At 38.8% G+C, this 72,089-nt stretch overlaps 1 long non-coding RNA gene across 2 annotated transcripts; it reads left to right on the top strand.

The window, feature by feature from the left end:
* The first annotated feature begins 36,561 nt into the window (after window positions 1-36,561).
* Window positions 36,562-43,496, top strand: LOC122049103. Of its 2 annotated transcripts, XR_006130830.1 has the most exons (4): window positions 36,562-36,623; window positions 36,748-36,839; window positions 43,075-43,166; window positions 43,438-43,496. It is a non-coding gene; the product is annotated as an uncharacterized LOC122049103 (long non-coding RNA). The 2 variants fall into 2 exon arrangements; XR_006130829.1 differs by lacking the exon at window positions 43,438-43,496 and having other exon boundaries at window positions 43,075-43,430.
* The last annotated feature ends 28,593 nt before the right edge of the window (window positions 43,497-72,089 follow it).

The following is a 72,089-nucleotide window of genomic DNA, read 5'->3' as shown; positions in this document are numbered from 1 at the left end:
AGTTCATGTTATATGATTTCCTTTATGCTTACTTGAGATGCTCTTGAAAATATGTCTATGATGCTTATATGATCATGTTACTACTTTAAGTTTATGCTCTCACATGCTATGATATGATCTTATGCTCTCACATGATATGATATGACTTTATGTTTATGCTCTCATGTGATATGATATGACTTTATGTTTATGCTCTCACATGTTATGATATGACTTTATGCTTATGCTCTTACATGTTATGTTATGATTTACTAAATGAACATGTTACCACTTTATGTTCATGCATGATTCATGATTTTTGTGAGTAGGAAAGGGACTTACTAAGCCTATGGGCTTATAGTTTTTATGTTTCCTTGTACTGCAGAAAAAGGAAAGGAATGGCTAAACTAAGAGGAGCAGCAAGAAGGGCAAGAGTGTGTGTGGAAGTGGCACGGTGGAAGAAAACTGCTTTATGCTTTTATATTCTAAGTTTGCATATGAACCATGTGTTGTCTTTATGCTTTGATAGTACATGAACTAGTATGGATAGTTATGAACTTATGTTCTTCATGTTTCATGCTAGTATGCTTATGATATCATGAATCATGTTTCAAGTAGTTGATATTAATTAAGTTGTATGCATGAATACTAGTATATCTACATGTTCAATATGATAAGCATGATGATTAATGTAGAAAAATAAATAAATAAATAACTGTTTCCGCTGCCATGATTTTATATGTATGCATGCACGTATGACTGTAAGTAACCCCGTCCCTCCTAAGCAGTGGGAGGGCAGGCGTTACAGGTTGGATATACAAGAGTTACATAGGATGTAATTGGTAAACGTTGTCTACCTAAGTCTTGGGCGATTAGCCAAAGCTATCTCAAGATAAGGTATACTGCGGATCTTGTCCAATTGGTACACGTTGCTTACCTAATTTATACAAGTCTTGGGCGATTAGCCAAAGCTAACTCAAGATGAAGTATAATATGGGTCTTGTCCCACTAGAATGTCTTTGCTTTTGAGCTTAGAGCTAGTAGTGACTTGCTTCTATCAAGCTTTAGAATTAGTGAGAGAATCATTTAATTAAAGGCCTAATTAAATGATCTGAGTATGATACTTCTCTGCATTTTATTGTTGTAGACCACCATGTCGTCTAGTAAGTAGAAGACACTATCTCTGCGATCTGTCCTTGATAAGAATAAGCTCAATGGAGCTAATTTCTAGATTGGTATAGAAACATAAGAATAGTTCTCAAGAGAGAAAGAAAATTGTACGTCATAAAGCAGCCTATTCCTGAAGTGCCCCCTGCTACTGCCACTAGAGCTGATAGGGATGCTTACAAGCATCAAGATGATGCATTAAATGTATCATTCCTTATGCTCGCCACCATGAACTCTAAGCTTCAGAAGCAACATGAGAACATGGATGCTTATGATATGGTTGAACACCTTAGAAAACTATATCAAGGATAAGCAAGGAATGAGAGATTTGAGATCTCTAAAGCACTGTTTCAATGCAAAATGCAAGACGGAAGTCTCGTAGGGCCATATTTGCTCAAAATAATCGAGAATGTGGAGAATCTACAAAGGTTGGGATTCCCACTAGGCCAAGAATTGGCCATTGATTGTATCTTGCAATCATTGCCCAATAGCTATAGTCAATTTGTCATGAACTGCAGCATGATAGAAATTGATAAACCGCTGCCTAAGATGTTGAGCATGTTGAGAATTGCTGAACTCAACATTAAGAAGGTAAAGCCTAGTACCATTTTGATGGTGTCTAAGGGCAAAGGCAAGTGGAAGCCTAAAGGTAAGGGTAAGACCCAACCCAAAGGAAAGGGCAAGACTCATGCACTGAAACTCAAAGGTGGGGCTGCTAAGGAAGGAACCTACTTCCACTGTGGTGAGACCGGACACTAGAAGAGGAACTGTAAGGTATACCTAGAGGAACTGTAAAAGGAAGAGAAGTGAGACTTCTGCCTCAGGTATATATGTTATAGAAATCAATCTATCTATTTCTTCTTTATGGGTATTAGATACCGGATGTGCTTCTCATATTTGTACGAATGTGTAGGGGCTGAGAAATAGTAGTGTTGACAAAGGGCGAAGTGGACCTACGAGTAGGCAATGGTGCAAGAGTTGCTGTTGTCGCTGTAGGAACTTATTCCTTATCTTTGCCTACTGGGCTTGCTTTAGAACTTAAAGAGTGCTGCTATGTGCCTACCTTGACCAAGAATATTATCTCTGTTTCTTGTTTGGACAAGAGAGGTTTTTCATTTATAATAAAGGACAAATATTGTTCCGTTTATTTCAATGAAATGTTCTATTGTAGTGCACATCCTATTAATGTACTCTATGTTCTAGACTTTGGCAACCCAATCTATAACATAAATATCAAATGGTTCAAGTCTAATGATTTGAATCAAACATATCTCTAGCATTCTCGCTTAGTTCACAAAATGAGAGTTGCATATCCCAACTCCATAAGGATGGATTTTGGACTCATTTGATTTTGAATCATATGAGGCATGCAAATCTTGTCTTCGAGGCAAGATGACAAAGACTCCATTTAGTGGACACCGCGAAAGGGCTAATGATCTTTTAGGACTCATACATACTGATGTATGTGGCCCTTTTAGAGTAGCAGCTAGAGGAGACTAACATTACTTCATTACTTTTACTAATAATTTCAGTGAATATGGCTATGTGTTTCTGATGAGACACAAGTCAGAATCATTTAAAAAGTTCAAAGAATTCAAGAATGAAGTATAAAATCAACTTGGTAAGAGTATTATATGCTTCGATTAGATCGAGGTGGGGAATATCTTAGTCAAGAGTTTCATGACCATCTCGTTGAGTGTGGGATCATATCTCAACTCACTCCACCTGGAACACCACTATGGAATGGTGTATCAGAAAGGAGGAATCGTACTTTATTAGATGTGGTACGATCGATGATGAGTCATATAGATCTTCCTATTTCCTTCTGGGGACGTGCTTTAGAGACAACTGCTTTCACACTTAACCGAGTTCCATCTAAGGCTGTCATAAAGACACCATATGTGATATGGATAGGGAAGATTCCCAAGATGTCTTTTATGAAGATTTGGGATTGTGAGGCTTACGTTCGAAGACTAGTCTCAGATAAACTAGGACCCAAATTTGACAAGTGCTATTTTATAGGATATCCCAAGGAAACAAAGGGATATTACTTCTATAATCCCACACATGGCAAGGTGTTTGTTGCCAGAACTGGTGTGTTTTTAGAAAGGAAATTTATTTCTATAAAAACTAGTGGGAGTGAAGTCGATTTTGAAGAAGTTCAAGATACTAGCACTGACACTGTGATGGAAATATAACAAGTACCACAAGATGTTGTGGATCAGGGTTTTGTTGCACCACAAGAGGTTGTGGAACAACAATTGTTAGCTAGAGCCCTAGAGCCAATCATTTGATGATTGTATTTTGGACTTATTGTATCATATTCTATATAAATAAAGGCATTTTGATTTTGGTTATTATACTTACTTGTATTGGTGCCAAATAAACTAAGTATAATAATGTCCTTGAGTAGACGGTTCTCACCTATATCAATCGGTTAGTTGAACCGATAGTGAGATGATATAGGGGACACTACTCTTAATCATTCCTAGTCAAGTATTAACATTCAGGGACAATGTTAATGCAATAAGACTAGCATGTAGGTCAACTCGATGACTTGATCTCACAAGTCATGGATATAGAGATATCAAGTTGACACATGGGTATACATTAGAGAATGTATACTGAATGACCCGCCATGAGAAAGTATCATGGATCGTTATATGAGTGTCATATACTTTCTCATGTGGCTATTAGTATGACTACTAGTCCTTAGACCTGAAGTCACCATAGATCCCTACATAAGGAGTTATGTACTTTGGTTTCGTCAAACGTCACCCGTAACTGAGTGGACTATAAAGGCGATTACTGGGTATATAACAAATTATGCAGAGGGATGTGAGTGATGTAGATGGGATCTATCCCTCCTATATGACGGGAGGGACATCGGTATTCTTGATAGAGTGAGACCACGAAGTGCATGGCCATGCCCAAATGAGTCAATATAGGATATTGAGCTAATTTGATTTAGTGAGTCTACTTGGAGTTCAAGATTTAGATTGGTCAGAGGATGACACGGTCTATGCCTCACATTAATCAATCTAGATGTCTAGGATAGAAGGACACTTGTCATATTTTGTGAGGAGTCACAATTAGTAGTCACAAGGTGATGTCGGATCTCGACATTCTTGTAACTTGGATAATAATGATGTGTTGCTAGATACCGCTCATTACTTATGCTCCTAAATGGGTTTAGGGCATTGCCAACGTTACAAGAACCTATAGGGTCACACACTTAGGACAATTAGATGGAGATTAGGTTCATATGATGAACCAAGAGGATTAGATTCATTTGATGAATCAAATTGGATTAAGAGTAATCCTAATTGGGCTAACTTGAGTTCGACTCAAGTTGATTCATGTGTTCAATGAGTCTAATTTAGATTTTGACTCATTGAATCAATTTAATTAAATGAATTAGATTCATTATATTAAGTTGGCTTGAATCAAATGGTTAGATTCGATCAACCATAGAAGAGATTTGGTCAAGTTTGACTTGACTTGAGAGGAAGATTAAAAGTCAAGTTTGACTTGACTTTATGCCACCTCATTGGTGAGTTGGCATTGATGTGGACCAATGATGTTACTCCACATCATCATGGGTGCCACCTCATGGAAGTTACAAAGCCATTCTCTTTAATGGATTCACATTAATTGCAATTAATGCAATTAATTTGGGGTTACAATGGAGAGTGGCCAGCCACTATTGTTTGAATGAGAATTCAATTTTTCATTCAAGTGTGTGCATTTTTCTTCCTTCTTCCTCTCAAGCTCTCCCTCTCCTCCTTCCTTGGCCGAACCACATAGGTGCTAGCACACCTTGGTTTTTTGGTCATCTCCACCTAATTAGTTCATGTGGATACTTCTAGAGGAGTGTATATTTTGACACTCTCGAGATCCGGCACCATTTGGACGAGCAGGAACGCGAAGGGCTTCGCTACAAGGGTAAATTTCTAAACATGTAGATCTAAGTGTAGATTTAGATAGTAAACTCGTACTCGTAAGTTTTTCGTAAATTTTCTTCGCACGGATCCATGGCTAGGGGCTTTCGGGGTTTCCGTGACGCGAAAAGCGGTTTTCGCGGCCCGAAAACCCAACAACAATCTATTCAAGTAGCACATGCTCTATGTAGATCTGATAGGATTCTTCGTCAACCTGAGAGATATTCTTTTCTCTTGTCTGACCATGATGATGTAGAGCTTATTGGTCTCAATGAGCCTACATCTTATCAAGAAGCTGTATAGGGTCCATATTATGAGAAATGGCTAGAGGCCATGAGATCCGAGATGGAATCCATGTACACTAACCAAGTATGGACTTTGGTTGATCCACCTGAAGGGATCAAACCCATTAAATGTAAGTGGGTCTTCAAGGTGAAGACTGACATGGATGGTCATATGCATACCTACAAAGGTAGATTGGTGGCTAAAGAATTCAAATAGATTCATGGTATTGACTATGATGAAACCTTTTCACCAATTGCGATGCTCAAGTCCATTCGGATCTTGCATGCTATTGCTGCTTACTATGATTATGAGATCTGGCAGATGGATGTCAAAACCGCATTTCTTAACGGAAATCTACTCGAGGATGTGTGCATGACACAACCTGAGGGTTTTGTAGATCCAGAGCATGCTGGAAAGGTTTGTAAGTTGCAAAGATCCATTTATGGACTGAAGCAAGCTTCTAGAAGCTGGAATCTTTTATTCGATGATGTGATCAAAATGTTTGGTTCATTAAGAATGAAGATGAACCTTGTGTCTACAAGAAGGTTAGTGGGAGCACAGTCATTTTTCTCATATTGTATGTAGATGACATACTTTTAATTAGAAATGACATCCCTACTCTTCAGTCAGTGAAGACTTAGCATGAGAATTATTTTTCAATGAAGGACTTAGATGAAGTAGCCTATATTTTTGGCATCAAGATCTATAGAGATAGATCCGGGATATGGCTTGGTCTATGTCAGAGTACATATATTGACAAGGTGCTTAAAAGTTTTGTCATGCAGAATTCTAAGAAGGGATTCTTGCCTATGTCACATGGTGTGAGTCTTTCAAAAACTCAATGTCCTTCTTCTAAGGTAGAAAGGGACCGCTTGGATCAGATTCCTTATGCATCTGCTATAGGGTCTATCATGTACGCTATGCTTTGTACTCACCCAGATGTCTCGTATGCGTTAAGCCATGACGAGCAGATACTAATCAGATCTAGGTGAAGGTCACTGGACAGTAGTCAAAAATATTCTTAAGTACTTGAGAAGGACTCAAGATTATTTCTTGATCTTTGGAGGCGATGAAGTGCTGTTGCTATAAAGGGTTACAGTGGTGCAAGCTTCCAAAATTGACAAGGACGTTTCTAGATCACAGTTAGGGCATGTATTGTACTTAAATGGTGGTCTTGGGTATTGGATACTACAACATTTTCATCTCATTAGAGGGATCCTCGATATATGAGATATGAGGATATGCAGATAACCAAATAATGCTAGCATTACAGATCATTTGACCAAGGCTTTGACACCAAGAAAGCATGATGGTCACACTAGGTCAATGGGTATGAGATATTTTAGTGATTGACGCTAGTGATATAAGGAGATTGTTAGTGTACGCCCTAAGAGGCAATCAAGAGTTGATTGACTTAGGACATTTTGTATCATATTTCATTATTTCATTAGAAGGCAAAGGTTGTGGTTATTATATTTACTTCAGTTCAGTGCCAAATGAATAAATAAAATAATGTCCTTGGGTGGTAGGTTCTTATCTACAATAATCAATTGGTTGAATTGATAGTGAGATATTGTGGAGAACACTACTCTTAACTATTCCTAGTCGAGCATTAACATACAAGGACAATATTAATGCGTTGAGACTAGCATGTAGGTCAAGAGATGACTTGATCTCACAAGTCATGGATATGAGATATCAGGTTGACACATGGGTATATATTAAAGAATATATACTGAATGACCCGCCATAAGAATGTTTCATGGATCGTTGTATGAGTGTCATAAACATTCTCATGTGACTATTGGTATGAATAGTCCTTAGATCTGAAGTCACTACGGTTCCCTACATAAGGAGTTGTATACTTTGGTTTCGTCAAACGCCATCCGTAACAAGGTGAACTATAAAGTCGATCACTGGGTATGCAATGAATTATGCGGAGGGATGTGAGTGATGTAGATGAGATCTATCTCTTCCATATGACGGAAGCGATATCTGTGGGCCCCTTGATTAGTAGGACACAGGAATGTATGGCCATACTCAGATAAGTCAATATGAGATATTGAGCTTATTTGTATTGTGTGTCTACTTAGAGATCAAGAAACACAAAGAATGATAAGGGGATGACACGGTCTATGCCTCATTGATCAATCTAGATATCAAAGATAGAGAGACTGAGTCATACAAGATAATAGCCACGGACAGGTTAGGTCGGATCTCGACTTTCTCGTCACTTGGGTAGCAATGATGCCTTGCTAGATGTCACTCATTGTTTATATATCGCAAATGGTGATTTGGATACATTGCCAACGTTACGAGAGCCTATAGGGTCACACACAAAGAACATATTGGTTTGGAGATGGGTATTTTAGTTTGACTAAAATACTAAGGATATTAAGAATAATGGATAAATCCAAAGTGTTGTTGTCATCTTAGTGGTGATTGGCACTAGTGCTAGTGGGAGATTGTTAGTAATTAGCCCTAAGAGTCAATCATGAGATGATTAGGCCTTTTGATTACTAATTGAGTTAGACTCAAATGAACTCAATCATTGGATTGAGTTCAATCTGAATTAGACAAATTGGATTGATGGGTTACACTCAATGGGTTAGACTTATTGGGTTATTGGATTAATGGTTAATCCAATATAATAATTCAACCCATTAAAAGAAATACAAAAAGATAAAAATCCCTTTATATTCATTGGATTGTCAGAGGACTCTAACTAACACTTCTGACGCGCTAGATCCCAACATGCTTGAAGGCCACACTAAACACATGTCGATTGTGTTCATTACCAAACGCCAGCAAGGTTGAGTAATCACAACGAACAGCAGAAATAATATCATTAAATGAGGGTCATGGGTTATACCATCTGCCATTGTCGAGGTAGACAAGACCAAGTGGAGTGACTTACTTGGATATAGAGAATCGATCGAGTGGATTTTCCTGGACCATTATGTTTCTTTTTCAAAGTGTAAATGCAGGCAGGCAGGCCCATCAATATCAACTTCTAGAACGATGAATTAAAAATTCAACCATGTGCAATGCAGCTTGCAGTGATCGTGCAAACTTGCATGTTCTACACTGACCTAATCTGCCTTATCCTCGTAATCACACAATAATTATAATATGCGATAATAAGCTCTGGAAATGGCGTCAAATTAAATCTTCTTCATGCTGAAAGGTGTGCAGTGGTAACAACTAGTTTGGTGAGATATCATTGTCATCCATGAATCCAATGAGTGCTTACCTCTGCCTGCACTGCACTGCACTGACTGCGAAAGATCTTAAAAGAGACATACAAAAATATAGGGAGCAAAATGATTAATCGATTTTCCTGATTATACACTACTACTGCTATTTTTGTTGCCTAAATTTGATTACTAATATGTTAAAGTTATCAATGAAAGGTATAATGTACCTTTTTTTAATTGTATTATTGCTTGACACAAGTGAGATGAGGAGGCGAAGGAGGTTGGTACACTAACATAATTAGTAATTTTTTGAAGTAGAAGCAATTAAAGATGGATGACTTAGTCGGGCATGCTAGATGGATTTATTTGTGGGTCCTCCGCCTCCTAGTAGAGGTAGTTTGAAGAAGATAATGAGGATAAAATTAAGAAAAATGGTTGTTAATATATGGCAATTAAGAGCAAATTTTTTGTAATATAAGGAATATGAATAGTGTTGTGAATGTGAAAGGTTCAACTAGATAAATGGAAAAAAAAAAGAATTTAAGAGGAGCAATTTGCAAACCCAAATCATTATATAATACATACTAGCATTGTGTTAAAGCCGCGATAGGGTGATGCTTTCATAAGAATGTTATAATCTAATATGACATAATGAGCCGAGTAGCTCTCATGTCTAAATATCTTGGAGTTGTGGGCTATGGAGGGACCATATTAAGAGTGATTAGTGATTGAAGTATTTTAACTATTTGTTCAATCACATTCTTAAATATGAAGTTTTCATATTGGGCCAATGATTTTTGTTTCTATCTTGTTATTTCTAACATTATGTGTCAAATGTATAGGTGTAAGTTACTTGACATTGTGATTGCAGGAGCAATGAATAAAGTCCAAGTGGATTGAGGTTGATCAAACACTCGACAACAAAAAAAATCTAAGTAGGTTGAGGATTAGATACTTAACCGCTTGTTGTTGGAGATAAATGGAAACTTATTAAATTTAAAAATTACTAAATTTTAAATTTTAAATTTATCTAATTTATCAAAATGGACTTGACTTGTTGAACTCAAGGATGTCGAGTTATGAATACCAAGCCAAGAAGGCCGAACTACTAAGCTAGGTAGGCCGAACTAACAAGGAAGGCTAAGCTGTCATAAAAGGTCGAACTATTAGTGAAGACTGAGCTAGCAAGGAAGCCTAGATTGTATAAGAAGATTCAACTAGTTAGAAAGGATGAGATGACTTGGAAGGGTGCGTTGCTAGGGAAGGTCCAGCTACCAAGGAAGTCCTATTGGTGCAATCGACATCTAGTCAAGGTTTACCATATATAGTTGACAACATGGAGTTGGCACGAGATAGAAAGTCCAAGTGGATCACATTAGTTGGCAAAAGGAAATTCTAAGTCGGTAATGGTTGACCAAACACTTGATAGTTAAAAGTTCAATAGAGAGTCAGCATGATGTGTGAAGTCTTGGCAGGTTAAGGCTGACTAGATGTTTGGCAACGGAAAGCCTCAACAGGTCAAAATTGACCGGATGTTGAGCAAAGGAAGTCCTGATATGTTTAAGTCAATTGGATACTGGACAAGATGAGAATTCATCTTTGATAAGGCTGAAATAAGAGTATTAGTCCATTGATAAGGAGTATCGATTGACTAATAGACACAAAACTCTAAAATCTCAAAAAATACGATTGCTATAGTACTGCTACAATGTTAATATAGTTTTTCTATAGTACCATGAATAATATTTTACTACAGTATTGTTGTAGTAACAGTCGACTAATGGGTACTGTAGCAATATATAGATGTTTTAAAACTCGATTGAGAAACTTGACTATGCTTAACAATCAACTAATGGAGTGTATCAGTCGATTGAGGTCATTGTTCAAGAGAACAGAATATTTAAACTCAACTATAGGATTCACCTGATTAAGTAATAATCGATTGATGCTAAGTTGGAAGAGCTATTGTGCTGATAGGTCAGAGCAACTTTCAAATGAATAATGGATCAATCGATTGATGAGTAAGATCAGTCGACTAATAGGTAGAAATCAACATTTACCTAAAGGCTATAAAATAAGGGTTTCGAGGATTTTTCGGGGCTTATTCTTGGGCTTTGATAAAATCACACTGTCATAATACGATATCAAAAGAATTAAGTACTGAATCTATCTATGCTAATATAGCATATGGTTAACTCGAGTCGTCTCCCACGAATGTAACGATGGAATGATAACCATAGGATTGTATGTTCTTTATGATTTTTGGATTTTTGATACAAAAATGGGGTTTTGGGTTTTGATTAGTCCTAGATTGAGAAAGAAAATGAAAACATGGAAAGATAATTGCAATCAAGTAAATTCTGATCTAAAGCAAGAAATTAACTATAATTGCAATTAAAAACTTATATGGGATAAGTAACCTAAGCTACTCATTAACAAGAAACTTAGCTAATTAGAATTAATGAAATAAACAAAACTACTTAATAAGAATCAAACACAACAAATCAAATGCTAGGATTATGAAATTAACTCATCAAAATGTGAAACAAATCTGTTTAGATCTAGAAGAAATTTAGAATTAGAGAAATTGCATAAAGGAAACTAATCTATCCACACTCAAATACAACCAAATTCTAAGCTACACTTCTTGCCATCACACAAGAGGCAAAGATGAAACCCTCAACTTCAGAAATCAAGGAAGAAAAAGAAGGAAACTCCTGAACTTGGATTCGATCTAAATCCGACAATCTACAACGAAGAAACCCTCTCTGAAGTGGAAATCAGAATCAAGCTTGAAACTGTAACAACAAAATTTGGAATCTAAAAATTTGAACCGATTGGAGACGTGATGAGCTGTGGATGAACGGAGAGCTGTTAGGAATCACTAGAGAGCTCCTCCAATGATCGATAATGAAGGAGTGAAAAATATATGAGATGTGATGGAAGAAGCAGTGAAAGTTCAAAAATCATCAAACTCGCCAAAGAAACCCTCAACAGTGAGATTCCAGCTGTATAAATGTCGTCCAATAGTTGTCTTTAGCTTCTACAATGATCTTGTGGCTTGAGAAGAAGGAAGAAGATGAGAATGGGGCTTCAGAGAAGAAAATGCGGATGAACAGTAGCACAAGCCATTGTTCATCCGCAAATTTCTAGGTTTTTATACCCTTGGCTGAACTAGAATTGCATCTGGTTTGGGTTTGGTTTAGTGTGGATTTTAGGATTTTGGTGAGAGGATTTGACTTGGGTCAAGCTCAATGGGTTGGCTTTATGAAATGTGTTGAAATTAAATTGAATGTGAATCATCTCCAATTGAATTGAATCAACTCCTATTTAAACCTTGCTTCTTCTTTAATAAACTTCTTGGGCTAGATATTGGTCTAGTTTAATCAACTCCATTACTCATCTTTGATTCCCTATAAAAATCATGGAACAATTCCAAAATTAGGGAGAAATTATAACAAGTTCCAAACTATATTTTTAGATCATTGTATTAAACAATATTTAATTGATAGAGAGGATAAGAAACTGCTAAGTATAAGAGCTAAAATAACATCAAAAAATACTAATTATCAGGGTTTGAGAATGAAGTTCTGCTACATTTTTAGATCAACAAGAGGCAATTTCAAGTGATAGAAGCATTCAAAGTAAAGTTCTCTCAAATGGTAAAGTGTTTTATTTCCATTTGTATTTATTTCTTTATTTTTTTTGTATTTCTTGCAAACAACAGGTATTGTAAGTGTCACGCCCCAGAGGAGTCTCTGTCCGAAGAAATTTCGGCAGCATCTCCCCTGTACGGCGGACAATATGAAACTTTCTACATATCACATATACATCTGCCACAGGCGGCTGGAATGATAACAAAAATAAAAACAAACACCACGCAGTTAATAAAGATATTCAGCCTCTGGCTGTCACAACCACGCAGTTATAATAGTAATCAATAACCATAAGACTCTGACTCAAAATCCACCCTACTCCACTACACTCGTAAAGCTCAAATCCAACGATCTCACCTCTTCTGCCGTCCAGGCAGGCACGTGGTACAATGAAATCTAATATCATATCAAAAATCCATCAAAAGGTGTCAATCCATACAATATCTATAGGAAAAATCCAAAGACAATACTAAAACAAAGTCTGATATAGAAAAAGGCCAAAATAAAACAAATAATGATCTAGTAGAGAACTAGCTCTACGTGCAGGTGGGGGGCCAGCGACTGGAACTGCTCCGGACAGCCTCAACCTGAAAATATCAACAATGGAGGCGGGGTGAGTCCAACACTCAGCAGGTACAACTGATATACATAATAAAACAAATAACAGATAACACTAATCATGCGTACAGTCTCCTGAATACGAGAAGGAATAAATGCAACTGAAATGAAATCAGGAGATAACTGTACTAACCGGAATCAAGGTACAAAGGTAACAGGTCGTCAGACCGGAGAAAATCATAATCCTGTATGCATGTCAATCAAATGCATCCATACAAATGCAGCATATAAGTGCAACAATCACAAACAATAAAATGCAATAAATGCATATGGTGACCGTGCACTCGGACATCACTGCTCCTGACAGTGACTGAGTGGACGGAATGCTGTCGGAGTACTCCTGTCCTCTGGCCCCAAATCATAATTGGGGGAGCTCAATGCTCTCATCTCCCGGTACACAATGACGGGGAGGATATCTCTGCCGACTACCACGCTGAGTCATCTGACCAACGGAGCCAAACAAAGTCCACCATCTGCCGGCTACGACGCTGCTACACTAAATGTCAGCGGAGCCAAACAGAGCGGAACTGACTGCCGGCTACCACGCTGAGTCCTCAGACCAACGGAGCCAAACAGCAGAACCGCCACACACCTGTCTGATATACCACTAACCCATGGGTGGTGGTGGTGTGTGTAGTACATGTAACTGGCGATGGGCTCAACCATAGTGGAGCCGACAATCGCACAGCATGCAAACATGATGCATGACACTAAGCATGGCAATCTCATGAATAGCATAGCAAGATCCATACCTAAATACAAGGTGTACCACAAGTCAATGTATCAAATGGAAGGTACACAAACAGATAGGGTATCATATAAAACCCTAGGTCCAAAACATGATGTATCATATGGTTGGGTCACTACCGAAAGCATGTATGGTCAGATAAATAATAACATGCAGTGCATAATAAACAAACAACATGTAACAGATCATATAGTGACCAACCGAATAAAATGGAAACACAATTCTTGCTATATGTTAAACACTTTATTATGCATATCAAAAGACATAAGTCAAAGTACCCGCCTCCAATCGAAATGGTCCAATACGCTAATCGATATACCCATCGAGACACCGTCTCGAATCAAAGTCTTGTATCACATAATATACAGATTTAGTTAATTACATATAAATTAATTAACTAAATCAAATCCTCAAACCCACATAATTCAACACATATAATTTAGCTATTCAACTTGTATCAAACAGCTAAATCAACTACTTATCTAACAAGAACCCTAATTCACACATAATTCAATATATGTACCCAAATTAACCGTTCTTGTTAACTCTATTGATGATTCCAACTTCACAGAACAGTACCTCACCTTCTGTTTGATTCTCAACCACAGATGGTTGATGCCGGAAGAAGACTAGACTCCACAACCGAATTACTTCAACCACCAAATGTCTCTGGTGAGCAAGAGAAAAATATGAATTGATCACATAATATCTAATCATCAAATGAAACATGATGCCTTACCAACTTGATACACTTCTTCCTCTCTGCCGGCTTCTGGTGGCGAAGAAAAGGAATCGGCTGTGAATAGGTCTAGGGCACAAGGCTAAGGTAGAGAAGAGGTGGCGCCGTGAGATGAGTGTCGCGGCTGAGCACAGAAGAATAATCGGCTCTGAGTTGCAGCGGCGGCGCTGGAAACTCCACAGCAAGGGCTACGGCAGACAAGGCTTCGGCTGGACAGAGGAGAGAAGAATCAGCGTCACTGGAGTCGGGGCAGAGGCTAGGGCACCGGCGATTGGGGTCGGCGTCGGCGTCGGCTTCTGTGGTCGACGTCGGGTGGCTAGGGCACAGGCCGGAGATGGTTCGGCGGCCGTGCGGAGTGAGTCTAGGGCAGAGGATGGATCGCCGGCAATGGCTTGCGCTCGCCGGCGCTTGGGCAGGGCCGAAGAAGAAGAGAAGAGGCTCGGGAGAAGTAATCGCCGCCGGCGGTTAGGGCAAGGAGGAAGAAGGGAGACGGCGTCGGGCTCGGGTGTGAGGAGGGGAAAGAAACGAAGGTTTTAAAGAAATTAAAAAGAAAAAGAAAAAGGAAAAAGGAAAAGAAAAAATAAAACTTTTCCTTATTAAAACTGGATAGCCTAAACAGGCTTTTCCGGACCCCGTTCTTATTCCCGTCAACTCGTCCGTACGAGCTCCGAAAAATTCCCGAAAAATGTCCAAAAATTCCGGAAAATTCCCTTATTAATAATCATCATTTTTTTCCGGTATTTTACATTCTCCTCCACTAATAAAAATTTGGTCCCCAAATTTCAGTATCTACCATCAGCAAGTACTAATAACAGATAATAATAATAAATGCTGAACGGTAAATAAACTCACATACCTCAAGTGAAAAGATGGGGATATCGAGCTCGGATCGTATCCTCAAGCTCCCAAGTAGCCTCCTCGTCTGAATGATGCTGCCATCCGACTTTAACCAGCCGGATGGTCTTGTTCCGCAACTGACGCTCTTTCCGGTCAAGAATCCGTACCGGAATCTCCTCATATGTAATATCAGGCTGAACTGGAACTGGAATATCTGCCAGCACATGCGTCGGGTCGGGCACGTATCTCCGCAGCATAGATACGTGGAATACATCGTGGACGCCTGACAGGGACGGTGGTAGTGCCAGTCGGTAAGCTACTGCTCCGATCCTCTCCAAGATCTCGAAAGGACCAATATACCGCGGAGCTAGCTTACCTCTGATGCCAAATCTCTTCACCCCTTTCGTGGGTGAAACTCATAGAAATACATGGTCACCAACAGAGAACTCTAGTGGTCTGCGTCTCCGATCAGCATAACTCTTCTGGCGGTCCTGCGCCTCTGACATCCTCCGTCTGATAGTACTGATCAACTCTGCATCCTGCTGAGCTCTATGAGGTCCCAACAGCTGGGCCTCTCCAACCTCATCCCAGAGGACGGGTGTCCGACACGGCCTACCATACAACGCCTCAAACGGTGCCATTTGGATAGCCGAATGAAAGCTGTTGTTGTAAGCAAACTCTACCAATGGCAGATGGTCCTCCCAACTGCCTCCAAAATCCATAACACACGACCTCAGCAAGTCCTCAAGAGTCTGAATAGTCCGCTCTGACTGTCCATCTGTCTGTGGATGGAAAGCTGTACTGAAACGGAGCTGTGTGCTCAAGGTCTGCTGCAGACTCTGCCAGAAATGAGACGTAAACCGTGGATCTCTATCCGAAATGATACTCAAAGGAACACCATGTAGTCTGATGATCTCTCGGCAGTACAGATCTGCCAATCGATCCAGGGAATCAATCCTCCGGATCGCCAAGAAGTGCGCGGATTTGGTTAATCGATCAACAATTACCCAAATCGCGTCATGGCCTCGTCGTGTTCTCGGCAATCCTACCACAAAGTCCATGGTAATGCGATCCCACTTCCACTCAGGAATAGGAATCCCCTGAAGTAATCCTGCAGGTCTCTGGTGTTCAGCCTTCACCTGCTGACAGACAAGACATCTAGCTACAAAATCTGCGATGTCTTTCTTCATGCCGTTCCACCAGTAGGAACGCCTCAAGTCTCGATACATACGGGTCCCGCCTGGATGGATCGCAAATCGAGAGCGGTGTGCCTCCTGAAGTAGCTCCTGTAAGACCGGATGAGACTGAAGTACGCATAATCTGCCTCGGAAGTATATAACACCCTCCTCGTCTCGTGTAAACTCGGTCTGCTGCCCAGAAGTTATCTGACTGCCAATGAACTGACAATGCTGATCACCAGCCTGAGCCTCTCGGATCTTCGTCCTGATCGACGACTGAGCAACCATGGTAACCAGAATACCCTGCTCTGTAGATCCCTGCTCCTTAAGGTCTAACTCGGAAAAACTCTGAATCAAGTCTGAAGTCCGGTGGCAAGCCAAAGTCCCTCTGGACTTCCTGCTGAGTGCATCGGCAACCACATTAGCTTTCCCTGGGTGGTAGCTAATGGTACAATCGTAGTCCTTCAGGAACTCCATCCATCTCCTCTGTCGGAGATTAAGCTCCTTCTGAGTGAAAATATATTTGAGACTCTTATGATCAGTAAGAATCTCAAATGTAATACCGTACAAATGATGTCGCCATAGCTTCAGAGCAAAAATGATGGCAGCTAACTCCAAGTCATGAACTGGGTAGTTCTTCTCATGCTCCTTCAACTGACGAGAAGCATAAGAGACTACTCTGCCGTGCTGCATCAGAACAGCGCCCAAACCCTGAAGAGATGCGTCGGTGTAAAGTACAAACCCATCCTCTCCAGAAGGTAAAACCAAAACTGGAGCCGACACTAGTCTCCGCTTCAGCTAGCTGGTCTCGCAATCCTCGGTCCACGAAACTTCACGCCTTTCCGGTAAGGCATGTCACGATAGCAATACGCGAAACCTCGACAAAACGCGTCGGTAATATCCGCCAATCCGAAAACTGTGGATCTCTCGAATCGACTTTGCTCCCTAAGCGGTGACCCGATCTTCTGAGGATCCACTGAAATACCTCTACTAGAAATCACGTGTCCCAGAAAACCGACTGAGGATAACCAGAATGCACACTTGCTAAACTTCGCGTACAGCTGATGTCGTCTAAGAATCTCCAAAACTGTGCGAAGATGCTGTGCATGCTCCTCCTCGGAATGCGAGTAGACCAATATGTCATCAATGAAAACGATAACAAACTGATCCAAATACTCTAGAAATATGCGGTTCATCAAGTCCATAAACACCGCTGGAGCATTGGTAAGCCCAAATGGCATTACCAAAAACTCATAATGACCATATCGAGTACGGAAAGCTGTCTTCTGAATATCTGAGTCTCTGACTCTCAGCTGATGATATCCAGATCGCAGATCAATCTTAGAATACACTGATGTACCTCTGAGCTGATCAAACAAATCCTCGATCCGTGGTAAGGGATATTTATTTCTAACGGTCACTGCATTCAGCTGTCTGTAGTCAATACATAACCTCATGGTGCCATCCTTTTTCTTAACAAATAACACAGGAGAACCCCATGGAGAAACACTAGGGCGAATGAATCCCCTATCCAAAAGCTCCTGGAGTTGAACCTTCAGCTCGTTCAACTCCTTTGGTGCCATACGATAAGGAGCTTTCGAGGACGGTGCGATTCCCGGAATCAACTCAATAGCGAACTTCACTGGCCTTCTGGGAGGCAAACCTGGCAGCTCCTCTGGAAATACATCCGGGTACTCCCGGACTACAGGAACGTCGGAGAGCTGCGAACTGCTGCTGTCCTCAGTACTGATCAAAGATAACAGAAAACCCTGACAGCCATGTGACAGCAACCTCTGAGCCTGTATCGCCGAAATGATCGATAAGCCGTCGTCTCTAATGCCAGTGAAATCCCACGAGGGTTGGTTCGGAGGCCGAAATGTGACCACCCTCGTCTGGCAATCAACTGTGGCATGATATGCTGACAAACAATCCATGCCAAGAATAATATCAAAATCGACCATTTCTAATACTAAAAGATCCACTGTAAGTATTAGGTTGCCAAAATCTAACGGGCAACCTCGGACCTCCTGGGTGACATCCAATGAATCATCGGACGGTAGGGAGACGGTCAATCGCTGGGATTTGCAAGTGGGTAATCTACCAACCTCCCGCATAAAAGTGCGAGATATAAATGAATGCGAGCTACCAGTATCTATCAGTATATCTGCAGATAAGGCATAAATAGAAATCATACCGCGGAAAACGGATCCGTCGGCTCGCTGCGCATCCTCTCTGGTCATCGCATGAACACGTCCAGTCTCTGGCGGAGGAGGAGGTAACGCTGCCAGCGGCTGGGCAGAAGCCTGCCACTGAGGCTGTGCTGGATACTGCGCCAGAGAAGACTGAGAGGACGGCGAATGATACTGTGCAGCTGGCTGGGACTGAGTCTGGTACTGACCTATAGGCTGAGGCTGCATCTGATACTGCCCCTGCGTCGGATAATAAAGTCCCGGAACAGAACTCTGAGGTGCTATGGAAGCACTGGAATACTCCTGTCCAAGCATACCAAATGCCGCTGCTGCAGGTGAAGCACTCGGCTGCTGGCCAGGTAAAGGTTGGGCTCTACGCCCTCCTCGATAAGTATCGGACTGACTGGACTGTCCTCCACGATCAGACCCTCCAGAAGTCATATGCTGAGTCCTCTGCGGACAAACTTGGCTCTGATACCACTAAATTGTCACGCCCCAGAGGAGTCTCTGTCCGAAGAAATTTCGCCAGCATCTCCCCTGTACGGCGGACAATATGAAACTTTCTACATATCACATATACATCAGCCACAGGCTAATCTGTCTCGCAACTAGTGCTAGTATAAAAATGTCCAAAATACCAAACGCAGGTATCATACCCTGCTCTGATACCAATGAATTGGTATGTGATAAATCCCGAAAATCCAACACACGGAAATCAAATAAATATCGCCAAACTTTGGCGCGCTGATACCCAATAAACTGATATCAGATTATTCAAAGTATCCATAATACGAAAACAAAGATCGTACAAATCCAGAACACACAGCAAGTATCGTATACCTGCTCTGATACCACTAAATTGTCACGCCCCAGAGGAGTCTCTGTCCGAAGAAATTTCGGCAGCATCTCCCCTGTACGGCGGACAATATGAAACTTTCTACATATCACATATACATCTGCCACAGGCGGCTGGAATGATAACAAAAATAAAAACAAACACCACGCAGTTAATAAAGATATTCAGCCTCTGGCTGTCACAACCACGCAGTTATAATAGTAATCAATAACCATAAGACTCTGACTCAAAATCCACCCTACTCCACTACACTCGTAAAGCTCAAATCCAACGATCTCACCTCTTCTGCCGTCCAGGCAGGCACGTGGTACAATGAAATCTAATATCATATCAAAAATCCATCAAAAGGTGTCAATCCATACAATATCTATAGGAAAAATCCAAAGACAATACTAAAACAAAGTCTGATATAGAAAAAGGCCAAAATAAAACAAATAATGATCTAGTAGAGAACTAGCTCTACGTGCAGGTGGGGGGCCAGCGACTGGAACTGCTCCGGACAGCCTCAACCTGAAAATATCAACACTCAGCAGGTACAACTGATATACATAATAAAACAAATAACAGATAACACTAATCATGCGTACAGTCTCCTGAATACGAGAAGGAATAAATGCAACTGAAATGAAATCAGGAGATAACTGTACTAACCGGAATCAAGGTACAAAGGTAACAGGTCGTCAGACCGGAGAAAATCATAATCCTGTATGCATGTCAATCAAATGCATCCATACAAATGCAGCATATAAGTGCAACAATCACAAACAATAAAATGCAATAAATGCATATGGTGACCGTGCACTCGGACATCACTGCTCCTGACAGTGACTGAGTGGACGGAGTACTCCTATCTCCTCCCCCAAATCATAATTGGGGAGCTCAATGCTCTCATCTCCCAGACACAATGACGGGAGGATATCTCTGCCGACTACCACGCTGTCATCCGACCAACGGAGCCAAACAAAGTCCACCATCTCTGCTACACTAAATGTCACGAGCCAAACAGAAGGAACTAATCGCGGCTACCACCGAGTCCTCGCACCAACGGAGCCAAGCAATAACCGCCACACACATCGATATACCACTAACCCATGGGTGGTGGTGGTGTGTGTAGTACATGTAACTGGCGATGGGCTCAACCATAGTGGAGCCGACAATCGCACAGCATGCAAACATGATGCATGACACTAAGCATGGCAATCTCATGAATAGCATAGCAAGATCCATACCTAAATACAAGGTGTACCACAAGTCAATGTATCAAATGGAAGGTACACAAACAGATAGGGTATCATATAAAACCCTAGGTCCAGAACATGATGTATCATATGGTTGGGTCACTACCGAAAGCATGTATGGTCAGATAAATAATAACATGCAGTGCATAATAAACAAACAACATGTAACAGATCATATAGTGACCAACCGAATAAAATGGAAACACAATTCTTGCTATATGTTAAACACTTTATTATGCATATCAAAAGACATAAGTCAAAGTACCCGCCTCCAATCGAAATGGTCCAATACGCTAATCGATATACCCGTCGAGACACCGTCTCGAATCAAAGTCTTGTATCACATAATATACAGATTTAGTTAATTACATATAAATTAATTAACTAAATCAAATCCTCAAACCCACATAATTCAACACATATAATTTAGCTATTCAACTTGTATCAAACAGCTAAATCAACTACTTATCTAACAAGAACCCTAATTCACACATAATTCAATATATGTACCCAAATTAACCGTTCTTGTTAACTCTATTGATGATTCCAACTTCACAGAACAGTACCTCACCTTCTGTTTGATTCTCAACCACAGATGGTTGATGCCGGAAGAAGACTAGACTCCACAACCGAATTACTTCAACCACCAAATGTCTCTGGTGAGCAAGAGAAAAATATGAATTGATCACATAATATCTAATCATCAAATGAAACATGATGCCTTACCAACTTGATACACTTCTTCCTCTCTGCCGGCTTCTGGTGGCGAAGAAAAGGAATCGGCTGTGAATAGGTCTAGGGCACAAGGCTAAGGTAGAGAAGAGGTGGCGCCGTGAGATGAGTGTCGCGGCTGAGCACAGAAGAATAATCGGCTCTGAGTTGCAGCGGCGGCGCTGGAAACTCCACAGCAAGGGCTACGGCAGACAAGGCTTCGGCTGGACAGAGGAGAGAAGAATCAGCGTCACTGGAGTCGGGGGCAGAGGCTAGGGCACCGGCGATTGGGGTCGGCGTCGGCGTCGGCTTCTGTGGTCGACGTCGGGTGGCTAGGGCACAGGCCGGAGATGGTTCGGCGGCGGTGCGGAGTGAGTCTAGGGCAGAGGATGGATCGCCGGCAATGGCTTGCGCTCGCCGGCGCTTGGGCAGGGCCGGAGAAGAAGAGAAGAGGCTCGGGAGAAGTAATCGCCGCCGGCGGTTAGGGCAAGGAGGAAGAAGGGAGACGGCGTCGGGCTCGGGTGTGAGGAGGGGAAAGAAACGAAGGTTTTAAAGAAATTAAAAAGAAAAAGAAAAAGGAAAAAGGAAAAGAAAAAATAAAACTTTTCCTTATTAAAACTGGATAGCCTAAACAGGCTTTTCCGGACCCCGTTCTTATTCCCGTCAACTCGTCCGTACGAGCTCCGAAAAATTCCCGAAAAATGTCCAAAAATTCCGGAAAATTCCCTTATTAATAATCGTCATTTTTTTCCGGTATTTTACAGTAAGAGGTTTCTTCACCTCCAAAAGATATCCATAAAGGAGAAGATTTAGTGGTGGTAGATCGCTAGGACTTGACCTTGGAGTCCCCCCACCCCCTCTCCCCTCTAGCTTGCACAGATCCTAACACTACAAGAAAAATGCTAATAGACAACGCTTTAAACGCGTTGTCTTTGTTGGTGAAAAAATGTTGTTAAAAGCACTGTTGTTAAAGTCTGCTCAATGAAAATGCTTTAAAAACGTTGTCATTTGTAGCAAAGACAACACTTTTGAAACGTTTTAAAAGCATTGTTGTTTTTTTGGCAAAGACAACACTTTTACAACGCTTTAAAAGCGTTGTCTTTTTTGCAAAAACATCATTATTGCAACACTTTAAAAACGTTGTTATTTTTTTTGGCAAAGACAACACTTTTGCAACACTTTAAAAGCATTGTATTTTTGCAAAAATAACATTACTACAACGATTTCAAAGCGTTGTTATTTTGGCAAAGACAATGTTGTTGCAACGTTTTAAAAGCGTTGTCTTCTTAAAATAAAAAAAAATAATAATAAAATAATAAAAAATCTATTTAGAAAATCATTTTTTTATATTTAAAAAACTATTAATTTTCTTTTACCATGTTCTAATTCGAATTTGATATATAAAATAACATTTAATCAGCTTGGCTAATGATTTGAAACTCATACCTAAACAATAGAATTCAACTACAAAGTATTAGTATTTACAGGAGAATTCAACTATACACAAAGACTAAATAGTTCTATTTCAAAGTAGATAGTGACATTCAAATTTAAAATAAAAAAACACAAAATAGCTAGCCGGACTCAAAGACAACGATCTGCATGCTTACTTCTACTAGATATACTGATCAAAATAGATTGTCAGCTTGAGAGTTGGACAAAACACTTACCACCTGTGTATCTGTCACAGAAAATAATACCGTGAGTATTATACAAAAGAAATTCTCGATGGTAAAAGCTGAAAACAAAGGTCACAGTTTACACCATACAATAATGAGAAAATAATTTTTAAGAGAAAAAGAATTAAGCATAAAATGATGGGGAATAGAGCAAATGAAAAATACTTGTGTTACTTTGTTTCCGCCATGGAAATATGGCAAAAAGAACAATATAATTGGAGATGCAGTGCTAGGGAAATCACTGTGAGACCTGGGACAGAAAATATTTATAACTACTTGAAAAGGTACGACAATCCCAAATTCATATTCCAACCCTTAATGGACAATCTTCAGCATGCTCATATAAAAGGGAGAAAAGTCATGTGGCTGTGTTCCCCCCACAGAATAGCATTACAACACCAAATACACAAAAAGGATATACTGGTGTATGTACAGAGTAGGATCTCCATGAATAAGATTTCCAGTTTATAGGGATCCTTTTGCTTAACTACCACAGAACCATACAATAGTAAGATACTATTTTTTATCATCCACATTGAAAACGAGAAGCTTCACTAGGACAACAAAGGTAGCTCTTTGAATATTTTCCCTACAATGGGACATTATAAAGCATGCACTAACCTGTGGTCTTTTAGTCAACGACACCAGAGAGGTGAGTCATGTGTCTGGAAGCCTTATTAGCTGCAGCTTTAGAAAATCTTTATTTTGATATTGGCCAAATTCATATTTACTTGAATAAATCAATCTCATCTAAAGTTCAACATAAATGATCTCATGAATGTAAGATATACTTTGCTTTTTGATTCCATTAACTCAGGCATCATATGACTGAATGTTCTTCGAGACCAAGGAAGTGAAGGAATGAACAAAAGTAGAGATCCTTATCTTTCTTAGACTCTCTTTTACTTTGCTGGAAAGACATTAAACTCAAGGCTACTCATGCAACCGAAGGCAACATTTCATAACATTAGAGAGACAAGTAGTGCTAACATTTGCTGGTGACTATGGGGAAGATTAGAGAGGCAACATTTCATAACATTTGCAGGTGAATCTCGTAACATTAGAAAGACAAGTAGTGAAAAGATAATTAGAAAGACAAGTAGTGAATTTCATAACATTTCTTTAACTTTGAGAGTGTAGGAAAAAACTAACAAGAATAGATTACATCTTGCATAAACTTGAACGCACCTACTTATAAATATGATTTTGTACACATTCTACCAACTCCGATCGCACCTCATCAATTTCTTCTCGAGAATACTCCGCTTGTGTGAACTGTGACATTAATGAAAAAAAAATCAACATTGACTTTACAAATTTTAAATAGTTTATTTCAAATAATTTGAGACATAAGTAAGAAAATATTACTATAGATCGTAGTGAATCTCTCTCGATAATTTCAACTTCTTCAACAATTTGTCTCATAAATCACATCACATAATAACCACATTGTTTGGCATCTTGTTGTCAAGGAGCCTATGATAATTAGAGACAAATTATTAATGATAAACATACACATTAAAATATATGTTATAAAAATTACACATACCTTTACTACTACCCACATAGTCTTTTTTCTACCTTTCCTTCCCTTGTTTGAATTAAACAATCTCAAGGTCCTTCATACATTAATGATTTTTTATATATGAGTTTTGTATTAACATAAATGCTTAATAAAAAAGAAATATGAACTCACATTTCCACTATATATTTCCAATCTTCATCATGAATGTAGTGCCTTAGAGAATCCAACAAATAAATAACTTCATTTTAAGGCTCAATGACAGTGAGAATCCAATGAAAACTATGCACAAACACATAATTAGTGCATAAAATTCAATAAATTTTAGAAAAACAACAATGGAAAGTGATGTTTTATTTTTACTTACTCGATGTTACATGACACCAATACTAGTTGATCCACAGATGCACCACTTAGCCTGCCTGCCAAATGACTTGCCCTTTGGTTTAGCCTTTCAAGCTTACCTTTTTTGTCATGTGCAGTGTTTGCCATATATCGGATTTTATGTGGATTCACAAATCTGAATTTCTCTTTCTTGTTATCTTTCAGCATATTTTTATAAAATACCTGCCATTGCAAACATAATAAAATGAAGAGGTAGATTGAGAAATGAAAGTTATGCTAAAAATGGACGATTATCATAATTACAGTAACCCTGCTAAATCTAATCACTTACCACATGCAGCCAACTACACAATTGTCTGAAAGTGGCTCCAAATGATACAAAGGAATGATGCCCTCAAGGTGCAGAAGAAGTTCATAATCATCATCAAACATTTCATAATCTAAACTCACTGATATATATCTGCCATCATCTAAAGCATGCTTACTATAACAATATAACATATGTAATGCTCTTGGGACACATGTTGACAAAGTATGTTTCTCTTTTGGTTGTTCAAACTTCTTCCTTTGAGGCTTCTAATAATTTCAAATGTAAACAAATTAGATAGGATGATTAATAAAAAAGTGACAATTTAATTTGAAATATAATATAACAAATACCTCATCTTGGTTCACTATCAAGTGTTTTGGCCGAGCCACATGGGTTCCTACAGCATCACCAATTACTTCAAATTCACTTGGAATTGGATATGGCAAAGGTGCTAATTTTTCTACTACTTCATCAATGGAGACTCGCATGCAATTATTGGGAAATGGAACACCATGAAGCATTTTATCAGATACATTGGCACAAACAATTGTACCATGTGCAACAATATTTATGCTAGATTCCAATGTCAATGCAACTGGTTTTCCCTAAAATGTAAAAGTTACAGGTCACAAAATCTATAGGTCACAATTAATATAACTGCAACTAGTGTTATACCTGCAAAGCATCAGCTTGACACAAAATTTGTGGGTCATAATCATCGATCTTCATGTCATCTTCAATCATGAGATGCAACTTTACTGAGCAACTGCCTTTGTCATCAATTGAAATGTCGCTTGCACCCTTTTTATACACCATTACTTCAAGGTTTTGTATACGTGCATCTTGTTCTAAAATTTTCTTCCTCGCATCCATCAGCTCCCTTTTATGCTCAGTGATTACATCAGCATGCTTCCATGATCTACCAGAATTGAAATATATTGTTGGAGTGATATGACCTCCAATACCCCTCACACGACCATTATATTCTTCAGTCTCAAGTGCTTTGGTAAGTATATCCTCTTTTGTTACTTCAATTTTCAGCTTACCCTCCCTCTTTTGTTGTATGTAACCATCCTATTAGGCACATTAAAAATCATTATCACTAAAAGAGTTATTAGTTCAATAAAATTGGTACTTTTATGTATTGTTATTTTGCTTACAATTTTTTGTACTTTTTTTTTATCAAATCCTCTCCTTCAAAGCCACCTTCTTTGGTGACTCGTCCTTTCTTCCACATAATAGCTCTATTAATGTCGTCATCATCACATAATTCAGTCGCCTACAACAAGAAAATTCCAATAACATATGTGAAATAATTTTATGTGAATAAATTGGAGGGTTCATAAGAAAATATGTTAAAAAAAATACTTACTATTTCTTCCGCAAATCGTGCATATCCTTTACGTGAAAGCCGATGAGGATACATGTGTTGTTTTTTTCTTTTTTTTTGTTGATCACTTAGTTTCTAGTTATTTCAAACTTGAATATAAATAAACTAATTTTAAAAGAAAAGCATAATTCTTACCATGAAGTCGTCAGACATGCGACTAATCACAAATGACCTCCAAGTATCTCTTGTAATACCATAGCCAATAGGTGGCTCATCCAACTCCTCGGGTTTATCAAGCTTACTTAAAATGAACGTCTTACCGAGATAACTTTTGTATTGACGCCACTTATTGTTTGCTGATTTCAAACAACCATTCTTCCACTTTGGGTCAACATTGTACATCAACTGTAAATCACAAAAATGGAAATATGTTAAAAAAAGATTAATACAAACAGTAAATATATTATAATAATTGATAAAATATGCTAATTTACTTACATTAACTGATTCCTAGATCAGTTCTTTAACATCACTTGGAACATATTTCCAAATCTTATAACTAATTTGAACCTTTTCTTGAGCCAGCACACTAATATAACTTTGCATTGCAATAGCTGCTTCTCCTATTGGCTATCCATGTTTATTGAATGCAACATCTTTTCTAACTCCTTGAATCCTTTGCTTAGCTAGCTTATCTAGGTGTGTACGACCGCTAGACATTCTTGTGGTTTGGGTGTTTGTAGAATCCAACTATGTGTTACCATCCTAACTCTCGGTAGTGGCTGGAGTTTCAATTTTTTCCTTACCCTTACCTTTTTTTGCAGGCTTTCTAGAGGCTTCCATGGAGTCCACACCTTCTGTTGATCACAACAACATGATAAAAATAATCATACAAAAAGTAAATAGACAAAGTGATAAAAACTAACCGCAACATGAGAAACAAAACATATCAATATCGTCCACAACATATAATTCTTCAAAGGTCAATAACATATCAATTTAAATTGTTTACAAACTCATCTTGAAAAGTAAAAAGTTCAGTAGTTAAATATTGTCAACCCAATTCCCATCACAGTCATCCTGAATGCATGGTGGTTCATTATCATCTTCTCCATCAACATCCATTGGTGGTAACCCTCTGCTAAAACATTGATAGTGGATTGCAGTTTCTTCAAACTCTGTACCATTTATGTATTCAAAGTACTCTATGCTTGGAGTTGCAAGTACAACACTCCATAAAGGATCTTCAGGATCTTTGATGTAAAATACTTACTTTGCTTGACTAGCCAAGATAAAAGAGTCGGATTTGAATCCAATTCGATTGAGGTTTACCAATGTGAAACCAAGATCATCAACATTAATACCGTTATTATTCTCCACCCAATTCCATTTGAACATTGGAATTTGAAATTTGGTGTAATCAACTACCCATATTTCTTCTATAACTCCATAAAAAACCATATCTGACACAATAAGTTTTTTATCCTTTGCACTAGCAATTTGCATTGTCTTTGCGACTAAGCTGACTCCGGAGTTTTGTACAACTCGTATATCATCATGCTCTTTTGTAGCATAAGTAACCTCATCAATCAAATAGCTAGAGTACTTTAAGATTTGCTTGCTAGGTTCGTGCGCTTTCTATTTCAATCTTTCTGATACTTGATGAGTGCAATGGTCTACAATGGCATATCTAATTATTATCACAAAACAAATCAAGAATCCACTAACCGAAGAGATAACATTCTTAGATCTTTTATAACATGAAAAGCAAACTTAAAGAGTTTGGTCAGCATCTCGCCTGTCCTTTAAAACAAAACTATTTTGTTAAACTTAAACTTAGATAAAAAAAAAAAAGAAGATGGCTTTTAAATGAAGAAATGACAAGAACAACTCCTAAAAATCCCATAACAACAAATCTACTATAAACCATGAACACAGAGGAAAAAAGAACTTAGAAGCCAAATCCGTAGATTAAAAAAGAGAGAGAACAAAATGGGTTTTTTCCCTATAAATTAGAAAGAAAAAAAAACCAATGGCTTATTGTTATCGTGTTGGATTTTCCTCGTCTCGGATCAATCCGAAGCAACTGCAAATCTTCTCCTATAATCCCTAAATGAGATAGAGGTTAAATCGAACTGATCCCACCGAAAAATCAGAACTTTGAACTGATCCCACCGAAAATCAGAACTTTCTTCAAGAAACTCATCAAATACAAGAAAATAGAATGGTCGCAGTAAGATTTTGCGAAGAGGCGATTCATACGCAGCGAGAACATCAAAATTCCTGGCGACAAAACTAAAACATTAGAACATTGAAAATCCACATACACAAAACACAATTCGAAGTCATTATACTGATTCCTCAAACTAAAGAGAATGAAAAACCACACATATAGATCAATCAATTTATATTGCTGATTTGGGACTCGAATGCAATGGCAAGACAAAGGACAAGAACAAGGAAAAAGAAACAAGACCAAAGAAGGGAGCTTGAGAAAGATCTCAAAATTTCACAAAAGGTCTCAAATTCTCACAAGGAAGCTACCGAAAGCACACTGCCTCAACGTCATTGGGGTTACAGTAGCATACCAGATGAAATCACTCTCATAAGGAGTTTCAAGGCTTGGAGGAACAACTTAAAAGGTACTAGGACAAGGAATCATTGGGGTTACAGTAGCGTACTAGAAGACACCGGGATCTGCCGTGGTCACACTGCCTCAGCATCGGGGGCGAAGGAGGCGAAGAGATGGGTCGATCTGTCGTGGTCGATCGCCTCAGCATCGGAATCTGCCGCTTGACGAAGGTGTGGTCAAAGAGATTGGGTAGTGTGAAGGAAGTGTGAATGAGGCGATGGAGGCGAAGAGATTAGGGCATGAAGAGGTGAAGGAATAAGGTGATTAATCCCGCGGTCTTGACGGAGAGGAGTTTAGAGGAGTGGTTCGCGGAGAGGGGTTCATCGGAGAGGAGTTTGCCGGAGAGGAGTTGGAAGGAGAGGGTGTGAGAGGAGGAGTTGGATAGAGAAGGCCGGCGTGAGATGAGGAGTTGGGAGAAGGGTTCCGGATAAAAAACGATCGGAAGATAAGTGGGCCAGTGAAACTAGGGGTTTTCTGTTGGAACCCCAAGGTTGTTTTGGTGTGATCAATAAGTTAAGTTAGGTCCTACGTGTTTAACCTTGTGTCTAAGTGTGCAGGAACTTAGGAGCACAGGTAGTTGAGCGGAAGATGCAGCTAGCGAGAAGGACGACACACAGTGCGTCCGAGGGACGAGGCACTGCGGAAGAGTACACCGGTGGACGAGAAGGAAGCGTGCGGTGGTTCCGTGGGACGAGAAGCTGGAGTGGAAGACTGCTCAAAGAGCAAGAGACGTAGCTAGCGAGAAGGTCGGCACGGGGTGCGACCGAGGGACGAAGACTGTGGATGAGTACGCTGGCGGACGAGAAGGAAGCATGCGGCGATTTTGAGGGACGAGAAGCCGGAGCGGAAGCCTGCTCGAGAAGACCGAAATTTGGGTTCGGGTGAGCCCTATTCCGGATGACAGAGATCACCCAAGAGAGCGAAAGACTCGGTCTGAGGCGAATGGAGCCGGAGCAGAAGACTCGGGCTGGAAAAAGTCAATAGGGTTGACTTCTCCAGCCGGGGTTCCCGGAGCTGTCTAGGGCAGCCGGACCCCTCCGGGGCCCTTCCGGGCGCCCGGAGTTGACTTTTTCACAAGATCAAGTTTTGACTCAATCTGAACGTTGGGGGATAAAGTTTATCCCCCCAGGGCGCTCGGAACCCTCAGGGTGCCCTGATCAAGGCTATAAATATAGCCTTGGTCCAGAAGTTTTTCTACAATCAGAACTCAAGCAATTCTTTCAGCACTTGTGTACTTTGTGTGTAGTTTAGCTTCTTTTTGTGCGCTTCATCATTGTACGAGGCTTCTCTGCCCGAAGAAGTTTTTAGTGCGATCATCTTCCTTGGATTAACAACCTCCCCGGTTGTAACCAAGTCAATTCCGGTGTGCCTTGTATTTTCTGATTTATTTTCTTTTAGCTAATTTATGCAAGTGTTAGTTTAAGAGTTCGAGAACGGTTTGTGTTTTTATTTTCAGGCTATTCAATCCCCCTTCTAGCCGGCTGTCGCGGTCCAACAAGTGGTATCAAAGCCAAGGCGCTTTAGGAGGACTAACCGCCAATCGAAGCAAAGATAATGGCCGGACCAAGCATCTACCCACCAAAATTCGAAGGAGATTTCACTACCTGGAAAAAGTGAATGCAGGTATTCTTTACAACTGATTTTGAATTTATTTTAATTATGGAATTTGTCTTTGTAGCCCCATTGGGAAAAGAAAAAAATCAATGGTTGAAAAAGGAACAAGTCTACTACGTGGTGAACAACAAAGCAGAATACCATCTATTAAGTGTTCTTCCGCCACAAGAAGTCAATCGGATCGGGAACTATGACTCGGCAAAGGAACTTTGGGAGAAGTTCCTTGAGCTGCACGAAGGAACGTCTGAAGCCAATCTCACTAGACGGGATCTACTTCACAATTAGCTCACTAGCCTGCGACTTGGGGAAGACGAGACAGTTGCGCATTTGCACTCGAGAATCAAAGAGATCATCACCGGACTGTCGAATCTCGGAGAAAAGGTAAGTAACCGAGATTCACTAAGGTACGCTTTAAATTCTTTTCCGAGAAATTCAAAATGGGCATCACTAGTAGATGCCTGTTACATTTCGAAAGATTTAGAAAAAATTACACTAGAAAAATTTTTCTCAACATTTGTAGTGCACGAATCAAGATGTCCAAGTACAAAGGAGCCCAAGAACAATGTCGCCCTCAAAGCATCGAGAGACGAACCTGAGTCAGAATCTTCTCTTGACGACGAGGAAATGATAATGATGGTAAGACGGTTTAAAAATCTTTGTAAATTTAGAACTACTAACCATCCGCAGGGCAGAAAGAAAAGGACCATCCGGTGCTACCACTGCGACAAAGAAGGGCACGTCAAGGACAACTACCCCGAGCTGAGGAACAAGGACAAGGATAAAGGTAAGAAGCCTATCCAAAAGCGCAAGATCCTAAAGGCTACGTGGGACTATACGTCGTCCGAATAAGAAGTCGAGGCATTCTCCGGACTCGCATTAATGGCGAGTCATCAAGACGACGAATGCGATTCAAGCTCTTCCAAGATGAGCATTGAGAGCATCGATGAAGGGGGAGCTACGTTGGAAGAAAGCAACAGTTCAGTGGGAGACACGGACACCGAGATCGACACGGTAAGTGAGGTACGATCTCTTCTTCCCGATAAACTTTTTAAGTTTGTTAAGTTTCTAACTAAAGACTGCCGCTAGTTAGAAAAAGAAATTAAGAATTTAAAAATAATATTAGCTAAATCTTGCCCTTTATAAGAATTAGATATAGTTAAATTAGAAAATGAGAAATTGAAATTAGAAAATAAAAATCTGAAAATTCAAGTAGATAACTTGAAAAATCGTGCATGCCTATCTAATACAAATTTTAGAAAGTTTAATAATTTAAATTGGTATTATAGATATCACTAGGGACAAATCAGGAATATTTTAAGAAAATATGTCCCTAAGAAATTCCTAGTTAATTCAGTAGGCCGGAACCAATATTGGGTTTCTAAGTCTTGTTTAACTTAAATCTTTAATCGAATTTAGAACTTTCAGCGAGAAAATTAGACATTAAAATTTCTTTATGAGGCTTCGTCTAAGGAAGTGGTTGTTGCTCCAATAACCAAGAAGGCCTAGTGTCTTGCCACGACCTGGAAAGTAAAATATTGAAATAAAATGTTTAATTAACTTTATGATAAAAGCATTAAAATTAAAATTTAATAATGCTTTGAAAAGTTTTTTTTAATTTTTTGCGTAAATTTTTTTCTGAAATTAGAAATTTCTGCTTAAAATCTTTACTTAGAAAAAAAATTTTCTTGCAAAATTTTTTAAGTCAGAATTTTTTTTTACTTAAAAGTTTTTTGTAACTTACAACATTTTTTTACTTATGTTACAAAATTCGTCTGAAAGTTATAAATTGTTTCGTAAATTTTTTTAAGTTAGAATTTTTTTTTTCATAAATTCTTTAACTTAGAGTTTTTTTTTCTCAACTTAGAATTTTTTTAAGAAAGTTAGAAATTTTTTTTAACCCTTAGATTTTTTTCGGAACCCCATTTTTTTGTGATCAAAGGGTGAGAAGGAAATGTATAAGTCTAGAGGGAGGTAGACAATTTTTTTTATCTTTTTGCACTTAATTACAAATTTAGTTAGTTTATTTTCATGTCTTTTTACCCTAGCATAACTTGGGTTGCTCACATCAAAAAGAGGGAGATTGTTGGAACCCCAAGGTTGTTTTGGTGTAATCAACAAGTTAAGTTAGGTCATGCATGTTTTAACCATGTGTCTAAGTGTGCAGGAACTTAGGAGCACAGGTAGCCTAGCGGAAGACGCAACTAGCGAGAAGGACGACACACGATGCGTCCAAGGGATGAGGCGCTGCGGAAGAGTACACCGGCAGACGAGAAGGAAGCGTACGGTGGTTCCGAGGGACGAGAAGACGGAGCGGAAGATTGCTCGAGGAGCAAGAGACGCAGCTAGAGAGAAGGTCGGCACGGGGTGCGATCGAGAGACGAAGACTGTGGATGAGTACGCTGGTGGACGAGAAGGAAGCACGCGGCGATTCCGAGGGACGAGAAGTCAGAGCAGAAGCCTGCTCGAGAAGACCGGAAGTTGGGTTTGGGTGAGCCCTATTCCGGATGGCAGAGATCACCCAAGCGAGCGGAAGACTCGGTCTGAGGCGAATGGAGCCGGAGCAGAAGACCCGGGCTGGAAAAGTCAATGGGTTTGACTTTTCCAGCTGGGATGCCCGGAGCTGTCCGGGGCGCCCAGAACAGTCTGGCATCCCGGAGCTGTCCGGGGCACCCGGAGCTGTCCGGGGTGTTCGGAACAGTCCGGGGCGTTCGGAGTTGACTTTTTCATAGGATTGAGTTTTGACTCGATCTAAACATTGGGCGATAAAGTTTATCCCCCCCAGGGCGCCCGGAACCCTCAGGGTGCCTCGACCAAGGCTATAAATATAGCTTGGTCCAAAAGCTTTTCAAAAATCAAAACTCAAGCAATTCTTTCAACACTTGTATACTTCGTCTGTAGTTTAGCTTCTTTTTGTGTGCTTCATCGTTGTACGAGGCTTCTCCTCCCGAAGGAGTTTTTAGTGCGATCATTTTCCTTGGATTAACAACCTTCCCGGTTGTAACCAAGTCAATTCCGGTGTGCCTTGTCTTTTCTGATTTATTTTCTTTTAGCTAATTTATGCAAGTGTTAGTTAAGAGTTCGAGAAGGGTTTGTGTTTTTATTTGTAGGCTATTCAACCCCCCTTCTAGCTGACCGCCACGGTCCAACATTTTCTTCTCCTTACTTGATCCAACGGTTTGTGTTAATCTAGATTTAGACGAGAACTTAAGAATAGACAACACTTTTTAAAAATCGTTGTCGTAGACACTAAAAAAAAGGCTAATAGACAACGCTTTTTATGAAGCGTTGTCTTTGACCCATAAAAATCACTAATAGACAACGATTTTTAGAAAAACGTTGTCTATTAATAAGAAAATAATGAAATAGACAACACTTTTCACTAAAAGCGTTGTTAAAAAAAAATAGACAACGCTTTTTAAAAAAAGCGTTGTCGTTTAAGTGTTGTAGAATCCCAATTTTCTTGTAGTGTAATAAGTCTGTGTTGTTTGGGAAGGAGAAGATAGCTCGAAAGGGTGAGATGCTAGGGAAGATTGAGTTAGTAGGGAAGGTCAAGTTGCTAAAGAAAGCTGAGTAAGAATACCAAACAAGGAGGTAGGCCTAACGAGTAGGGATACAAGAATGTCAGGCAAGGAAGAAGGGATGTCGAACAGGGAGGTATGGTTGTTGAGCAGGGAGGTAGGGCTGTTGGATAGGAAGACAAGGTTACCGAGCAAGTAGGCAAGGCTGCCAAGTGAAGAGGTAGGATTGTCTGGAGAGAAGGAAGGGTTTTCGGGCTGGGAGGCAGGGATGTTAAGCAGGGAAGGCTGAACTACCTAGTAGGAAAGGGTGAGTATCCTAATAGGGAAGTCGAGCAGGGAGGTCGAATAGAGAGGCTGACCTGCCAAGCAAGAAAGCTAAGTATGAATTTTACAGAGCATAACCAAAGCCTCTATTTGACACATTCCTTGAAGTAGATTCAGCCCCTCTTTGGTGATGCTTAGAAGCTTACATAGACATTTTTTTAATATGATACAATGACTCAACTATGTCAAAAACTAAGCACTAGTTGTTTGTGATGACTTGAATAGTATCCAAACACTATCACTGGAAGGTGGAAGGCGGAGGAATAGTATATTAGTATTTGCTCTTAGAGTCAATTATGAGATGATTAACAAGAAAGCTTTTGAATAAAAGGTAAAGTTTATGGTTATTATATTTACTTCAGATCTATGCTAAATGAATAAGTATAATAATGTCCTAGGGTAGTAGGTTCTAATCTACAACATATCAATTAGTTGAATTGATAGTGAGAGACTATAAATATATATATATATAACACTACTCTTAACTATTCCTAGCCAAGTATTAATATATAAGAGCAATATTAATGCGTTGACACTAGCATGCAGGTCAATTGATGACTTAATCTCACAGCCATGGATATAAAATATTAAGTTGACACATGAGTATATATTAGAGAATATGTACTAAATTGATCCTCCATGAGAATGTTTCATGGATAGCTATATAAGTATCATAAATATTCTCATTGTGATTATTGGTATGAATAGTCCTTAAACCTAAAATACTACGGTTCACTACGTAAGGAGTTGTGTACTTTAGTATCAACAAATGTCACTTGTAACAAGGTGGACTATAAAGTTGATAATTGGATATGTAATAAGTTTTAAGGATGGATGTGAGTGATGTAGATGAGATCTCTCTTTCATATGACTAAAGTAATATCTATGGGCCCCTTGATTAAGTAGGACTACTAAAATGTATGACTATGCTCAAATAAGTTAATATGAGATATTGAGCTCAATTGTTAAAGTAGTCTACATGGAGATCAAGAAATACAAAGATTGATAAGGAAATGACACGGTCTATGTCTCATGGATCAATATAGATATCGAGGATAGAAGGACCAAGTTATACAAGATAATAAACATAGAAAGGTTAGATCGCATCTCGACATTCTCTTCACTTTGGTAGAAATGATACATTGTTAGATGTCACTCATTACTTATTTATCTAAAATATTATTTTAGAGACATTGCCAACGTTACGAGAACATATTGGGTCACAGACAAAGAACATGTTGATTTGGAGATGGGTTGTAAAATACCGAAAATAGGCGAATATTAATAAGGAAATTTTCCAAAATTTTTAGAAATTTTTCGAGAATTTTTCGGAGCTCGTATGGACGAGTTTATGGGGATAAATATTGGGCCCCGGGAAAGCCTGTTTAGGCTACCCATTTAAGCGAGGAAATGTTTATTTTATAAATTCCTTTTTCCTTTTCTTATTTCTTTTCCTTTATTCTCTTCCTCGCCAAAAACCCGTTCCCTCACCTGCGCCTATTTTCTTCTCTCGCGCCCGACGCCGGCCCTAACTGCCCGCGGCAGTTCCTTTCCTCTCCCCATCGCGCCGACTTCTTCTTCCTCCCCCCGAGCCGAACTCCTCTCCTCTTCTGCCCTAGCCTTTGTACAGCGCCACCGTCGCCCTTCCTCTGCCGACGCTGACCCCTCCCATGCCCTAGCGCCGGTGCCGCCACCACTTCCTCTTGCTTCTACCGACTCCGCCGACCCATTGCCGCTGGCCTCTCTGGACAGAAGCAGCGCCGGCCACCGCAACCCCCTCCTTTCTTCTTCCCGAGACATCGTCGGCCACTAGGTTCGACCCAACGCCACCGCCCCTCTCCGATCTCCTCTGTGCCTGTCCACCAAGTCCGTCCCCAGGCGTTGTCGACTCCACGGATCCACTTATCTGCACGTGTGCCCTAGCCATCTTCTCTGTGGCGTCTTCTCCTTGACACAAAAGCTCACCGGAAGAAAGGATCAGCACCACCATTTAGTCTTTGCCCTGTGAAGGTAGCTGACCCTTTTTCCTTGCCCTAAGTTTACTTTTGTTGTCGGATCCGAACCCTAGCTCTGCTGGGTTTGGTTGTGGTCAGCCTACAGATAAGTAATAGTTTCTTTGTGGTCTTGACAACAGATTTGTGGCAGCAAGGTTTTCCGGCTAGCATTGTCCAGCATCTGCATCTTCTAGCCGTGTATCCATAGGGGCAACATTGTACTGGAGTAAAGGTTGGAAATTTCATATCTGATATAGCTTAATATGAATAAATGCTATTTGGTGTAGGATAACTGATTCAGAGGAGGTAATTGTGGTTAAAACGTAGGATTTAACCTAAGTTTGGGTTAGATCCGATTCATGATTTTAACAAGAGGGTTCGTTGATTTTATTGGATTTGTGTTTTATGAGTGTAGTGGAGTAGGAAAAATCGGATTTGAGCTTTACGAGTGTAGTTGAGTAGGGTTGATTTCGAGTCAGAGTATTATTGTTCTGTTTACTTGTTATATAAACTGCGTGGAATGTCTGTGATTGTATTTTATTTCTGCTATTATTCCAGCTGCATGTGGCTGAGGTATGTGGATATGTAGAAAGTTTCAGATTGTCCGCCGTACAAGGGAGATGCTATCGAAATTTCTTCGGACAGGGACTCCTCTGGGGCGTGACAATTTAGTGGTATCAGAGCTTAAGTTTTACGATCGTTGTTTTCATATTTTTGGATATTTGGGATAACTTGATACCAATTTATATGGTATCAGAGTGCCAAAGTTGGCGATAGTTGTTTGGTTTTCGTGTGTAGGATTTTCGAGATTTATCTGATACCAATTTATTTGGTATCAGAGTAGGGTGTGATACCTACTTTTAGTATTCTGGATATATTGTGCTAGCCCAAGTTTGCGAGTCAAACTGGGTAGTTATTTTGGTTGCACGGATTTTTCCATTACGTATATGTTTGGACTTTCGTTTCGGATTTATACGGATTTCCGATGATTTTCTTGTATGGAATTCCGAGATCAATTGGGGATTGGACAGCGACGGAACATCTCCAGACGGCATATAGGTATGATGTTTAATTTTATAGTTTATGACATGTATTAGCATTCTTTATTTAGTACCTATCTGGTTGTTGTAACACATATTACATGTGATGGGTTAGCCATTGAGCATGATTGACCTTAATAGAGATCAAGGATTATAGTCTCTGGTGAGTTTTCATATCATACCATCAGTAGTTTTAGCTTCTGTTACTACTAGTAGGAGATGGAGGCACATACCAGCCTCTGCTATTGTTAGCTGGGTAATGGATGATATCTACATATTCCTGTTGACTTAGCCAGTAGAGTTTTTATACTCATATCTTTTGGATATTAGGGTATCCGATACGATGAAAATTGGTCATTTGGGGAGTTATCATGTTTGATCATTGTTGAGAATGATTTGAGGTTGAGGAATATTGTGGGATCAGATTTTGTGATGTGTTGATTTCTAATGATTTATGAGAGTAAATGTTATATGGTGGTCTGATGATCTGTTACTAGATATTAGTTTTGATGATCTATTAGTGGATAATTATTTTGATGATCTATTATTTGGGTTGTCGTTGATGGTGACATAGTGAGTGTCAAGTATGATATTCACAGGTTTGATGATTATAGTTGGTGATCAGATTATAATCGGGTGCTAGTGAGTTTACGGTTGAGTGTGCCTATGAGATTTTAATAAATCTGGTTAGTTGTGGTTAGTTAACAGGATGATAAAATTGATATTTGCTTTCTCTGATATTGGACTATGTGGATACATAATGATTTGATATTTTGAATGCTAAATTGCTCTCATGGGGAGTAGAGACTGATTCATCTGATATTATGTGGGCTGATATTTTTGAGGATAAAAATGAGAGTGTCTTGATGAGCTTGAATTTTGACTTTTTCATTTGGGTCGTACACATTTATACATATGATTATTGTGGGTTTCTAGTAGATTATAGCCGAGTGGTTAGGCATACATGTCTGATTGTTTATTGAGGTATTTGTCAATTAAAAACTATGTTGTGGAATGTGCACATGTGTTTGAGTGTTTTATTGGAGGTATCTTATCGATTTAGTCTGAGTTGTGATATGTGCAAATGTGTTCGGTGTAATATTCGAGGTATCTTGTTCATTATATTTGTTCTGTGTGTACACTCGTGTCTATTATGATTTGTTGGAAGTATTACATTGATTATACTCTTGGCATAGGTGTATATATGTCATGTGAGTGTTGTTTGAGGTGTATTGTCGATTATACCTATGTTGGTATATGCACACGGGTTCGGTGTGCATTGTTGGAGGTATCACGATGATTTATACCTATGTTGTGAGTATGTTTGGTGTTACTAATTGGAGGATTATGTCGATCATACATATGTTGTGTGTGCATGTGTGTCAGATGTATAGTGGGTAGCATCATGATGATTCTACCTATGTTAAATGTAGGATATGGAGTGTCTACATTATATCATTTGTTGTATAACCCTGTCAACTAATTCTCCTATTAGTGGGTGACCAACCCACTAGGATGATGATAGAGTTGATTATGGATTTGATTTGTTTACTAGGCTGTTTATACCTTTGGCTGACCACAGTGATATGTGGTTGAGTGATCTCGTGCAGCCTCTAGTTGGATAGTTAGGTGCCTTGGACACTTATGGATCGTTTGTGGTGGAGCGGAGCTCCCACATATACATATTTCGGATTGCTTGTAGCGGAGTATTGCTCCCATATCTATTGCAGATACATGTTATGGATTATTGGTAGTGGAGTGTTACTCCTACATATTGAGGATTTCTTGTGGTAGAGCGTTGCTCCCACATATGTGGTATTTTCTGTGATTGAGCGTTGCTCTCACACTGGAGGATCTATGCTTAGATGATTTATATCGTTGGTGATCATATTTCGGACTTAATGTCAGGGATCTTATGGTTAGAAATGTCTGTGATACGGACATTATATGTCATGATTTTACCATTAGGGTTTGGGAAGCCTTAGATGTTTTCAGAGACTTGATGATTTTGGTATTCCCAGGATGTTTGAATCGGTTTCCATTGTCTTTGTTGACGATGTTGTGATCTATTTCAGATCCACGGTGAGTCATGCACATCATCTTTGCATAGTTCTAGAGATGTTTCGATGGAAACGTCTAGATGTGAAGATCAGTAGTGCGTATTTTGGTTGTCTTCTGTGAGATGTTGAGACACACGGTCACCAGTAGGAGTATACCATGGTTCCACAGGAGATCGAGGTCGTTACCGTTGCGAGTAGACAGAGTTTATATAGAAGTGGCTCGCAACTTCCTTGGTTTGGCTCGATATTTCTGGAGATACGTTGGGGGTTTATCACGTGTTGCTATGCCACTGACACGCCTGACCAGGAAAGACGTGAAGTTCACGTGGTTCGAGGACTACGAGACCAGCTTCGAGGAGCTGAAGCGGAGACTAGTGTCGGTTCCGATTTTGGTTTTACCTTCTGAAGAGGACGGATATGTCCTCTACACCGACGCATCTATTCAGGGTTGAGCGTTATTCTGATGCAGCACGATATGGTAGTCTCCTATGCTTCTCGTCGATTGAAGGAACATGAGAAGAACTACCCTGTACATGATCTGGAGCAAGTCGCCATTATTTTTGCCGTGAAGATTTGGTGACATTATTTATATGGCGTTACATTTGAGATTCTCACTGACCATAAGAGTCTCAAATATCTGTTTACTTAGAAGGAACTTAGTCTCCAACAGAGAGATGGATGGAGTTCCTGAAGGACTACGATTGTACCATTAGCTACCACCCAGGGAAAGCTAATGTGGTTGCCGATGCACTCAGCAGGAAGTCCAGAGGGACTTTGGCTTGCCACCGGACTTCAGTCACGGACTTGATTCAGAGTTTTTCTGAGTTAGACCTTGAGGAGCAGGGATCTACAGAGCAGGGTATTCTTGTTACTATGCTTGCTCAGTCGTCGATCAGGACGAAGATCCAAGAGGCACAGGCTGGTGATCAGCATTTGCAGTTCATTAGCAGTAAGATAGCTTCCGGGCAGCAGACCGAGTTTACACGAGATGAGGAGGGTATTATATACTTCTGAGGCAGATTATGCGTACCTCAGTCTCATCCGGTCTTACAAGAGCTACTCCAGGAGGCACACCGCTCTCGATTTGTGATCCATCCAGGCGGGACCCGTATGTATCGAGACTTGAGGCGTTCCTATTGGTGGAACGACATGAAGAAAGACATCGCGGATTTCGTAGCTAGATGTCTTGTTGTCAGTAGGTGAAGGCTGAGCACCAGAGACCTATAGGGTTACTTCAGCTGATTCCTATTCCTGAGTGGAAGTGAGATCACATTACCATGGACTTTGTGGTAGGGTTTGTCTAGGACATGACGAGGCTATGACACGATTTGGGTAATCGTTGATTGATTAACCAAATCCGCGCACTCGATAGCGATCCGGAAGATGGATTTCCTGGATCGATTGGTAGATCTGTTTTGCCGGGAGATCATCAGATTACATGGTGTTCCGTTGAGTATCATTTCGGATAGAGATCCACGGTTTACATCTTGTTTCTGGCAGAGTCTGCAGCAAGCCTTGGGCACACAGCTCCGTTTCTGTACAGCTTTCCATCCACAGACAGATGGACAGTAAGAGCGGACCATTCAGACTCTAGAGGACTTGCGGAGGATATGTGTATTGGATTTTTAGGGGCAGTTGAGAGGACCACTTGCCATTGGTAGAATTTGTCTACAACAACAGCTTTCATTCAGGTATCTAGTTGACACCGTTTGAGGCGTTGTATGGTAGGTCTTGTCGGACACCCACCCTCTGGGATGAGGTTGGGGAGGCCCAGTTGTTGGGACTTCATAGAGCTCGGTATGAGGCAGAGTTGGCCCGTACTATCAGACGGAGGATGTCAGAGGCGTAGGACCGCCAGAAGGGTTATGTAGATCGGAGTCGGAGACTCTTAGAGTTCGTTGCTGGCGACCATGTATTTCTGCGGGTTTCACCCATGAAAGGGGTGAAGAGATTTAACTTCAGAGATAAGTTAGCTCCGCAATACATTGGATCTTTCCAGATCTTGGAAAGGATTGGAGCGGTAGTTTATCGTTTGGCATTACCACCAGCTTTGGCAGGTGTTCACGACATATTCCATGTGTTTATGCTGAGGAGATACGTAGTTGACCCAGCACATGTGCTGACATATATCTCAGTTTCCGTACAGCCTGACGTGACCTACGAGGAGGTTCCGGTACGGATTTTAGACCGGAAAGAGCGTCAGTTGCGGAACAAGACTATCTGACTGGTTAAAGTCGGATGACAATATCTTTTGGACGAGGAGGCTACTTGGGAGCTCGAGGATATTATCCGAGCTCGATACCCCCATCTTTTCACTTGAGGTATATTATTTTATTTACCGTTCAGCATTTATACTCTTTACCTGTTATTAGTACTAGCTGATGGTAGATAACAAAATTTGGGGACCAAATTTTTATTAGTAGTGGAGAATGTAAAATACCGAAAATAGGTGAATATTAATAATGGAAATTTCCAGAATTTTTAGAGTTTTTTCGGGAATTTTTCGGAGCTCGTATGGATGAGTTTATGGGGATAATATTGGGCGCCGGGAAAGCCTGTTTAGGCTACCCATTTAAGCGAGAAATTGTTTATTTTATAAATTTCTTTTTCCTTTTTCTTATTTCTTTTCCTTTATTCTCTTCCTCGCCAAAAACCCGTGCCCTCACCTACGCCTATTTTCTTCTCTCGCACCCGACGCCGGCCCTAACTGCCCGCGGCAGTTCCTTTCCTCTCCCCATCGCGCCGACTTCTTCTTCCTCCCCCCGAGCCGAACTCCTCTCCTCTTCTGCCCTAGCCTTTATACAGCGCCACCGCCGCCCTTCCTCTGCCGACCCCGACCCCTCCCATGCCCTAGCGCCGGTGCCGCCACCACTTCCTCTTGCTTCTGCCGACTCCACCGATCCCTTGCCGCTGCCCTCTCTGGACCGAAGCAGCGCCGGCCACCGCGACCCCCTCCTTTCTTCTTCCTGAGACATCGCCGGCCACTAGGTTCGATCCAGCGCCGCCGCCCCTCTCCGATCTCCTCTGTGCCAGTCCACAAGTCCGTCCCCAGGCGCTGTCGACTCCACAGATCCACTTATCTGCACGTGTGCCCTAGCCATCTTCTCTTTGGCGTCTTCTCCTTCTCCTCTACACTTGGCGCCGGCTGTTTCCAGCCCTAGCACTGACGCCGTTGACAGATTGTCACAAAAGCTCACCGGAAGAAAGGATCAGCACCACCATTTAGTCTCTGCCCTGGTGAAGGTAGCTGACCCTTTTTCCTTGCCTTAGGTTTACTTTTGTTGTCGGATCCGAACCCTAGCTCTGTTGGGTTTGGTTGTGGTTAGCCTACAGATAAGTAATAGTTTCTTTTTGGTGTTGACAACAGATTTGTGGCAGCAAGGTTTTCCGGCTAGCATTGTCCAGCATCTGCATCTTCTAGCTGTGTATCCACAGGGGCAACATTGTACTGGAGTAAAGGTTAGAAATTTCATATCTGATATAGCTTAATATGAATAAATGCTATTTGGTGTAGGATAACTGATTCAGAGGAGGTAATTGTGTTTAAAACGTGGGATTTAACCTAAGTTTGGGTTAGATCCGATTCATGATTTTAACAAGAGGGTTCGTTGATTTTGTTGGATTGATTAGTTGGATCCAATTTAGAACTTCTTAAATTGGATTAGAATTTATTTTGGCTAAATGTGGTATGATAGAATTAGCTAAACTAGACCTTATGTTTAATATACAGGACCTTGACGCGAGACGAGTATCTCGATTATCGGATTGGACCATATTGGACATTCTTATTGGAGGCGGGTACTTTTGACTTATTGTCTTTGATATGCATAGTAGTGAAATTAACAAGTTGCATTAATTATGTTCCTCATTTGTTCCGGTTAATCACTACCCGATTACCTGTTACCTGCTTGATTGATTGCTTGTTTTGCATTTCGTGTTGTTATGTACCTTATTACACATGCTCATAGGGGTAGTGATATAACCATGTTTCACCATGTTAAGGACCTAGGTTTGATACCTTATTTGATCAGTGTACTTTGATATGATTTGTTCACTATGGTGCACATCATTATATGTCCATAGATTGGTTTAGTATATTACCATGCTTAGTGACACGCATCATTCGCATGATTGCATGCTGTGTGATAGATTGCTCCATTATTGTCGAGCACATTGCCAGTTTCATTACTGTTCGGTGCTCCGTTGTGGCGTGATGCAGCGTGGTAGCACGTCAGTTTGCTCTTCCGGTGCTCCGTTGGTCCGCTCAGGGGTAGTGTGACGCAGCGTGTAGCACGTTAGAGATCCCTCCCCGTCATCGTGTACCGGGAGATGAGAGCATTACGCTCCCCCATTTATGATTTGTGGTAGGAGTATGTGTGTACTCCGACAGCATCCCGCCCACTCAGTCACTCATCAGGAGTAGTGATGCAGAGTGCACGGTCGTCACAGCCCTACCCACTCGGTCCCACTTCTGTTGTGAGTTGGCTGACTGGCGTCAGGGGTGACCATGACATTGACATCATATGCATGATGAATTTATTGCTTGTGTTTGTGTTTGCTGCATTTATATGCTGCATATTGTTTGGATACCTATGTTTGACATTCATACAGGTCTTCTATACCTTTCGGACTGGTTGTCCTTATACCCAGGTCCTGGTTAGTACAGTTTCTCTCCTGTTTACTTCGGTTTGCATTTACCTTTATTTTTATCAGGAAACTGTACGCATGATTAGTGCTAGGTGTTATTTCCTTACTTTGCATATCAATTGTACCTGCTGAGTGTTGGACTCACCCCGCCTCTATTGTTGTTATATTTCAGGATGATGCTGTCAGGAGAGAGAGTTCTAGTTGCTGGTCCCCTGAAGACCCCGAAGACTATGGATCTTTTGGTTTTGTTTTGCTTCTTATTTGACCATGTTTACACTTGGTTTTGTTTGATACTTGGATATTGTATGGATTGTCCTTGTTGATGGATTTTTATTCGATATGTTTTACTACATGCCTGCCTGGACGGCAGAAGAGGTAAGTTTGTTGGATTTATGTTTTATGAGTGTTGTGGAGTAGGAAAAATCGGATTTGAGCTTTACGAGTGCAGTTGAGTAGGGTTGATTTCGAGTCAGAGTATTATTGTTCTGTTTACTTGTTATATAAACTGCGTGGAATGTTTGTGATTGTATTTTATTTCTGCTATTATTCCAGCCGCATGTGGCTGAGGTATGTGGATATGTAGAAAGTTTCAGATTGTCCGCCGTACAGGGGAGATGCTGTCGAAATTTCTTCGGACAGGGACTCCTCCGGGGCGTGACATGGGTTTATTCTAGTTTGACTAAAATATGATGGACCATAAGATTTTAGGGTTAAGTCCAATCTAAATTTGACTTATTGAGATAGACTTAAATGAATTCGAATTAGACTCATTGGATTAATGGGTTAGACTCATTGGATTAATGGGTTAGACTCATTAGTTTATTGGGTTAATGACTTATTTTGATTAATGGTTAATTCAATAGATTAAAATCTAACCTATTAAGAAGATTAATAGAGATTAATTCATCATTAATGGGAAAAAACTAAAAGGTAAACCCTTGGTATTCATTGAAGCATTATAAAAGGCCTTTTGAGTGAAATTTTCACATGAGAAACTTTTGATTTTCTTCTTCTTCTTCTTCCCTTAGCTGAACACCTAGTTGTTGCTAGCAAAACAAAGGTTGTTCTTTTCGGAATTTGAGTTCGTGTGACAAACGTGGAACATGTTCATGTAAATACTAAAGAGACGCGGCCACTTTAATCGTGCAAAGATCCGATGAATCAAAGTTATTGTCGAGATTGTATCGTTCACGCAAGAAAGGTAACCACTCGATCAAACTTTGTATACTAGATTCGTTTGGATCTCTGGAGGGATCGACTTTTTTCCACTACGTATATGTATTATTTTATGCAAAAGATTACTACAGAGTAGCGGGAAAGATAGATGATTGAATTAATAGATGCCCACTGCCCAAGAAAGGAGCCTCCTTTTATAGGCTCGAAACCTTGACAACCATTAACCTTGTCAATTAACAGAGATTACTCAACCATTGATTGCTTCTACCGGCTGACGATTAATGATCGTCTATATATTTTGATTCAACCATTAATGTATATGTTTCAATTTTGAGGTAGGAAAAATAATTTGAATGGAAAAACATTGGCCTGACTTTTTGGACTATTTTTATGCTGACTGGTCTGACATTCGAAGTACGTAGGTCACGCTCGTACACTAGTTAATTACATTTCTTGTAATCCGAGTATTAGATTTGCATCCCTACAAGTACACACGCAAGATAGAGTCTCTCATCCATACATATTCACAACATTTACAATTATGATTCAATATAAATCAATCATATTTAAAACTTCCAATGTAAAACTAAACTTCCATTCATATCAGAGTTAATTAATTTTTCATCCAAATTTTCATTCACTTTTCTGAGAGTGGCTTGGCAGAATGAAGCCTGATGAGTTGAGGTTGGCTAAATTCTTATTAAACGAAAAAGTGTTAGAGGCAATATTGCCTCTTAGCATGGAAGACTCCAAAGCAATGTTTCTTGGCACATGAAATCCTAAAGGCATGTCCTCTTACAGATAATTTTTAGTGAAGAGGCGAGAGCACTAGTATAAAGAGAGTTACAAGTGGACTAGACTTAGGTGGAAACTCAACCTTAGATATGGTCTAAGTTGAGTATTCATTTGATTGAGGAGTAGTTTTAGTAAACTAAGACTTGAGTCAACTCGTTAGTTGACTCAATTTGGAATAGAAAAGAATAAAGTTTTTGTTTACTGATCAGTTAACTATCGGTCAACTAAGGCAAAGTCAATTGACTAGTGATTTGATTCAGTTGACTAATATGCTAACATAAAAATGGAAATGAGTTATTGATCAGCTGAGACACGATCACATTGCAACCTTCAGCCACTTCAGTTAATTGATGACAAATCTAGTCGACAGAGATTATCATTGTTGCACAGAAAGCTGATGGAATCAAATTAGCAGTAAACTGAGTGTTGGAAAGTAGAACATAAGCTAAAGGAAGGCTGAATTGATTGTCTATAGAAAAAGCAAAGGGATCAACAAGAAAACTACTAAAAGTGATCACTTTTATGTTGCTCTCCTGTTCCACATTTGTTTTCATCCTTGTAACCTCTTCTTGTACTTAATTATATCTTGCAATAAAAAAGTGTAACACAGACAAATCTAACTAAAATTCTTTCTAAACAAATCAAAATAACGATTGAAAACAACTGCTTAGGGCGAAATTACATTAATAATCTCCTTATTTTGATGTTTAATGAATAATTTAAGTTTGATAAAAATAATAAAAATGGTATATCCAATAAATAGACTTCCTTTACACATAATCTCCTTGTTGAGCTAGGATATTTCCAAAACAATGAGATAAGGTTGACTTAACCCTTCTCATTCTCATATATAAAAAGTTACTGATAAATCATTGATACGGTTATGGTAAATCGTTCTAGTGAGTGAAGGAGGAGTCTAGGTCGAGAAGATAGGAAAGGCTGAACGCGTACCTATGTGCTCATATATGCTCGGCCGAGCAAAGCTCACCAAGTATAAAAACATTTAGCCTTGTATATGATTTTCAACATATTACCGACTGACCGAAGGTCAAGCGAGCACCCACGTGCTCATATATGTTTGGTTGGGCAAAGCCTGCCCGAGCATAAAGGAATTTAGCCTTATATATGATTTTCAACATATTACCGGCCAACCGCAGGACGAGCGAGCATCCACGTGCTCATATACACTCGATCGGACAAAGCCCGCTCGAGCAAAAGACATTTACTCTTATATATGATTTTCAACATATTACCGACCGACCGAAGGCCGAGCGAGCACCCAAGTGCTTATATATGTTCGGTTGGGCAAAGCCCGCGCCGAGCATAAATGAATTTAACCTTATGTATGACTTCTAGTATATTACCGGCAGATTGAAAACCGAGCGAGCATACACATGCTCATATTGTTAGGATGTATACTAAAAGCCTAGCTTTTTGTATGAACATTATTTATATTTTGAAATGAGAATCACTCTGGTCAAATGTTGCATATTAATGCAATTGTTCATTTAATTTATATTATAGATAACATGGTGTGGGGTCCACTGGAAGATCATGTTATCAGTTCCTTATAAATTATAAATAGTAGCTCACGATCGAGATGGATAGGGACAAACCATTGAAGCTGTTGTAGTATAATTTGGAATTAGTTTGTCTTGACTATATAATTACACTAGTACACTATGTGTGTATTGAGCAAGACCATTTGAGGTTATTTTTTTTATACTGACTGCATAAAAGAATAAAACCTCTGTTATTTTGGATGTGCGTACTCTTAATCACAATATTATAAAAAACACATATACTTAGTATTTATTTCTTTAATTTATCAAAGGGTGAGATTTATTCAGTTAAATCAATAGGCCCGATAAGTTGGGAAATAATATTATTTATATGGCGTGTTGTTGATTATAAAAGGAAACTGTGTCCTAGTAATAGAGGTTGATGATGTCCCCTTGAGGAGCTCATAAGGATTATCATGTAAACCCTGCAGGTGGACTTAGTCCGACATGAAAATAAGGTTATGTGGTACTACTTTTGGAGCTAGATGTTAATTAAGTGAGTTGTCAGTAACTCATTTAATTAACGAGCATACGATATCTTAAACATAGGGCGACTAACACACTCATGATAAGTAGGAGCCTATATTGTAATATGGGATTGGTGCGATAGTTCAATAATAACTCTTTAGTGGTATGAGTTATTATTGATGAACTTAAGTTGGGTATTAGGGTCGAACACATGAAGCTTAAGTCCATCAGGATGCAAAAACCAATTCCTCCTCTCGGTCCCTGTTGTAGCCTCTATAAAGACTCGCATTCACCCATTTTGGTTTTGCTTCCTACCCAAGAAAGGGGTTGGCCACATCCTTGCTTGGTGCCCAAGCAAGGGGTCGGCCAAGCCTTTCTTCCTACCCAAGAAAGGGGTCGGACAAGCCTTGCTTGGTGCCCAAGCAAGGGGCCGACCAAACCAAAAGAAAAGAAAAGAAGAAAAAAAAGGAAAGATTTTTTCTCAATAGAAATAGAGATTTTTCTAAAAAAGAATTACGTTGATTCTTTCTTAGAAATTTTGTAAAAAGAATTATATTAATTTTTTCCTAAGAAATTTTCTAAAAAGAATTAAATTAATTCTTTCCTAGAGATTTTTCTAAAAAGAATTATGTTGATTCTTTCTTAAGAAAATTTTCTAAAAAGAATTATACTAATTCTTTCTTAAGAAATTTTTCTAAAAAGAATTATGTTAATTCTTTTCTAGAGTTTTTTTCTAAACAAAAATATATTATTTTTTCTCCTTTTTTATATGGGGAAAAGGGTTATAAAAGGAGAGGAGGTTGTGTCACAAAAATCAACAATTCAATTAAGAATTGATAAGTTGTTCTCCACAACTAAAAGCCCTCTCCTTTCCCTTAAGGTCGGCGCCCCACTTCTTTTCTTCTTCCCTTTTCTACCCTCTAGCGACGGCACCCCATCTTCTCTTGGTAGCTAGAGCTTGGAGGAAAAGAAAATGAAGAGATGAAGCACCTTGGTGGTCGGCGGTTTGGAGGAGAAGAACAAGAAGGAGGCATTCCTTTCTTTGCATCTTTTGGTGGTAGGTGGCTTGGAAACAAAAGGGGTTCGAGTGTTTTTGTCTTGGTAGATCGTCGCCCACACGACACCCAAGAAGAGGAGAGGAATACGATAGAAGATCAAGAGGTCTTTGTCTACAAAGAAAAGTACAATTAGTTATTTATTCCACAGCACAACTAGTTTTGTTTTCTTAGTATGGATCCTGAAATACCAACACAAGAGGCTAGAGATTTTGTGTTTTCATTTTTGTGCTTCGATTTTTTGTTTCGATCTTGTGCTTTGATTGAGATCTCTGTAGTTAAACCTAAGGTTACTGTGAGAAGTTTAAATATTCAATTTCTTTGAAAGGCTTTGTCTAGGAAATGGTGGATGATCCCATAACCAAGAAGGCCTAGTGCCTCGCCAACGACCTAGAAGCCAATCCTTGAAATAAATATTTAATCAACTTCTGTAATATGATTTAACTTCAGAAGAACACAAGGGTTGAACTTGGAGTAAAAATGTTAAGTTTCGTTTCCAATCCAGGTTTAACTTTGAAGAACGAACTTAGAGTAAAAATGTTAAGTTTTGTTTTCAATCCAAGTTTAACTTCTGAAGTGCACATGGGTAGCTAGGAAAAGCTTTGTGCTTGTATAAATTTTTTTTACAGGGGAAATAGAATGGTATTCCGAGTAGCACCCAATAAGTGGTATCAGAGCTAGTTTTATGCCTCTGTGTGTTTGGTTTTCTGTTAAATTATGCACTGCTAATACATAAGTTTAGGTCGGATAATAGTAGGATGTGCTAGATCTGTGGTTGTAGGCATCCTAGATCTAATTATTTTGACTTTTGTGTGCTTGTGTGTGATTTGAACCCTCGGGCATGTCGAGGTTGCTGTGTGTGCATGATTGTAATAATTAAATATAGCCAGTTGTTGTATTATTATTATTATTGTTTTACATTCTGTTTGATCTATTTTATATGTACATCCCTTGTGGAATATATGATCGATAAATGTAAAACTTTATTTTTGTCGCAAATCATATCTGTTAGTATTAGCCCTAATACCAATTATGAGATGATTGTAAAGGGCACATTTTGTATCATATATCACTCTTAATAAAAGGCAAAGGTTTTGGTTATTATATTTATTTCAGTTCAGTGCCAATTGAATAAGTATAATAATATCCTTGGGTAGTAGTCTTATCTGCACACGACAACCAAGGAAGCGCTTGGAGAAGATGCTTAGACCTAGGTTGACTTATCGCTCTTCTCATTGGCTTGAGAAGATCGTAGTTTATGGGGGCCATAACCATGTCACGTTTAAATTTCTGTATATGTTGATATATGTCATGATATTGTTAGCAATTTCGAGCCGTAAAATCCGCTTTTTGCGTTGCAGAAACCTCGAAGCTAGCCACGGATCTGTGCGACGATAAATAAAATATTCATGTACATGTTTGTCTACACTAGATCTACTTTAGTTCTACATAGAAAAAGATTTTACCCTTGTAGCGATGCCCATCACTTATCCCACTCGTCCAAATGGTTGCCGAATCTCGTAGAGTGTCAAGTGTACACTCCTCTACACGTATCCACAAAAACAAAAGGTGAAGAGAACCACTTAGAGTGTGCTAGCACCCTTGAGAGGTCTCGACAATGGAGGAGAAGGAGAGAAAGATAAAGAGAGGAAGAAGAAGAAGAAGCCTTGAATGCACATCTAATGTGGTCGACCACTTAATGGAGTATCTTATACCTCCATGTAATACCAAGAGTCATGACTCTTGGTCTTCCTCATGAGGTGGCACATAATGATGTAGCCTTGATGATGTGGAATATCATCATTGGCCGGCCTATGCCAAGTCACAATGAATTGGTATTTGGTCAAGTCAAACTTGACCCTTCATCTTTCCTCTCAAGTCAAGTCAAACTTGACCTCTTGTCTCCCATGGTTGATCAAATCTAACCTTTGATTCAAATCAATTTAATTTAATGAATCTCTATTCATTGGTTTAAATTGATTCAATGAATCATAGTTTAAATTAGACTCATTCGACACATGAATCAAATTGAGTCCAACTCAATTAGTCTAATTTGGATTACTCTTAATCTAATTTGGTTCATCACATGAACCTAATCCTCTTGGTCCATCATATGAACCTAATCTCCATCTAACTTCCCTTTATGTGTGACCCTATAGGTTCTTGTAATGTTGGCAATGCTCCTAAACCCATTTAGAAACATAAGTAATGAGCGGTATCTAGCAACACATCATTACTACCCAAGTTACAAGAATGTTGAGATCTAACATCACCTTTGTGACTACTAATTGTGACTCTCACAATATGTGGCAATGTCCTTCTATCCTTGACATCTAAATTTATCAATTGAGGCATAGACCATGTCATCCTCTGATCAATCTATATCTTGAACTCCAAGTAGACTCACTCTAATCAAATGAGCTCAATATCTCATATTGACCTATTTGGGCATGACCATGCACTTAGTGGTCTCACTCTATCAAGAATCATGATGTCACTCCCGTCATATAGGAGGGATAGATCTCATCTACATCACTCACATCCCTCCGCATAATTTGTTACATACCTAGTAGTCACCTCTATAGTCCACCCATTTACGGGTGACGTTTGACGAAGCCAAATTATGCAACTCCCTATGTAGGGAACCATGGTGACTTCAGGTCCAAGGACTGATAGTCATACTAATAGTCACATGAGAAAGTATATGACACTCATATAACGATCCATGATACTTTCTCATGGCAGGTCATTCAGTATGCATTCTCCAATGCATACCCATGTGTCAACTTGATATCTAATATCCATGACTTGTGAGATCAAGTCATCGAGTTGACCTACATGCTAGTCTCATCGCATTAACATTGTCTCTGAATATTAATACTTGACTGGTAATGATTAAGAGTAGTGTTCTCTATATCATCTCATTATCAATTCAACCAATCGATTGATATAGATAAGAACCTTCTACTCAAGGACGCTATTATACTTAGTTATTTGACACCAATACAAGTAAGTATAATAACCATAAAGAAATGCCTTTATAAATATATATAGGAATATGATACATTGAATCCATACAACAATCATCACATGATCGGCTCTAGGGCTCTCACTAACAATCTTCCACTAGCATTAGTGCCAATCAGGGTAGGCTCTAATACCCAATGACCTAGTGTGACCATCATGCTTTCTCTATGCCAAAGCCTTGGTCAAGGGATCAGCGACGTTAGCCTCTGTGGGTACTCTGCAAATTTTCACATCTCCTCTATCGATGATCTCTCGAATGAGATGGAAGCGTCGTAGTATGTGTTTGGTTCGATGGTGTGAGCGAGGTTCCTTAGTCTGCGCAATTGCTCCATTGTTGTCACAATAGAGCTCTATAGGATCGGCTATGCTAGGAACCACGCAAGCTCAATAATGAACTTGCGGATCCAAACTGCCTCTTTTGCTACTTCTGATGCAGCAATATACTCGACCTCTGTTGTATAATCAGCAACTGTGTCCTGTTTCAAACTCTTCCAGCTTACAGCACCACCATTCAAGCAAAAGATGAACCCAGACTGCGTTCTATAATTATCCTGGTCAGTTTGGAAGCTGGCATCACTGTAACCCTTTACAGCTAGTTCGCCATCGCCTCCAAATATCAAGAAATATTCTTTAGTCCTTCTCAAGTACTTAAGAATATTCTTGACCGCTATCTAGTGACATTTAACTAGATCTGACTGGTATATGCTCGTCATGCTCAAAGCATATGAAACATCAGGACGAGTACATAGCATGGCGTAAATGATAGATCCTATGGCTGAAGCATAAGGGATCTTATCCATGTGGTCTCTCTCCTTTCTAGAAGAAGGACTTTGAGTCTTCGAAAGACTCACACCATGTGACATCGGCAGAAATCCTTTCTTGGAATTTTACATGGTAAATCGTAGTAATACCATGTCAATATATGTACTTTGACTTAGGCCAAGCATTTTCTTAGATCTATCTCTATAGATCTTTATGCCTAGAATACAGGCTGCTTCACCTAAGTCCTTCATTGAGAAATAATTCCCCAGCCAAGTCTTTACAGACTGTAGCAAAGGGATGTCATTTCCAATGAGTAGTATGCCATCCACATACAATACAAGGAAGACAACTGTGTTCCCAACAACCTTCTTGTAGACAAAGAGTTCATCTTCATTCTTGATGAAACCAAACTGTTTGATCGCATCATCGAATAGAAGATTCCAGCTCTGAGAAGCTTGCTTTAGTCCATATATGGACTTATGCAGCTTGCATACTCTGCCAGTATACAGTGGATCTACAAAACCCTCAGGTTGTGCCATGTACACATCCTCGAGCAAGTTTCCATTCAGAAACGTGGTTTTGACATCCATCTACCAGATCTCATAATCATGGTATGCTGCAATAGCAAGCATGATCCGAATGGACTTAAACATCACTACTGGAGAAAAAGTTTCATCATAGTCAATATCATGAATTTGCTTGAAACCTTTAGCTACCAAACGACCCTTATAGGTAATAAGTCCATCCACGTCAGTCTTTCTCTTAAAGACCCATTTACACCCAATGGGTTTGATGCCTTCAGGTGGATCAACCAAAGTCCATACTTGGTTTGTGTACATGGATTCCATCTCGGATCTCATGGCCTCTAGCCATTTCTAAGAATCTGGTCTCATCACAGCTTCCTGATGTTGGTTGCTACTCGGAAAACCTAAAGGTTCCACTATACAAAAATTTTGTACAAAGGTCTAAACCTTTTCCTAGCTATCATGAGTTCTTTTAAATTAAATTTTGGATCGCCTGCGAAACTTAACACGTTTGATCCAAAAGTTAATCTATTTGTTCTTTTAAGTTTTGACTTGGATCTCCTGCGGAACTTAACACGTTTGATCCAAATCACCTAAGTTATTAATTCCATTAAATATTAATTTCTAAAATTGGTTCCCAGTACTGACGTGGCGAGGCACATGACCTTCTTGGATATGGGAGCAACCACCACCGACTAGACAAAACCTTTTAAGGAAAGCTAATATTTAATTTCCTAAAATAACTTTAGGTCAACCGAAAAGAACAATCAAATCACAAGGAAAAGAAAAACAAAAGGACACTATATCGAAAACAAATTCGAAACACTAGAATTATATGCATCTTGTATTTAGTATTATTTCCAAAAATAACTAGTATGATGCGGAAAAAAAATTACTAGTTATACCTTTTAGAAAGACCTCTTGATCTTCTACCGTATTCCTCTTCTAACCTCGGACGTTGTGTGGGCAACGATCTTCCGAGATGAGAACCACCTAGGCACCTTCTTTCTTTTTTCCTTCAAGTTTCGGCCAAGCACAAGAACTTCCAAAGGATGAAGAATTTTCCACTAACCAAGCTCCAAGGGATGCATGCTTTCTCTCCTTCTTCTCCTTCCTTGATCCGGCCACATCCTCCAAGCTCCAAGAGATGATAGATTTCGGCCACAACAAGAGGAGAGAAGAGAAAGGGAAGGGCCGGCCACCACACCAAGGAAAAGAGGGAGAAAAATAGAATAGAGTCCTTAGCCTTGAAGCCTCCTCTACCCCCTCTTTTATAATCCTTGGTCTTGGCAAATAAGGAAAAATTAATAAAAACTTCCTTAATTCTTTTGCCATTGAAAAGGAAAATTTATTTAATTAAAAACAAATTTTCTTTTCAATATGTAATGGCCGGCCACCACATAAATTCTCCAAGCAAATAAAATTTTAAACAAAAATTAAAACTTCCTTATTTGCTTCCAGAAATTTATAAAAAATTTGTCCAATAATTTTTATCCCTTCATGATTGGTTTATAAAAAGGAAATTTAATAAATTAAAATCTTTCTTTTAAACATGTGGATAAAAAGAAAGTTATCTCTATAAATTAAAAACTCTTTTAATCTACAAATAAGGAAAGATATCAAATCTTTTCTTAATCTTTTGTAGAAACTTATAAAAGAGAATATTTAATTTTAAACTCTCTTTTAAATCATGAACATGGTTAAAAAGGAAAGTTTTCTTAAAATTTAAAAACCTCCTTTAATCAACAAATAAGGAAAGATTTCAAATTTTAAACTCTCTTTTAAACATGTAGATGATTTACAAATTAGGAAAGTTTTTACCAAAAATTAAAACCATCCTTTTAAACTACAAATAAGGAAAGAGATTAATCTCTTCTCTTAATCTTTTGTAGAAAGCTATAAAAAGAAATTTTTAATTTTTAAACTCTCTTTTAAAATCATGATATCTACATAAGAAATAATTTTAATAAAAATCCTTTTTAATATTCTAGTGGCTGGCCACCTAAACTTGGGACCAAAGCTTTGGCCGGCCACCTACATGGCTCATCCACTTGGTCTTGGCCGGCCCTAGCTTGGGTTCCAAGCTAGCTTGGCCGACCCCATTGGATGGGTAAGAAGGTGGGTATGCGGTGGGTATAAATCTCTATATACTAGAGGCTACGATAGGGACCGAGAGGAGGAATTGATTTTGGTCTCCTGATAAAATTAAGCATCTCGTGCTCGTCTCGAACACACAACTTAATTTTATCAATAATAATTCATTCCACTAGAGAACTATTATTGAACTACCGCACCAATCCCAAATTACATTTTGGGCTCCTTCTTATCATAAGTGTGTTAGTCTCCCTGTGTTTAAGATAACAAATGTCCACTAATTAAGTAAGTTACTGACAACTCACTTAATTAATATCTAGCTCCAAGAGTAGTACCACTCAACTTCATCGTCATGTCGGACTAAGTCCACCTGCAGGGTTTAACATGACAATCCTTATGATCTCCTCTTGGGGACATTCTCAACCTAGATTAATAGGACACAGTTTCCTTCTATAATCAACAACACACACTATAAGTGATATCATTTCCCAACTTATCGGGCTTATTGATTCATCGAACTAAATCTCACCCATTGATAAATTAAAGAAATAAATATCAAATATATGTGCTTGTTATTATATTAGGATTAGGAGTACACACTTCCATAATAACTGAGGTCTTTGTTCCTTTATAAAGTCAGTATAAAAGAAACGACCTCTAATGGTCCTACTCAATACACTCTTAGTGTACTAGTGTAATTATATAGTTAAGATAAACTAACACCTAATTACACTACGACCTTCCAATGGTTTGTTCCTTTCCATCATGGTTGTGAGCTACTGTTTATAATTTATAAGGTACTGATAACATGATCTTCTGTGTGTGACACCACACACCATGTTATCTACAATATAAATTAATTGAACAACTACATTTATCACAAATGTAGACATTTGACCAATGTGATTCTTATTTCTAGATAAATGTTTTATACCAAAAGCTAGGCTTTTAGTATACATTCTAACAATCTCCCACCTATACTAAAAGACTAAGCTGTCATATCTGCTGCCATACATCTGATTCCCATGCCTTTCAAAAAGCTCTTGCCTTAAGGGCCTTAGGTTATCATCTGATGCAATCTAGGCGGCAACAACTTCTCCTCGTTATACAATTTCTCGTATTGGGTAGTACTTGGGCTCTATTGTGTTTACTTGCCTTATAGACTCATGGTTTCTTCGAGTTTGCTACTGCACCATTATTATTACAATAAATTATAATAATCTTTGGACAAATAGAAATCATATCTAAGTCTATCTTGAGGTTATTTAAGTCATTCAGCTTTTATGGCTACCTCAGAGGCTTGCCATATACTCAGCTTCTATGGTGGAGTCCAGAAAAACACCTATGCTTATCACTCTTCCATAGTTATGACTTTTCCTCCTAAAGTAAACACAAAACCCCGAGGTCGACTTATTATTGTCCCTATCCGATTGGAAGTCAAAATCCGTGCAACCTACAGGAACCAAATTAACTGCCTTGTAAGATAGCATATAATCTCTAGTGCCTCTAAGGTACTTTTAATATATGCTTTACTGCAGTCCAATGTCCTTGTCTAGGGTTACTTTGATATCTGCTAACTATGCCCTTGGCAAAACAGATTTCTGATCTCGTGCATAGCATACATTAGGTTGTCTAACTGCCGAAGCATAAAGAACTGCCTACATGTCCTCAATCTCCTTTGATGTCATCGGAGACATCTCTTTAGATAAAGACACTCCATGCTTAAAAGGTAAAAAAACTTTCTCGAAGTTTACATGCTAAAAACGAGCAAGGATTTTTCCGATGTATTAAGCTTGGGATAAGTAATATATATTTTTTTTCTTGCGATCCCTTATTAGTTTGATCTCAAAAATATATACATTCTCCCAAGTCCTTTATATCAAATTATTTGGACAATCATACCCTTACTTCTGACAACATTTTGATATTGTTTCCAACTACCAAAAATGTTATCTACGTATAGTACAAGAAACACCACCACGTTTCCATCACACCTTTTGTATACACAAGACTTATCCGTTTACTCAATAAATCCATAGGTCTGGATTACTTTGATAAACTGGATGTTCCAAGACCTTGAAGCTTTGCCTCAGTCCATAGACTGATTGAGCTTGCACACAAGATGCTCTTAGCCCTTTACAATGAACCATTCTGGTTGCTTTATATGGATGTTTTCTTCAAGACTTCCATTAAGGAATGCTGTCTTGACATCCACTTGCCAAATAGATAAAAGAATCCGGATAGACTTAAGCATGGCTACCAGTGAAAAAGTTTCCTTTTTCATCTAGCCTTTCTTTTGAAAGTTTCTACCTTCCTGTCTATCCCTCTTTTCCTATTATAGACCTTTTTACGCCCAAAGGCTTTTACACCATTTGGTATTTCTACAAGCTTCCAGATTTTATTAGAATACTTATATTCTAATTCTATTATTCATTACTCTTTGCCAAGATGTTGCATCTTTATCTTGGAGTGCTTCGTCATATGTCCGGAGATCAGGTTCATGTTCTCCAGGGATCGAGTACAAAAACTCTTCCAAAACATGAATCCTTTTAGGTTGCCTAACAACCCTCCCACTACGACAAGGCACTTTCTGCAATTGTGTATCATTTGTGATACGTGTTACAGTTTCCTTATGGTATCTCATCTTGTACAGTTGATACTAGATTAGACATGTCTTTTATTATTTCCTTAAGAACAAATTTTCTTTTGGGCACATGGTTTATTACATAGTCCTTTTCTAAAAATCGGTCATTGATGCTAACAATGACCTTCTGATTTTTAAGGCTATAAACCTACTTTCATTTCTCTAGGATAACCCACAAACAAGTGAATTCCTGTCCAACTTATCATTGTCTCTCTTCTGCATATGTGCTGGACTACCCGAATCCGAATATGCTTCGAAATAGGCTTACACATATTCAGCAATTCTATATGAGTAGAGAGTTCTGTCTTTGGAAGGTACTATATTCATTTCCGTTTCTAGAGTATATCCTTAAAATGATTTTAGTAATATTCTAAATAACTCATCAATCTACTTATTTCCATAAGAGTCCTATACCTTCCTTTTTCTACACCATTCTGTTGGGGTGTACCAGGTGCAGTTAGTTGGGATTGAATCCCTACTTCTGATAAGTGACTCCTAAATTCTCCCAAGAGGTACTTGCCACTACGATCTTACCATAGTGACTTTTACTTTAACATTTCTCCGCATCAACCTTGTACTCTTTGAACTAATTAAAGTACTTAGTCTTGCGGTACATTAAGTAAATTTATTTGTATCTTGAATAGTTTTCTATAAAATAGATGAAATATTCAATACTACCTCTTGTCTGGATAGTCATAGGATCACACAAATCAGAATGAACCAATTTCAACATATCTTTGACTCCATACCCCTTAGACTTAAAAGCTTCTTGGTTATTTTTCCTTCCAAGTAAGACTCGCAGGTTGGAAAGATTTCCACTACTAATGAACCCAAAAGTTCATCAGCTACCAATGAATCCTACTCCAGTTAATATAACTTAGCCTTAGATGCCAAAGATATAATTGGTTCATTTCCGAAGGTTACTTTCTCTTAAAGTTAGAAGATGTGTTACTAATTTCCATTTGTTGCATCATGAGAGTTATTGGATTTATAAATTGCCAACCAACGTACCAGAACAGATAACTTCCCTCTTTTTCTTAATAACAACTTTGTTATTAAAAGAGACAGAATATCAAGTTCTTTGAATAGTTTAGAAACTGAAAACTAGTTCTTTCTAAACTTGGTGCGTAAAGATAATTACTCAAAAATCCATGTTTTATTCTTATCAAAAGATAAACAGCTACCATTTTTACAGTAGTGCCCATGTGGACGGTGTTTTAATTTTCATTTAGTTGTCGGGTTTCCTGGAACCCTGCAATGAATTGCGGACATGATTAATGGCATTTGTATCTACACTCCAGGTTCTGGTAGATAACACCACTAAACATGTTTCAACTAATGAATTAAATACACCTATATTGTTCTTAATTCTAAGAAGACAGTCTTCCTTAATGTCCAAGTCCTATTTCCAATCATTACAATTGGGACTACTAAGTCTTTTCTACTAAGTCTTTTCTATAGTATGACTACTAGGGGATTGACAAACATTTTAAATCCTAAGAATCACAAAAATATTTGGTCAAGATCAACTCCTTAAAATCCCCATGAATTTTGTATGCCATGATAGTGTGAACGTATACAAAATCGAAGAGGAGATTGTATTCATTAATTTTATTATCTCGTCAACTTTACTTTATGACGAATAAAATTAATAGTTGATCTATCTTTGATCAAATATTTGATCAAAACTTTTTGAATTTAAAATAACATTGATTCCTCAAACAATATTATTTAAATTCACCAACACCTCAAATACCGTGAATTTTGTATGCCACGATAGTGTGGACGTATACAAAATTAAACATTTGTAAGAGGAGGGGTTTACCCATTAATTAGCTTGTCAATAAATCTTTATGACAAATAAAATTACCTCAAAAACCGTGAATTTTGTATGCCACGATAGTGTGGACGTATACAAAATCAAACATTCGTAAGAGGGGTTTTTAATTTTATTATCTTGTCAACCTATTTATTTGACAAATTAATAGTTGGTTTTCTTCGGTCACACAAATAATAGCAGTGACTCCGATGGGGAGGATACTATTAGACGTGCCTAAGTGTATACCATTACTTGACACTAAGTCCATTAATAAGATTATGCCCCTTCCGATGGGGAAGATCACACGCTCTTAATTAACTTCCTATAGTCATCCAAAATGGAAGTTTAATCTAGTGATCTGCAAACAAGCTCATCCGATATGGAGGAAGGCACTCAGAGCCAACGCGCAAACTTGTTACATCACTTATAAACCAGTAATGGAGACCATGGAATTTATTTAAAATAAATCCCTCTCCCACTTAGTTATTTAAAGTGAGGAATTTTGGCTATGCTAGTCTACCTAACATGCATACTAACAAGCACACACAGCATAAAAAGCAATAAATAGAAAAACTAATTTTCAACTATTATGGCTTTTATCTATTGCTGTCCTCCGTGTGTCGCCAACCCTAGCTGCTGCCATCTTTGGCCACTGCCACCGGATCTAGTTGTCGCATCCATCTTGCTCCTTGTTCCGCTGCGCCTCTGGTCCTCAAAAAGGTTCCACGCCTTGCAAGATTCGATCCGCAACAAAAATAGAATTTTACATTTTTCGATCCTATATTCCTCGAAGGAATGTACATGTAAACTAGATCAAAAAATAAAATCCTAATAAAACTAAATACAGCTCCTGCTGTATTTTATAATACAATCATGCACACACAATAAATGCCCTTGACATGTCCAAGGGTCTAATCACACACATAATATCTATAAGCCATAATAGTTGGATCCTGCATCCACAAAGTTAGCACATCCTACTATTATCCTGCCTAAATTATGTATGACATGTGCATAATTAAACTAATACCAAATACATAGAGGCAAAACCCTAGCTCTGATACCAATTGTTGGTTGCTACTCGAAAAACCTAGAGGTTCCTCTGTACAAAAATTTTGTACAAAGGTCTGAACCTTTTCCTAGCTATCATGTGTTCTTTTAAATTAAATTTTGGATCACCTGCGGAACTTAACACGTTTAATCCAAAACTTAATCTATTTATTCTTTTAAGTTTTGACTTGGATCTCCTGCAGAACTTAACACGTTTGATCCAAATCACCTAAGTTATTAATTCCATTAAATATTAATTTCTAAAATTGGTTTCCAGTACTGACGTGGCGAGGCACATGACCTTCTTGGATATGGGAGCAACCACCACCGACTAGACAAAATCTTTTAAGGAAAGCTAATATTTAATTTCCTAAAATAACTTTAGGTCAACCGAAAAGAACAATCAAATCACAAGGAAAAGAAAAACAAAAGAACACTATATCGAAAACAAATTCGAAACACTAGAATCGTATGCCTCTTGTATTTAGTATTATTTCCAAAAATAACTAATATGATGCGGAAAGAAAAATTACTAGTTATACCTTTTAGAAAGACCTCTTGATCTTCTACCGTATTCCTCTTCTAACCTCGGACGTTGTGTGGGCAACGATCTTCCGAGATGAGAACCACCTAGGCACCTTCTTTCTTTTTCCTTCAAGTTTCGGCCAAGCACAAGAACTTCCAAAGGATGAAGAATTTTCCACCAACCAAGCTCCAAGGGATGCATGCTTTCTCTCCTTCTTCTCCTTCCTTGATCCGGCCACATCCTCCAAGCTCCAAGAGATGATAGATTTCGGCCACAACAAGAGGAGAGAAGAGAAAGGGAAGGGCCGGCCACCACACCAAGGAAAAGAGGGAGAAAAATAGAATAGAGTCCTTAGCCTTGAAGCCTCCTCTACCCCCTCTTTTATAATCCTTGGTCTTGGCAAATAAGGAAAAATTAATAAAAACTTCCATAATTCTTTTGCCATTGAAAAGGAAAATTTATTTAATTAAAAACAATTTTTCTTTTTAATTTGTAATGGCCGGCCACCACATAAATTCTCCAAGCAAATAAAATTTTAAACAAAAATTAAAACTTCCTTATTTGCTTCCAGAAATTTATAAAAAATTTGTCCAATAATTTTTATCCCTTCATGATTGGTTTATAAAAAGGAAATTTAATAAATTAAAATCTTTCTTTTAAACATGTGGATAAAAAGAAAGTTATCTCTATAAATTAAAATCTCTTTTAATCTACAAATAAGGAAAGATATCAAATCTTTTCTTAATCTTTTGTAGAAACTTATAAAAGAGAATATTTAATTTTAAACTCTCTTTTAAATCATGAACATGGTTAAAAAGGAAAGTTTTCTTAAAATTTAAAAACCTCCTTTAATCAACAAATAAGGAAAGATTTCAAATTTTAAACTCTCTTTTAAACATGTAGATGATTTACAAATAAGGAAAGTTTTTACCAAAAATTAAAACCATCCTTTTAAACTACAAATAAGGAAAGAGATTAATCTCTTCTCTTAATCTTTTGTAGAAAGCTATAAAAGGAAATTTTTAATTTTTAAACTCTCTTTTAAAATCATGATATCCACATAAGAAATAATTTTAATAAAAATCCTTTTTAATATTCTAGTGGCTGGCCACCTAAGCTTGGGACCCAAGCTTTGGCCGGCCACCTACATGGCTCATCCACTTGGTCTTGGCCGGCCCTAGCTTGGGTTCCAAGCTAGCTTGGCCGACCCCATTGGGTGGGTAAGAAGGTGGGTATGCGGTGGGTATAAATCTCTATATACTAGAGGCTACGATAGGGACCGAGAGGAGGAATTGGTTTTGGCCTCCCGATAAAATTAAGCATCCCGTGCTCGTCCCGAACACACAACTTAATTTTATCAATAATAATTCATTCCACTAGAGAACTATTATTGAACTACCGCACCAATCCCAAATTACATTTTGGGCTCCTTCTTATCATGAGTGTGTTAGTCTCCCTGTGTTTAAGATAACAAATGTCCACTAATTAAGTAAGTTACTGACAACTCACTTAATTAATATCTAGCTCCAAGAGTAGTACCACTTAACTTCATCGTCATGTCAGACTAAGTCCACCTGCAGGGTTTAACATGACAATCCTTATGAGCTCCTCTTGGGGACATTCTCAACCTAGATTAATAGGACACAGTTTCCTTCTATAATCAACAACACACACTATAAGTGATATCATTTCCCAACTTATCGGGCTTATTGATTCATCGAACTAAATCTCACCCATTGATAAATTAAAGAAATAAATATCAAATATATGTGCTTGTTATTATATTAGGATTAGGAGTACACACTTCCATAATAACTGAGGTCTTTGTTCCTTTATAAAGTCAGTATAAAAGAAACGACCTCTAATGGTCCTACTCAATACACTCTTAGTGTACTAGTGTAATTATTTAGTTAAGATAAACTAACACCTAATTACACTACGACCTTCCAATGGTTTGTTCCTTTCCATCATGGTCGTGAGCTACTGTTTATAATTTATAAGGTATTGATAACATGATCTTCTATGTGTGACACCACACACCATGTTATCTACAATATAAATTAATTGAACAACTACATTTATCACAAATGTAGACATTTGACCAATGTGATTCTTATTTCTAGATAAATGTTTTATACCAAAAGCTAGGCTTTTAGTATACATTCTAACACCTGATAGGAGGTAGGCTCATTCTCAACGAGCATAACGTCATCATGGTCAGACAAGAGAAATGAGTATCTCTCAGGCTGACGACGTACCCTGTCATACCTGCGAAGAGGTAGGTCTTCTTAAACTGGTTGTTGTTGCTCAACTCCTTGTGCAACAACATTTTGTGGTTCCAGTTCAACTTCCATCAAGGCTTCAGTGCTATGGTCCATATCTTGAACTTCTTCAAGATCGAACGTACTCCCACTAGTTTTTCTAGAAACAATTTTTTTTTCTAAAAATACCCCAATCTTAGCCACAAACACTTTGTGGTGACAGGGAATGTAGAAGTAATATCCCTTCATTTCCTTGGGATATCCTATAAAATAGCACTTATCGGATTTAGGTCCCAGTTTCTCCGAGACTTGACGTCGAACGTAAGCCTCACAACTCTAAATCCTCATAAAAGATATCTGGACATCTCTCCTAGTCCATATCCTATATGGTGTCTTTATCACAGCTTTGGATGGAACACAGTTAAGTGTGAAGGTTGCTGTGTCTAGAGCATATCCCCAAAAAGATATAGGAAGATTTGTGTGACTCATCATAGATCATACCATATCTAATAGGGTACAATTCCTCCTTTCGGATACACCATTCCACTGTGGTGTTCAGGAGGAGTGAGTTGGGATAGAATCTCATACTCAGCTAGATAGTCACGAAACTCATAGCTAAGTTATTCACCACCTCGATCTGATCTAAGTATTTTAATACTCTTGCCTAGCTGGTTTTGTACTTCATTCTTGAATTCTTTGAACTTTTCAAAGGATTGTGACTTATGTGTCATCAGATACACATAACCATATCTACTGAAGTCATCAGTAAATGTAATGAAGTACCTTGTAACACCCACGAAATTATAAGATAGATGTATGAATATTATTATTTTTTCCTTGGAGCATAGAAATGAAAAGAACAAGAGAAAAAGGAAAATAAAAACAAAAAGAAGAAATATAGAATAAGAAGAGGTGAGGTCAAGGATTGAACCTTGAACCTCCCACAAATGATGGAGATAGATTTATGAATGATAACCATTAGGATAAGAAGAAATAATTGGAATGAAAGGAATGAAAAATTTAGTTAAAGGAGAAAAGAAAACTAAGCAAAAGAGCAAGAGAAAACCAAGTTGCTTACCTCCTTTTTCCCTCTTGGTTAAGAAAAGAGAGCAAGCAAAAGAAGGATTGACTACTTCCCTTCCCCTCTCTATTTTCGTGGGAATTAATGGAGTGAGGGAAAAGAGGAGTTGGGGGGAGAATGGGGACATGTCTCATTGGCAAGGGATAAATAGGATTAGAGAAGAAAACAAAGGGATTTAATTCATTTTCTTCTTCCTCCTTCTTCATTCTCCATTCTCACCGAACCAAGAAACTCCTTTCCTCTCCTCATACCAATTTCTAAGTTAAGTTCTTCTCCAAGAAAGCTAACTACCGAGAAGGAAACTTCAAGTTCTAGCCCTTACAAGCAAAGGAAACAAGAGAAGATACAAGAAGAAGAAGCTTCCACCTTCCTTATCACTAGAACACCTTTTTCTCTAAGGAAAACCACAAGCGAAAGGATGTAAGTTCCCCTCACCTGTGGTACAATAGCTCTTATTTTGCTATGAAGATTCGGTTGCATATAAAAATAAAGAGAAAGCTAAGGAAACATCATGAAGGAATTCTAACCAAGATAAGATCAAAGGAAGGATATAGAGAATGAAAGGATCTAGATTAATATGTTTGAATAATTCTCTTGTAGCATGTATTTTATGGTAAGGACTTATCTATGTTAAAAATGTTTGATAAAACCTAGATCCATGAGTATTCGGCCATGGTAAAAACTAAGGGCCTAGGAGAACTTTAAGTTAAAACTAAGTATGCCAAGATCTCCTTAAGATAAGTCATGAAACTATTATGATATGCCATGATTATATGTTTAGTTAAACTCTATTTATGTCCATGAAGGTTCGGTTATGTTTGGAGTTTTTTTTTAAAAGCCTAGGAGAATTTAAAGCAAAATCTAAGATGCTCATGATCTCCTTGATGAAATGTTATGTAGCTAATCTAGTGGGCTCATGTTTATTGTTGTATGGAAATTAAATTCATGCTCTATATCATTCGACCACTTCATGATTTAGGACTTAAGGAACTTAGAACCTAACTCAACTATGCTCATGTTACTCCTTGATATATATGCTATGAAAGTGGTTTAAGATTTCCATGCTTTTAGGACACTTGAACCCAAATTTTTAGTCCTATAGTATTCGGCCATTACATGATGTATAACTTAGGAAACCTAGAACCTAACTCAATTATGATCATGTTATTCCTTAATATTTTTGCTATGAAAGTTGTTTAGGGTTCTCATGTTTTTAGGGCACTTGAACCCTAATTTTAAACCCTACATCTTTCGGCCACATCAAGATCTAGGGCTTAGGGAACTTAGAACCTAACCCAACTATGCTCATGTTATTCCTTGATATATATGTTATGAAAGTTGTTTAAGGTTTCCATGCTTTTAGGACACTTGAACCTAAATTTTTAATCCTATAGTATTTGGCCATGTCATGATGAAGGACTTAGGAAACCTAGAACCTAACTCAACTATGCTCATGTTATTTCTTGATATTTTTGCTATGAAAGTTATTTAAGATTCTCATTTTTTTAAGGCACTTGAACCCTAATTCTAAACCCTACATGTTTCGGCCACATCAAGATCTAGGGCTTAGGGAACATAGAACCTAGCTCAACTATGTTCACGTTATTCCTTGATATATTTGCTATGAAGGTTGTTTAAGGTTCTCATGTTTTTAGGGCACTTGAACCCTAATTTCAAACCCTACAAGTTTCGGCCAATACATGATGAAGGACTTAGGAAACTTAGAACCTAACTCAACCATGCTCATATTATTCCTTGAAATGTTTGCTATGGAAGTTGTTTAGGGTTCACAAGCTTGAATGATAGTCTTTAACCCAATGCATGCTTGATAAGGTTCGGCCATGATAAGTTGTAAGTCTAAGTAACCTAGAACTCTACCTAAACTTGCTCATGATAGTTCTTATGGTATAAGAAGTGATGCTTGCTTAGGGTTCACATGTTGGGATGAAGTTTTCACCATAAACCCAACTTATATGGTTCGGCTACAAAGAGACATTAGGGTTAGAGATCGAATTATGTTTTCCATGTATCTTATATGCCATGATTTTAAGTTTTCCATGCTTCTATGTTTAATTATGCACACTTATGATCTATACATGATGGAAACTCTTATGCTATGGTGTGTATTATTTATGATGAAGCTATGTGCAAAATTTATCCATGAAATATATGATGCCCAATTTATGCATGAAATATATGATGTGTTGTGTGCCCAATTTATGCATGAAATATATGATGTGCTGTGTGCCCAATTTATGCATAAAATATATGATGTGCTGTGTGCCCAAATCTTTACATACCATTAAGATGAGCTGTGTGCCCAAAAGTCTATATGGTATGATATGATAAGTGACACGATGAACAAGAAGAGATAAGAACCATGATATGTAAGAACATGCTATTTTACTTTATGTATGGCTTGTACCAAGGGTGGGCTCCATAAGCGCCCCAGGGTCGATGGACTAAGAAACGGTCCTCGTTAGGGATGGACTCCTAAGTGCCCCTAGGTCGATGGACTAAGAAACGGGCCTAGTATGTATGCCTTGTAGGGTTCAAGACTTGCTACCTTGGACCTACATAGGACGCGCGCATTTATGTATGTGGTACAAGCCAGGGCCCTAATCATGTTAAGATTATGTTTAAGTATGTATAGTATAAGTTTTCAAAGGACATATTGCATATGTTTTCATGATACATGGTTAGGAATTTACCTTGCATATACCTTATGATTATGCCATAATATTTATGATGATGTTATGATATGTCAGGGTGAAATTGATGATTATGTTATGTTATGCCATGATACCTTACGCTTATGTTATGATATGCTATGATATGTTGCATGATATAATGAATTGCCTTCATGTGTTATGTCTTGTGATTTTGATATATGTCATACGGTTTTTGTGAGTAGGAAAAGAACTTACTGAGCCATGAGTACTCACAGCTTACTTTCTTGTACCACAGATAAAGGCAAGGAATGGATGAACTAGGGGAGCAGCAGGAGGGGCTGGAAGGATGTGTGTGTTAGTGTCCTGGCTAAAGGAGAAAGACCTGCTTTTTTTGTTTAATAAGAACCATGCCTAGTTATGTTACTGCTTTATGATCCCATGACATTTAATTTTGTGTTTGGGCATTATGACTTACAAATCATGTTAAGTATGCTATGTGATTTCTATATGTCCAGGTGATTAGTCATGTTGATTCATATAGGGAAAAAAAAAAGAAATGTTTCTAACTTTTATAAATAAGACTTCCGCTGTAGTAAGTAGGTATGCATATGTATGTGTAAGTAACCCCCGTCTCCTTAGTAGGAGGGGCGGGGCGTTACATACCTATAACCACCTCTGGTAGTGGCATTGAAAGGGCCACATGCATCAATATGTATAAGTCCTAACAAGTTAGTTGCTCTTTCGCTGTGTCCACTAAAGGGAGTGTTGGTCATCTTGCCCAGTAGGCATGACTCGCATGTCTCCTATGATTCAAAATCAAATGAGTCCAGCAAACCATCTTTATGGAGATGGGATAAGCGATTCTCATTTATATGACCTAAGCGACAATGCTAGAGATAGGTTCGGTTCATTTCATTTGACTTGAACCTTTTGATACTTATGTTATAGATGGGGTTCTCTATGTCTAGAATGTAGAGTCCATTCATCAGAGGTGCACTACAATAAAACATATCTTTCAAATAAATGGAACAACATTTGTTCTTTATTATAAATGAAAAACCTTTCTTGTTTAAATAAGAAACTGAAATGATGTTCTTTGTGAGAGCAGACACATAACAACATTCATCTAATTCTAGTACAAGCCGAGAGGGCAGAGACAGAAAATAAGTTCCTACAGCAACAGCAGCAACCCGTGCTCCATTGCCTACTCGTGGGTCCACCTCGCCCTTCATCAATGCCCTGCTATTTCTCAGCGCCTACACATTAGTACAAATGTGAGAATCACATCCGGTATCTAATACTCACGATGAAGAAATAGAAAGATTGATTTCTATAACATATATACCTGAAGTAGAAATCTCATTTCTCTTCTTCTTAAGATCTTCCAGGTATCCTTTGCAGTTCCTCTTCCAGTGCCCGGTCTGACCGCAGGGGAAGCAGGTAGCATCCTTGGCAACCCCTCCTTTAGGTTTCATTACCTTGCCTTTGCCCTTAGCTTGGAACTTTCCCTTACCTTTAGGCTTGCCCTTGCCTTTATGCTTTTGCACCATCAAAATGGAGTTGGGCTTTACCTTCTTAAGGTTGAGTTCAACAGTTCGTAACATGCTTACCAGCTCAGGCAGTGACTTATCAATTTCATTCATGTTGTAATTTATGACAAATTGACTGTAACTTTTTGGCAAGGATTGCAAGATCAAGTCAGTGGCCAGTTCTTGGCCAAGTGAGAATCCCAACCTCTGTAGGTTCTCTATGTACCCAATCATCTTGAGTACATATGTACCTACGGGAGTCCCATCTTGCATCTTGCACTGAAACAGTGCCTTAGAGATCTCGAATCTCTCGTGCCTTGCTTGTCCTTGATGTGGTTGACGAAGATGTTCAACCATATCATAGGCAGTCATCAACTCGTGTTACTTCTGAAGCTTAGAGTTCATGGTTGCGAGCATGAGGCATGACACATCTAATTCATCATCTTGATGCTTCTTATAAGCATCTCGGTCGGCTCGCGTGGCAGTGGCAGGAGGTGCCTCCGGAATGGGCTGCTCCAGGACGTACAGTTTTGTTTCTTGTGTGAGAACATTTCTCAGATTCCTGTACCAGTCTAGGAAATTAGCTCCATTGAGCTTGTCCTTGTCAAGGACAGAACACAGGGAGAAAATGTTCATGTTCATCGACATGGCAATCTACAACATAAATAAAGCAGAAAGTAAATATCATATTCCACTTATCATTTAATTAGGCCTTTAACTAAATGATGCTCCCACTGAATTATAGAGCTTTTGTAGAATACAGTCATGGATGTGGTCAAACCACACTACTAGATTCATACCAATTAGCTATAATTCTTGCGGGACAAGATCCACATCATACTATGCCTTGAGTTAGCTTTGGCTAAATCACCCAAGACTTAGTATGATCGGTAGATAACTAATTATCAATTACATCTTTATGCAACTCTTGTTTATAGGATCAAGATAAAAGTGATCTTTATCCTATCTTCCCAACAGTTAGAAAATGCCTATAGTTTTACCCGATCCAATTGAGTTAACTAGTTACACTCAATCTAATTGAGTTTGTTGTCACCCAAGCTTTGATAGGTGGGACCAAGATTGTCCCTCCGCACCCTACCAAGATAATATGCGTTGCTCTACTTTGGCAGATTCAATAACAACAAATAATCGAGGTAGTGATGGGTATCAAATCTTTGTAGGCATTTCAAGTTGACTTGATTAAGATCTAATCTAATCATGAATGTGTATCATATACACATTAAGGCACTAATTACCCTACATTAGCATGCATCACATGTTAGGTTTTTCGGGCCGCGAAAACCGCTTTTCGCGTCGCGGAAACCCCGAATCGCCCAAGCCACGGATCTCGTGCAAGGTAAAACCGAACGAAAATACGAGTACGAGTTTGAAAAACTTTAATCTACAGTAGATCTACATAAGGATAAACCATTTATACCTTTGATGCGATGCCCTTCGCGTTCCCGCTCGTCCAAATGATGCCGGATCTCAAGACCATCAAGCGCCGGTCCTCTAGAAGTATCCACACGGACACACTAGATGGAAAATGACCAAAAACCAAGGTGTGCTAGCACCTATGTGGTTCGGCCAAGGGAGGAGAGGGAGAGGGAGAGCTTGAGAGGGAGAAGGAGGAAGATGCACACAAGTGAATGAAAAATCAATTTCATCACCCAAAACAAAGTGGCCGGCCACATTTCAAAATTCACATTAATTGCATTAATTGCAATTAATATGAAACCATAAAATCACATTAATTGCATTAATTGCAATTAATATGAAACCATTAAGAGAGTGACTTTGTCACTTCCATGAGGTGGCACCCATGATGATGTGGAACATCATTATTGGTCCACCTAATGCCAACTCACCAATGAGGTGGCAAAAGGTCAAGTCAAAATTGACCTTTGGTCTTCCTTCTCAAGTCAAGTCAAACTTGACTCAATCTCTACCATGGTGGATCTAATCCAACCATTTGATTCGAGCCAACTTAATATAATGAATCTAATTCATTAAATTAAATTGATTCAATGAGTCAAAATCTAAATTAGACTCATTTAACACATGAATCAACTTGAGTCGAACTCAAGTTAGCCCAATTAGGATTACTCTTAATCCAATTTGATTCATCAAATGAATCTAATCCTCTTGGTTCATCATATGAACCTAATCTCCACCTAATTGTCCTAAGTGTGTGACCCTATAGGTTCTTGTAACGTTGGCAATGCCCTAAACCCATTTAGGAGCATAAGTAATGAGCGGTATCTAGCAACACATCATTACTACCCAAGTTACAAGAATGTCGAGATCCGACATCACCTTGTGACTACCAATTGTGACTACTCACAAAATAATGACAAGTGTCCTTCTATCCTAGACATCTAGATTGATCAATATGAGGCATAGACCGTGTCATCCTCTAATCAATCTAAATCTTGAACTCCAAGTAGACTCACTCGATCAAATGAGCTCAACATCTAATGTTGACTCATTTGGGCATGGCCATGCACTTAGTGGTCTCACTCTATCAAGAATACCGATGTCGCTCCCGTCATATGGGAGGGATAGATTCCATCTACATCACTCACATCCCTCTACATAATTCGTTATATACCCAGTAATCGCCTTTATAGTCCACCCAGTTACGGGTGACGTTTGACGAAACTAAAGTACATAACTCCTTATGTAGGGAT

This window comes from Zingiber officinale, chromosome 2B (assembly GCF_018446385.1).
Source record: "Zingiber officinale cultivar Zhangliang chromosome 2B, Zo_v1.1, whole genome shotgun sequence".
Classification (NCBI taxonomy): Eukaryota; Viridiplantae; Streptophyta; class Magnoliopsida; order Zingiberales; family Zingiberaceae; genus Zingiber; species Zingiber officinale.
The sequence above is the reverse complement of the archived record's forward strand: the minus strand, read 5'-3'. Positions and strand labels throughout refer to the sequence as shown.